This window comes from Podarcis pityusensis (assembly GCF_964106645.2).
Source record: "Podarcis pityusensis genome assembly, chromosome: 6".
Classification (NCBI taxonomy): Eukaryota; Metazoa; Chordata; class Lepidosauria; order Squamata; family Lacertidae; genus Podarcis; species Podarcis pityusensis.
In genome coordinates, this window is record NC_138030.1 from 82,774,903 (window position 1) to 82,845,742 (window position 70,840).

Consider the following 70,840-nt stretch of genomic DNA (forward strand, 5'->3'; position numbering starts at 1 on the left):
ATTTGCAACAGCTGGGCACCATTTTTGAGTGAATAGCAGAACGTCAGATTTTTGGTGAAATTGTGACCACGCGGATTAGGGATTTTTTCAAAAAAAAGTTTTTCTGCAAGTTCAGTCGTCGAGGGCTAATTTTGTTTCTGATGATAAAAAACCTTCTGAAAAACCTTTCAGGGGAGCATTTGCAACAGCTGGGCACCATTTCTCAGTGAATTGCAGAACGTCAGATTTTTGCTGAAATTGTGACCGCGCGGCTTAGGGATTTTTTCAAAAAAAAGTTTTTACGCAAGTTCAATCATCGAGGGCTAATTGTGTTTCTGATGAGAAAAAGCCTTCTGTTTCCACCAAAAAACCTTTCAGGGCAGCATTTACAACAGCTGGGCACCATTTTTGAGTGAATTGCAGAACGTCATATTTTTGCTGAAATTGTGACCGCGCGGCTTAGGGATTTTTTCAAAAAATGTTTTTCCTCAAGTTCAGTCGTTGAGGACTAATTCTGTTTCCGATGATAAAAAACCTACTGAAAAACCTTTCAGGGGGGCATTTGCAACAGCTGGGCACCATTTTTGAGTGAATTGCACAACGTCAGAGTTTTGCTGAAATTGTGACGGCGCGGCTTAGAGATTTTTTCAAAAAAAGTTTTTCCTCTAGTTCAGTCGTCGAGGGCTAATTTTGTTTCTGATGATAAAAAACCTTTTGAAAAACCTTTCAGGGGAGCATTTGCAACAGCTGGACACCATTTTTGAGTGAATTGCAGAACTTCATTTTTTTTCTGAAATTGTGACCGCGCGGCTTAGGGATTTTTTCAAAAAAAGTTTTTCTGCAAGTTTAGTCGTCGAGGGCTAATTTTGTTTCTGATGTTAAAAAAACCTTCTGAAAAACCTTTCAGGGGAGCATTTGCAACAGCTGGGCACCATTTTTTAGTGAATTGCAGAACGTCAGAGTTTTGCTGAAATTGTGACCGCGTGGCTTAGGGATTTTTTCAAAAAAAAGTTTTTCTGCAAGTTCAGTCGTCGAGGGCTAATTTTGTTTCAAATGATAAAAAAGCTTCTGAAAAACCTTTCAGGGGAGCATTTGCAACAGCTGGACACCATTTTTGAGTGAATTCCAGAACGTCATATTTTTGCTGAAATTGTGACCGCGCGGCTGAGGGATTTTTTCAACAAAATTTTTTTTCTGCAAGTTCAGTCGTTGACGGCTAATTCTGTTTCTGATGATAAAAAGCCTTCTGTTTCCACGAAAAAACCTTTCAGGGGAGCATTTGCAACAGCTGGGCACCATTTCTGAGTTAATTGCAGAACGTCAGATTTTTGCTGAAATTGTGACCGCGCGGCTTAGGGATTTTTTCCAAAAAAAGTTTTTCTGCAAGTTCAGTCGTCGAGGGCTAATTTTGTTTCTGATGAAAAAAAACCTTCTGAAAAACCTTTCAGGGGAGCATTTGCAACAGCTGGGCACCATTTCTGAGTGAATTGCAGAACGTCAGATTTTTGCTGAAATTGTGACCGCGCGGCTTAGGGATTTTTTAAAAAAAAAGTTTTTCCGCAAGTTCAGTCGTCGAGGGCTAATTGTGTTTCTGATGATAAAAAGCCTTCTGTTTCCACCAAAAAACCTTTCAGGGAGCATTTGCAACAGCTGGGCACCATTTCTGAGTGAATTGCAGAACGTCAGTTTTTTCCTGAAATTGTGACCGCGCGGCTGAGGGATTTGTTCAACAAAAATTTTTTTCTGCAAGTTCAGTCGTTGAGCACTAATTCTGCTTCCGATGATAAAAAACCTTCTGAAAAACCTTTCAGCGGGGCATTTGCAACAGCTGGGCACCATTTCTGAGTGAATTGCAGAACGTCAGATTTTTGCTGAAATTGTGACCGCGCGGCTTAGGGATTTTTTCAAAAAAAAGTTTTTCCGCAAGTTCAGTCGTCGACGGCTAATTGTGTTTCTGATGATAAAAAGCCTTCTGTTTCCACGAAAAAACCTTTCAGGGGAGCATTTGCAACAGCTGGGCACCATTTCTGAGTTAATTGCAGAACGTCAGATTTTTGCTGAAATTGTGACAGCGCGGCTTAGGGATTTTTTCCAAAAAAAGTTTTTCTGCAAGTTCAGTCGTCGAGGGCTAATTTTGTTTCTGATGATAAAAAACCTTCTGAAAAACCTTTCAGGGGAGCATTTGCAACAGCTGGGCACCATTTCTGAGTGAATTGCAGAACGTCAGATTTTTGCTGAAATTGTGACCGCGCGGCTTAGGGATTTTTTCAAAAAAAAGTTTTTCCGCAAGTTCAGTCGTCGAGGGCTAATTGTGTTTCTGATGATAAAAAGCCTTCTGTTTCCACCAAAAAACCTTTCAAGGAGCATTTGCAACAGCTGGGCACCATTTCTGAGTCAATTGCAGAACGTGAGATTTTTGCTGAAATTTTGACCGCGCGGCTTTGGGATTTTTTCAAAAAACAGTTTTTCTGCAAGTTCAGTCGTCGAGGGCTAATTTTGTCTACTGATAAAAAACCTTCTGAAAAACCTTTCAGGGGAGCATTTGCAACAGCTGGACACCATTTTTGAGTGAATTGCAGAACGTCATATTTTTGCTGAAATTGTCACCGCGCAGCTTAGGGATTTTTTCAAAAAAAGTTTTTCTGCAAGTTCAGTCGTCGAGGGCTAATTTTGTTTCTGATGTTAAAAAAACCTTCTGAAAAACCTTTCAGGGGAGCATTTGCAACAGCTGGGCACCATTTTTGAGTGAATAGCAGAACGTCAGATTTTTGGTGAAATTGTGACCACGCGGATTAGGGATTTTTTCAAAAAAAAGTTTTTCTGCAAGTTCAGTCGTCGAGGGCTAATTTTGTTTCTGATGATAAAAAACCTTCTGAAAAACCTTTCAGGGGAGCATTTGCAACAGCTGGGCACCATTTCTCAGTGAATTGCAGAACGTCAGATTTTTGCTGAAATTGTGACCGCGCGGCTTAGGGATTTTTTCAAAAAAAAGTTTTTACGCAAGTTCAATCATCGAGGGCTAATTGTGTTTCTGATGAGAAAAAGCCTTCTGTTTCCACCAAAAAACCTTTCAGGGGAGCATTTGCAACAGCTGGGCACCATTTTTGAGTGAATTGCAGAACGTCAGATTTTTGCTGAAATTGTGAACGTGCGGCTTAGGGATTTTTTCAAAAAATGTTTTTCCTCAAGTTCAGGTGTTGAGGACTAATTCTGTTTCCGATGATAAAAAACCTACCGAAAAACCTTTCAGGGGGGCATTTGCAACAGCTGGGCACCATTTCTGAGTGCATTGCAGAACGTCAGAGTTTTGCTGAAATTGTGACCGCGCGGCTTAAAGATTTTTTCAAAAAAAGTTTTTCCTCAAGTTCAGTCATCGAGGGCTAATTTTGTTTCTGATGATAAAAAACCTTTTGAAAAACCTTTCAGGGGAGCATTTGCAACAGCTGGACACCATTTTTGAGTGAATTGCAGAACTTCATTTTTTTTCTGAAATTGTGACCGCGCGGCTTAGGGATTTTTTCAAAAAAAGTTTTTCTGCAAGTTTAGTCGTCGAGGGCTAATTTTGTTTCTGATGTTAAAAAAACCTTCTGAAAAACCTTTCAGGGAGCATTTGCAACAGCTGGGCACCATTTCTGAGTGAATTGCAGAACGTCAGTTTTTTCCTGAAATTGTGACCGCGCGGCTTAGGGATTTTTTCCAAAAAAAGTTTTTCTGCAAGTTCAGTCGTCGAGGGCTAATTTTGTTTCTGATGATAAAAAACCTTCTGAAAAACCTTTCAGGGGAGCATTTGCAACAGCTGGGCACCATTTCTGAGTGAATTGCAGAACGTCAGATTTTTGCTGAAATTGTGACCGCGCGGCTTCGGGATTTTTTCAAAAAAAAGTTTTTCCGCAAGTTCAGTCGTCGACGGCTAATTGTGTTTCTGATGATAAAAAGCCTTCTGTTTCCACGAAAAAACCTTTCAGGGGAGCATTTGCAACAGCTGGGCACCATTTCTGAGTTAATTGCAGAACGTCAGATTTTTGCTGAAATTGTGACCGCGCGGCTTAGGGATTTTTTCCAAAAAAAGTTTTTCTGCAAGTTCAGTCGTCGAGGGCTAATTTTGTTTCTGATGATAAAAAACCTTCTGAAAAACCTTTCAGGGGAGCATTTGCAACAGCTGGGCACCATTTCTGAGTAAATTGCAGAACGTCAGATTTTTGCTGTAATTGTGACCGCGCGGCTTAGGGATTTTTTCAAAAAAAAGTTTTTCCGCAAGTTCAGTCGTCGAGGGCTAATTGTGTTTCTGATGATAAAAAGCCTTCTGTTTCCACCAAAAAACCTTTCAAGGAGCATTTGCAACAGCTGGGCACCATTTCTGAGTCAATTGCAGAACGTGAGATTTTTGCTGAAATTTTGACCGCGCGGCTTTGGGATTTTTTCAAAAAACAGTTTTTCTGCAAGTTCAGTCGTCGAGGGCTAATTTTGTCTACTGATAAAAAACCTTCTGAAAAACCTTTCAGGGGAGCATTTGCAACAGCTGGACACCATTTTTGAGTGAATTGCAGAACGTCATATTTTTGCTGAAATTGTCACCGCGCAGCTTAGGGATTTTTTCAAAAAAAGTTTTTCTGCAAGTTCAGTCGTCGAGGGCTAATTTTGTTTCTGATGTTAAAAAAACCTTCTGAAAAACCTTTCAGGGGAGCATTTGCAACAGCTGGGCACCATTTTTGAGTGAATAGCAGAACATCAGATTTTTGGTGAAATTGTGACCACGCGGATTAGGGATTTTTTCAAAAAAAAGTTTTTCTGCAAGTTCAGTCGTCGAGGGCTAATTTTGTTTCTGATGATAAAAAACCTTCTGAAAAACCTTTCAGGGGAGCATTTGCAACAGCTGGGCACCATTTCTCAGTGAATTGCAGAACGTCAGATTTTTGCTGAAATTGTGACCGCGCGGCTTAGGGATTTTTTCAAAAAAAAGTTTTTACGCAAGTTCAATCGTCGAGGGCTAATTGTGTTTCTGATGAGAAAAAGCCTTCTGTTTCCACCAAAAAACCTTTCAGGGGAGCATTTACAACAGCTGGGCACCATTTTTGAGTGAATTGCAGAACGTCATATTTTTGCTGAAATTGTGACCGCGCGGCTTAGGGATTTTTTCAAAAAATGTTTTTCCTCAAGTTCAGTCGTTGAGGACTAATTCTGTTTCCGATGATAAAAAACCTACTGAAAAACCTTTCAGGGGGGCATTTGCAACAGCTGGGCACCATTTTTGAGTGAATTGCACAACGTCAGAGTTTTGCTGAAATTGTGACGGCGCGGCTTAGAGATTTTTTCAAAAAAAGTTTTTCCTCTAGTTCAGTCGTCGAGGGCTAATTTTGTTTCTGATGATAAAAAACCTTTTGAAAAACCTTTCAGGGGAGCATTTGCAACAGCTGGACACCATTTTTGAGTGAATTGCAGAACTTCATTTTTTTTCTGAAATTGTGACCGCGCGGCTTAGGGATTTTTTCAAAAAAAGTTTTTCTGCAAGTTTAGTCGTCGAGGGCTAATCTTGTTTCTGATGTTAAAAAAACCTTCTGAAAAACCTTTCAGGGGAGCATTTGCAACAGCTGGGCACCATTTTTGAGTGAATTGCAGAACGTCAGAGTTTTGCTGAAATTGTGACCGCGTGGCTTAGGGATTTTTTCAAAAAAAAGTTTTTCTGCAAGTTCAGTCGTCGAGGGCTAATTTTGTTTCAAATGATAAAAAAGCTTCTGAAAAACCTTTCAGGGGAGCATTTGCAACAGCTGGACACCATTTTTGAGTGAATTCCAGAACGTCATATTTTTGCTGAAATTGTGACCGCGCGGCTGAGGGATTTTTTCAACAAAACTTTTTTTCTGCAAGTTCAGTCGTCGAGGGCTAATTTTCTTTCTGATGATAAAAAACCTTCTGAAAAACCTTTCAGGGGAGCATTTGCAACAGCTGGGCACCATTTTTTAGTGAATTGCAGAACGTCAGAGTTTTTCTGAAATTGTGACCGCGCGACTTAGGGATTTTTTCAAAAAAAAGTTTTTCTGCAAGTTCAGTCGTCGAGGGCTAATTTTGTTTCCCATGATAAAAAACCTTCTGGAAAACCTTTCAGGGGAGCATTTGCAACAGCTGGGCACCATTTTTGAGTGAATTGCAGAATGTCAGATTTTTGCTGAAATTGTGACCGCGCGGCTTAGGGATTTTTTTCAAAAAAAAGTTTTCCCGCAAGTTCAGTCGTCGAGGGCTAATTTTGTTTCTGATGATAAAAAACATTTTGAAAAACCTTTCAGGGGAGCATTTGCAACAGCTGGACACCATTTTTGAGTGAATTGCAGAACGTCAGATTTTTGCTGAAATTGTGACCGCGCGGCTCAGGAATTTTTACAAAAAAAAGTTTTTCTGCAAGTTTAGTCGTCGAGGGCTAATTTTGTTTCTGATGTTATAAAAACCTTCTGAAAACCCTTTCAGGGGAGCATTTGCAACAGCTGGGCACCATTTTTGAGTGAATTGCAGAACGTCAGAGTGTTGCTGAAATTGTGACCGCGGGGCTTAGGGATTTTTTCAAAAAAAAGTTTTTCCGCAAGTTCAGTCGTCGAGGGCTAATTGTGTTTCTGATGATAAAAAGCCTTCTGTTTCCACGAAAAAACCTTACAGGGGAGCATTTGCAACAGCTGGGCACCATTTTTGAGTGAATTGCAGAACGTCAGATTTTTGCTGAAATTGTGACCGCGCGGCTTAGGGATTTTTTCCAAAAAAAGTTTTTCCGCAAGTTCAGTCGTCGAGGGCTAATTTTGTTTCTGATGATAAAAAACATTTTGAAAAACCTTTCAGGGGAGCATTTGCAACAGCTGGACACCATTTTTGAGTGAATTGCAGAACGTCAGATTTTTGCTGAAATTGTGACCGCGCGGCTCAGGAATTTTTTCAAAAAAAAGTTTTTCTGCAAGTTTAGTCGTCGAGGGCTAATTTTGTTTCTGATGTTATAAAAACCTTCTGAAAAACCTTTCAGGGGAGCATTTGCAACAGCTGGGCACCATTTTTGAGTGAATTGCAGAACGTCAGAGTGTTGCTGAAATTGTGACCGCGGGGCTTAGGGATTTTTTCAAAAAAAAGTTTTTCCGCAAGTTCAGTCGTCGAGGGCTAATTGTGTTTCTGATGATAAAAAGCCTTCTGTTTCCACGAAAAAACCTTACAGGGGAGCATTTGCAACAGCTGGGCACCATTTCTGAGTTAATTGCAGAACGTCAGATTTTTGCTGAAATTGTGACCGCGCGGCTTAGGGATTTTTTCCAAAAAAAGTTTTTCTGCAAGTTCAGTCGTCGAGGGCTAATTTTGTTTCTGATGATAAAAAACCTTCTGAAAAACCTTTCAGGGGAGCATTTGCAACAGCTGGGCACCATTTCTGAGTGAATTGCAGAACGTCAGATTTTTGCTGAAATTGTGACCGCGCGGCTTAGGGATTTTTTCAAAAAAAAGTTTTTCCGCAAGTTCAGTCGTCGAGGGCTAATTGTGTTTCTGATGATAAAAAGCCTTCTGTTTCCACCAAAAAACCTTTCAGGGAGCATTTGCAACAGCTGGGCACCATTTTTGATTGAATTGCAGAACGTCAGATTTTTCCTGAAATTGTGACCGCGCGGCTGAGGGATTTGTTGAACAAAAATTTTTTTCTACAAGTTCAGTCGTTGAGCACTAATTCTGTTTCCGATTATAAAAAACCTTCTAAGAAGCCTTTCAGGGGGGCATTTGCAACAGCTAGGCACCATTTTTGAGTGAATTGCAGAACGTCAGATTTTTGCTGAAATTGTCACCGCGCGGCTTAGGGATTTTTTCAAAAAAAAGTTTTTCCGCAAGTTCAGTCGTCGACGGCTAATTGTGTTTCTGATGATAAAAAGCCTTCTGTTTCCACCAAAAAACCTTTCAGGGGAGCATTTGCAACACCTTGGCACCATTTTTGAGTGAATTGCAGAACATCTGATTTTTGCTGAAATTCTGACCGCGCGGCTTAGGGATTTTTTTTAAAAAAAAGTCTTTCGCAAGTTCAGTCGTCGACGGCTAATTGTGTTTCTGATGATAAAAAGCCTTCTGTTTCCACCAAAAAACCTTTCAGGGGAGCATTTGCAACAGCTGGGTACCATTTCTGAGTGAATTGCAAAACGTCAGATTTTTGCTGAAATTGTGACCGGGCGGCTTAGGGATTTTTTCAAAAAATGTTTTTCCTCAAGTTCAGTCGTTGAGGACTAATTCTGTTTCCGATGATAAAAAACCTACTGAAAAACCTTTCAGGGGGGCATTTGCAACAGCTGTGCACCATTTTTGAGTGAATTGCAGAACGTCAGAGTTTTGCTGAAATTGTGACCGCGCGGCTTAGGGAATTTTTCAAAAAAAAGTTTTTCCGCAAGTTCAGTCGTCGAGGGCTAATTTTGTTTCAAATGATAAAAAAGCTTCTGAAAAACCTTTCAGGGGAGCATTTGCAACAGCTGGACACCATTTTTTGAGTGAATTCCAGAACGTCATATTTTTGCTGAAATTGTGACCGCGCGGCTGAGGGATTTTTTTCAACAATTTTTTTTTTTCTGCAAGTTCAGTCGTCGAGGGCTAATTTTCTTTCTGATGATAAAAAACCTTCTGAAAAACCTTTCAGGGGAGCATTTGCAACAGCTGGGCACCATTTTTTAGTGAATTGCAGAACGTCAGAGTTTTTCTGAAATTGTGACCGCGCGACTTAGGGATTTTTTCAAAAAAAAGTTTTTCTGCAAGTTCAGTCGTCGAGGGCTAATTCTGTTTCCGATGATAAAAAACCTACTGAAAAACCTTTCAGGGGGAATTTGCAACAGCTGGGCACCATTTTTGAGTGAATTGCACAACGTCAGAGTTTTGCTGAAATTGTGACCGCGCGGCTTAGAGATTTTTTCAAAAAAAGTTTTTCCTCAAGTTCAGTCGTCGAGGACTAATTTTGTTTCTGATGATAAAAAACCTTTTGAAAAACCTTTCAGGGGAGCATTTGCAACAGCTGGACACCATTTTTGAGTGAATTGCACAACGTCAGAGTTTTGCTGAAATTCTGACCGTGCGGCTTAGGGATTATTTCAAAAAAAAGTTTTTCTGCAAGTTCAGTCGTCGTGGGCTAATTTTGTTTCTGATGTTAAAAAAACCTTCTGAAAAACCTTTCAGGGGAGCATTTGCAACAGCTGGGCAACATTTTTGAGTGAATTGCAGAACGTCAGAGTTTTGCTGAAATTGTGACCGCGCGGCTTAGGGATTTTTTCAAAAAAAGTTTTTCCTCAAGTTCAGTCGATGAGAACTAATTCTGTTTCCGATGATAAAAAACCTTCTGAAAAACCTTTCAGGGGGGCATTTGCAATAGCTGGGCACCATTTTTGAGTGAATTGCAGAACGTGAGATTTTTGCTGAAATTGTGACCGCGCGACTTAGGGATTTTTTCAAAAAAAAGTTTTTCCGCAAGTTCAGTCGTCGAGGGCTAATTTGGTTTCAAATGATAAAAAAGCTTCTGAAAAACCTTTCAGGGGAGCATTTGCAACAGCTGGACACCATTTTTGAGTGAATTCCAGAACGTCATATTTTTGCTGAAATTGTGACCGCGCGGCTGAGGGATTTTTTCAACAAATTTTTTTTTCTGCAAGTTCAGTCGTCGAGCGCTAATTTTCTTTCTGATGATAAAAAACCTTCTGAGAAACCTTTCAGGGGAGCATTTGCAACAGCTGGGCACCATTTTTGAGTGAATTGCAGAACGTCAGATTTTTGCTGAAATTGTGAACGTGCGGCTTAGGGATTTTTTCAAAAAATGTTTTTCCTCAAGTTCAGGTGTTGAGGACTAATTCTGTTTCCGATGATAAAAAACCTACCGAAAAACCTTTCAGGGGGGCATTTGCAACAGCTGGGCACCATTTCTGAGTGAATTGCAGAACGTCAGAGTTTTGCTGAAATTGTGACCGCGCGGCTTAAAGATTTTTTCAAAAAAAGTTTTTCCTCAAGTTCAGTCATCGAGGGCTAATTTTGTTTCTGATGATAAAAAACCTTTTGAAAAACCTTTCAGGGGAGCATTTGCAACAGCTGGACACCATTTTTGAGTGAATTGCAGAACGTCAGATTTTTGCTGAAATTGTGACCGCGCGGCTCAGGGATTTTTTCAAAAAAAAGTTTTTCCGCAAGTTCAGTCGTCGAGGGCTAATTGTGTTTCTGATGATAAAAAGCCTTCTGTTTCCACCAAAAAACCTTTCAGGGGAGCATTTGCAACACCTTGGCACCATTTTTGAGTGAATTGCAGAACATCAGATTTTTCCTGAAATTGTGACCGCGCGGCTTAGGGATTTTTTCAAAAAAATGTTTTTCCGCAAGTTCAGTCGTCGAGGGCTAATTGTGTTTCTGATGATAAAAAGCCTTCTGTTTCCACCAAAAAACCTTTCAGGGGAGGATTTGCAACAGCTGGGCACCATTTCTGAGTGAATTGCAAAACGTCAGATTTTTGCTGAAATTGTGACCGCGCGGCTTAGGGATTTTTTCAAAAAAAGTTTTTCTGCAAGTTCAGTCGTCGAAGGCTAATTTTGTTTCTAATTATAAAAAACCTTCTGAAAAACCTTTCAGGGGAGCATTTGCTACAGCTGGACAGCATTTTTGAGTGAATTGCAGAACGTCAGATTTTTGCTGAAATTGTGACCGCGCGGCTTAGAGATTTTTTCAAAAAAAAGTTTTTCTGCAAGTTCAGTCGTCGAAGGCTAATTTTGTTTCTAATGATAAAAAAACTTCTGAAAAACCTTTCAGGGGAGCATTTGCTACAGCTGGACAGCATTATTGAGTGAATTGCAGAACGTCATATTTTTGCTGAAATTGTGACCACGCGGATTAGGGATTTTTTCAAAAAAAAGTTTTTCTGCAAGTTCAGTCGTCGAGGGCTAATTTTGTTTCTGATGATAAAAAACCTTCTGAAAAACCTTTCAGGGGAGCATTTGCAACAGCTGGGCACCATTTCTCAGTGAATTGCAGAACGTCAGATTTTTGCTGAAATTGTGACCGCGCGGCTTAGGGATTTTTTCCAAAAAAAGTTTTTCCGCAAGTTCAGTCGTCGACGGCTAATTGTGTTTCTGATGATAAAAAGCCTTCTGTTTCCACCGAAAAACCTTTCAGGGGAGCATTTGCAACACCTGGGCACCATTTTTGAGTGAATTGCAGAACGTCAGATTTTTGCTGAAATTGTGACCGCGCGGCTTAGGGATTTTTTCAAAAAAAAGTTTTTCTGCATGTTCAGTCGTCGAGGGCTAATTTTGTTTCTGATGATAAAAAACCTTCTGAAAAACCTTTCAGGGGAGCATTTGCAACAGCTGGACACCATTTTTGAGTGAATTGCAGAATGTCAGATTTTTGCTGAAATTTTGACCGCGCGGCTTTGGGATTTTTTCAAAAAACAGTTTTTCTGCAAGTTCAGTCGTCGAGGGCTAATTTTGTCTCTAATGATAAAAAACCTTCTGAAAAACCTTTCAGGGGAGCATTTGCAACAGCTGGACACCATTTTTGAGTGAATTGCAGAACGTCATATTTTTGCTGAAATTGTAACCGCCCGTTTTAGGGATTTTTTCAAAAAAAGTTTTTCTGCAAGTTCAGTCGTCGAGGGCTGATTTTGTTTCTGATGTTAAAAAAACCTTCTGAAAAACCTTTCAGGGGAGCATTTGCAACAGCTGGGCACCATTTTTGAGTGAATGGCAGAACGTCAGATTTTTGCTGAAATTGTGACCGCGCGGCTTAGGGATTTTTTCAAAAAAAAGTTTTTCTGCAAGTTCAGTCGTCGAAGGCTAATTTTGTTTCTGATTATAAAAAACCTTCTGAAAAACCTTTAAGGGGAGCATTTGCTACAGCTGGACAGCATTTTTGAGTGAATTGCAGAACGTCAGATTTTTGCTGAAATTGTGAACCGCGCGGCTTAGGGATTTTTTCAAAAAAAAGTTTTTCTGCAAGTTTAGTCGTCGAAGGCTAATTTTGTTTCTGATTATAAAAAAACTTTTGAAAAACCTTTCAGGGGAGCATTTGCAACAGCTGGACACCATTTTTGAGTGAATTGCAGAACGTCAGATTTTTGCTGAAATTGTGACCGCGCGGCTCAGGGATTTTTTCAAAAAAAAGTTTTTCTGCAAGTTTAGTCGTCGAGGGCTAATTTTGTTTCTGATGTTAAAAAAACCTTCTGAAAAACCTTTCAGGGGAGCATTTGCAACAGCTGGGCACCATTTTTGAGTGAATTGCAGAACGTCAGAGTTTTGCTGAAATTGTGACCGCGCGGCTTAGAGATTTTTTCAAAAAAAGTTTTTCCTCAAGTTCAGTCGTTGAGCACTAATTCTGTTTCCGATGATAAAAAACCTTCTGAAAAACCTTTCAGGGGGCATTTGCAACAGCTGGGCACCATTTTTGAGTGAATTGCAGAACGTCAGAGTTTTGCTGAAATTGTGACCGCGCGGCTTAGGGATTTTTTCAAAAAAAATGTTTTCCTCAAGTTCAGTCGATGAGAACTAATTCTGTTTCCGATGATAAAAAACCTTCTGAAAAACCTTTCAGGGGGGCATTTGCAATAGCTGGGCACCATTTTTGAGTGAATTGCAGAACGTGAGATTTTTGCTGAAATTGTGACCGCGCGACTTAGGGATTTTTTCAAAAAAAAGTTTTTCCGCAAGTTCAGTCGTCGAGGGCTAATTTGGTTTCAAATGATAAAAAAGCTTCTGAAAAACCTTTCAGGGGAGCATTTGCAACAGCTGGACACCATTTTTGAGTGAATTCCAGAACGTCATATTTTTGCTGAAATTGTGACCGCGCGGCTGAGGGACTTTTTCAACAAATTATTTTTTTCTGCAAGTTCAGTCGTCGAGGGCTAATTTTCTTTCTGATGATAAAAAACCTTCTGAGAAACCTTTCAGGGGAGCATTTGCAACAGCTGGGCACCATTTTTGAGTGAATTGCAGAACGTCAGATTTTTGCTGAAATTGTGAACGTGCGGCTTAGGGATTTTTTCAAAAAATGTTTTTCCTCAAGTTCAGGTGTTGAGGACTAATTCTGTTTCCGATGATAAAAAACCTACCGAAAAACCTTTCAGGGGGGCATTTGCAACAGCTGGGCACCATTTCTGAGTGAATTGCAGAACGTCAGAGTTTTGCTGAAATTGTGACCGCGCGGCTTAAAGATTTTTTCAAAAAAAGTTTTTCCTCAAGTTCAGTCATCGAGGGCTAATTTTGTTTCTGATGATAAAAAACCTTTTGAAAAACCTTTCAGGGGAGCATTTGCAACAGCTGGACACCATTTTTGAGTGAATTGCAGAACGTCAGAGTTTTGCTGAAATTGTGACCGCGCGGCTTAGGGATTTTTTTTTAAGAAAGTTTTTCAGCAAGTTCAGTCGTCGAGGGCTAATTTTGTTTCTGATGATAAAAAACCTTCTGAAAAACCTTTCAGGGGAGCATTTGCAACAGCTGGGCACCATTTCTGAGTGAATTGCAGAACGTCAGATTTTTGCTGAAATTGTAACCGCGCGGCTTAGGGATTTTTTCAAAAAAAAGTTTTTCCGCAAGTTCAGTCGTCGAGGGCTAATTGTGTTTCTGATGATAAAAAGCCTTCTGTTTCCACCAAAAAACCTTTCAGGGGAGCATTTGCAACACCTTGGCACCATTTTTGAGTGAATTGCAGAACATCAGATTTTTCCTGAAATTGTGACCGCGCGGCTTAGGGATTTTTTCAAAAAAAAGTTTTTCCGCAAGTTCAGTCGTCGAGGGCTAATTGTGTTTCTGATGATAAAAAGCCTTCTGTTTCCACCAAAAAACCTTTCAGGGGAGCATTTGCAACAGCTGGGCACCATTTCTGAGTGAATTGCAAAACGTCAGATTTTTGCTGAAATTGTGACAGCGCGCCTTAGGGATTTTTTCAAAAAAATTTTTTTCTGCAAGTTCAGTCGTCGAGGGCTAATTTTGTTTCTGATGATAAAAAACCTTCTGAAAAACCTTTCAGGGGAGCATTTGCAACAGCTGGACACCATTTTTGAGTGAATTGCAGAACGTCAGATTTTTGCTGAAATTTTGACCGCGCGGCTTTGCGATTTTTTCAAAAAACATTTTTTCTGCAAGTTCAGTGGTCGAGGGCTAATTTTGTCTCTAGTGATAAAAAACCTTCTGAAAAACCTTTCAGGGGAGCATTTGCAACAGCTGGACACCATTTTTGAGTGAATTGCAAAACGTCATATTTTTGCTGAAATTGTAACCGCCCGTTTTAGGGATTTTTTCAAAAAAAGTTTTTCTGCAAGTTCAGTCGTCGAGGGCTAATTTTGTTTCTGATGTTAAAAAAACCTTCTGAAAAACCTTTCAGGGGAGCATTTGCAACAGCTGGGCACCATTTTTGAGTGAAGGGCAGAACGTCAGATTTTTGCTGAAATTGTGACCGCGCGGCTTAGGGATTTTTTCAAAAAAAGTTTTTCTGCAAGTTCAGTCGTCGAAGGCTAATTTTGTTTCTAATTATAAAAAAACTTCTGAAAAACCTTTCAGGGGAGCATTTGCTACAGCTGGACAGCATTTTTGAGTGAATTGCAGAACGTCAGATTTTTGCTGAAATTGTGACCGCGCGGCTTAGGGATTTTTTCAAAAAAAAGTTTTTCTGCAAGTTCAGTCGTCGAAGGCTAATTTTGTTTCTAATGATAAAAAACCTTCTGAAAAACCTTTCAGGGGAGCATTTGCTACAGCTGGACAGCATTATTGAGTGAATTGCAGAACGTCATATTTTTGCTGAAATTGTGACCACGCGGATTAGGGATTTTTTCAAAAAAAAGTTTTTCTGCAAGTTCAGTCGTCGAGGGCTAATTTTGTTTCTGATGATAAAAAACCTTCTGAAAAACCTTTCAGGGGAGCATTTGCAACAGCTGGGCACCATTTCTCAGTGAATTGCAGAACGTCAGATTTTTGCTGAAATTGTGACCGCGCGGCTTAGGGATTTTTTCCAAAAAAAGTTTTTCCGCAAGTTCAGTCGTCGACGGCTAATTGTGTTTCTGATGATAAAAAGCCTTCTGTTTCCACCGAAAAACCTTTCAGGGGAGCATTTGCAACACCTGGGCACCATTTTTGAGTGAATTGCAGAACGTCAGATTTTTGCTGAAATTGTGACCGCGCGGCTTAGGGATTTTTTCAAAAAAAAGTTTTTCTGCATGTTCAGTCGTCGAGGGCTAATTTTGTTTCTGATGATAAAAAACCTTCTGAAAAACCTTTCAGGGGAGCATTTGCAACAGCTGGACACCATTTTTGAGTGAATTGCAGAATGTCAGATTTTTGCTGAAATTTTGACCGCGCGGCTTTGGGATTTTTTCAAAAAACAGTTTTTCTGCAAGTTCAGTCGTCGAGGGCTAATTTTGTCTCTAATGATAAAAAACCTTCTGAAAAACCTTTCAGGGGAGCATTTGCAACAGCTGGACACCATTTTTGAGTGAATTGCAGAACGTCATATTTTTGCTGAAATTGTAACCGCCCGTTTTAGGGATTTTTTCAAAAAAAGTTTTTCTGCAAGTTCAGTCGTCGAGGGCTGATTTTGTTTCTGATGTTAAAAAAACCTTCTGAAAAACCTTTCAGGGGAGCATTTGCAACAGCTGGGCACCATTTTTGAGTGAATGGCAGAACGTCAGATTTTTGCTGAAATTGTGACCGCGCGGCTTAGGGATTTTTTCAAAAAAAAGTTTTTCTGCAAGTTCAGTCGTCGAAGGCTAATTTTGTTTCTGATTATAAAAAACCTTCTGAAAAACCTTTAAGGGGAGCATTTGCTACAGCTGGACAGCATTTTTGAGTGAATTGCAGAACGTCAGATTTTTGCTGAAATTGTGAACCGCGCGGCTTAGGGATTTTTTCAAAAAAAAGTTTTTCTGCAAGTTTAGTCGTCGAAGGCTAATTTTGTTTCTGATTATAAAAAAACTTTTGAAAAACCTTTCAGGGGAGCATTTGCAACAGCTGGACACCATTTTTGAGTGAATTGCAGAACGTCAGATTTTTGCTGAAATTGTGACCGCGCGGCTCAGGGATTTTTTCAAAAAAAAGTTTTTCTGCAAGTTTAGTCGTCGAGGGCTAATTTTGTTTCTGATGTTAAAAAAACCTTCTGAAAAACCTTTCAGGGGAGCATTTGCAACAGCTGGGCACCATTTTTGAGTGAATTGCAGAACGTCAGAGTTTTGCTGAAATTGTGACCGCGCGGCTTAGAGATTTTTTCAAAAAAAGTTTTTCCTCAAGTTCAGTCGTTGAGCACTAATTCTGTTTCCGATGATAAAAAACCTTCTGAAAAACCTTTCAGGGGGCATTTGCAACAGCTGGGCACCATTTTTGAGTGAATTGCAGAACGTCAGAGTTTTGCTGAAATTGTGACCGCGCGGCTTAGGGATTTTTTCAAAAAAAATGTTTTCCTCAAGTTCAGTCGATGAGAACTAATTCTGTTTCCGATGATAAAAAACCTTCTGAAAAACCTTTCAGGGGGGCATTTGCAATAGCTGGGCACCATTTTTGAGTGAATTGCAGAACGTCATATTTTTGCTGAAATTGTGACCGCGCGGCTGAGGGATTTTTTCAACAATTTTTTTTTTCTGCAAGTTCAGTCGTCGAGGGCTAATTTTCTTTCTGATGATAAAAAACCTTCTGAAAAACCTTTCAGGGGAGCATTTGCAACAGCTGGGCACCATTTTTTAGTGAATTGCAGAACGTCAGAGTTTTTCTGAAATTGTGACCGCGCGACTTAGGGATTTTTTCAAAAAAAAGTTTTTCTGCAAGTTCAGTCGTCGAGGGCTAATTCTGTTTCCGATGATAAAAAACCTACTGAAAAACCTTTCAGGGGGGAATTTGCAACAGCTGGGCACCATTTTTGAGTGAATTGCACAACGTCAGAGTTTTGCTGAAATTGTGACCGCGCGGCTTAGAGATTTTTTCAAAAAAAGTTTTTCCTCAAGTTCAGTCGTCGAGGACTAATTTTGTTTCTGATGATAAAAAACCTTTTGAAAAACCTTTCAGGGGAGCATTTGCAACAGCTGGACACCATTTTTGAGTGAATTGCACAACGTCAGAGTTTTGCTGAAATTCTGACCGTGCGGCTTAGGGATTATTTCAAAAAAAAGTTTTTCTGCAAGTTCAGTCGTCGTGGGCTAATTTTGTTTCTGATGTTAAAAAAACCTTCTGAAAAACCTTTCAGGGGAGCATTTGCAACAGCTGGGCAACATTTTTGAGTGAATTGCAGAACGTCAGAGTTTTGCTGAAATTGTGACCGCGCGGCTTAGGGATTTTTTCAAAAAAAGTTTTTCCTCAAGTTCAGTCGATGAGAACTAATTCTGTTTCCGATGATAAAAAACCTTCTGAAAAACCTTTCAGGGGGGCATTTGCAATAGCTGGGCACCATTTTTGAGTGAATTGCAGAACGTGAGATTTTTGCTGAAATTGTGACCGCGCGACTTAGGGATTTTTTCAAAAAAAAGTTTTTCCGCAAGTTCAGTCGTCGAGGGCTAATTTGGTTTCAAATGATAAAAAAGCTTCTGAAAAACCTTTCAGGGGAGCATTTGCAACAGCTGGACACCATTTTTGAGTGAATTCCAGAACGTCATATTTTTGCTGAAATTGTGACCGCGCGGCTGAGGGATTTTTTCAACAAATTTTTTTTTCTGCAAGTTCAGTCGTCGAGCGCTAATTTTCTTTCTGATGATAAAAAACCTTCTGAGAAACCTTTCAGGGGAGCATTTGCAACAGCTGGGCACCATTTTTGAGTGAATTGCAGAACGTCAGATTTTTGCTGAAATTGTGAACGTGCGGCTTAGGGATTTTTTCAAAAAATGTTTTTCCTCAAGTTCAGGTGTTGAGGACTAATTCTGTTTCCGATGATAAAAAACCTACCGAAAAACCTTTCAGGGGGGCATTTGCAACAGCTGGGCACCATTTCTGAGTGAATTGCAGAACGTCAGAGTTTTGCTGAAATTGTGACCGCGCGGCTTAAAGATTTTTTCAAAAAAAGTTTTTCCTCAAGTTCAGTCATCGAGGGCTAATTTTGTTTCTGATGATAAAAAACCTTTTGAAAAACCTTTCAGGGGAGCATTTGCAACAGCTGGACACCATTTTTGAGTGAATTGCAGAACGTCAGATTTTTGCTGAAATTGTGACCGCGCGGCTCAGGGATTTTTTCAAAAAAAAGTTTTTCCGCAAGTTCAGTCGTCGAGGGCTAATTGTGTTTCTGATGATAAAAAGCCTTCTGTTTCCACCAAAAAACCTTTCAGGGGAGCATTTGCAACACCTTGGCACCATTTTTGAGTGAATTGCAGAACATCAGATTTTTCCTGAAATTGTGACCGCGCGGCTTAGGGATTTTTTCAAAAAAATGTTTTTCCGCAAGTTCAGTCGTCGAGGGCTAATTGTGTTTCTGATGATAAAAAGCCTTCTGTTTCCACCAAAAAACCTTTCAGGGGAGGATTTGCAACAGCTGGGCACCATTTCTGAGTGAATTGCAAAACGTCAGATTTTTGCTGAAATTGTGACCGCGCGGCTTAGGGATTTTTTCAAAAAAAGTTTTTCTGCAAGTTCAGTCGTCGAAGGCTAATTTTGTTTCTAATTATAAAAAACCTTCTGAAAAACCTTTCAGGGGAGCATTTGCTACAGCTGGACAGCATTTTTGAGTGAATTGCAGAACGTCAGATTTTTGCTGAAATTGTGACCGCGCGGCTTAGAGATTTTTTCAAAAAAAAGTTTTTCTGCAAGTTCAGTCGTCGAAGGCTAATTTTGTTTCTAATGATAAAAAAACTTCTGAAAAACCTTTCAGGGGAGCATTTGCTACAGCTGGACAGCATTATTGAGTGAATTGCAGAACGTCATATTTTTGCTGAAATTGTGACCACGCGGATTAGGGATTTTTTCAAAAAAAAGTTTTTCTGCAAGTTCAGTCGTCGAGGGCTAATTTTGTTTCTGATGATAAAAAACCTTCTGAAAAACCTTTCAGGGGAGCATTTGCAACAGCTGGGCACCATTTCTCAGTGAATTGCAGAACGTCAGATTTTTGCTGAAATTGTGACCGCGCGGCTTAGGGATTTTTTCCAAAAAAAGTTTTTCCGCAAGTTCAGTCGTCGACGGCTAATTGTGTTTCTGATGATAAAAAGCCTTCTGTTTCCACCGAAAAACCTTTCAGGGGAGCATTTGCAACACCTGGGCACCATTTTTGAGTGAATTGCAGAACGTCAGATTTTTGCTGAAATTGTGACCGCGCGGCTTAGGGATTTTTTCAAAAAAAAGTTTTTCTGCATGTTCAGTCGTCGAGGGCTAATTTTGTTTCTGATGATAAAAAACCTTCTGAAAAACCTTTCAGGGGAGCATTTGCAACAGCTGGACACCATTTTTGAGTGAATTGCAGAATGTCAGATTTTTGCTGAAATTTTGACCGCGCGGCTTTGGGATTTTTTCAAAAAACAGTTTTTCTGCAAGTTCAGTCGTCGAGGGCTAATTTTGTCTCTAATGATAAAAAACCTTCTGAAAAACCTTTCAGGGGAGCATTTGCAACAGCTGGACACCATTTTTGAGTGAATTGCAGAACGTCATATTTTTGCTGAAATTGTAACCGCCCGTTTTAGGGATTTTTTCAAAAAAAGTTTTTCTGCAAGTTCAGTCGTCGAGGGCTGATTTTGTTTCTGATGTTAAAAAAACCTTCTGAAAAACCTTTCAGGGGAGCATTTGCAACAGCTGGGCACCATTTTTGAGTGAATGGCAGAACGTCAGATTTTTGCTGAAATTGTGACCGCGCGGCTTAGGGATTTTTTCAAAAAAAAGTTTTTCTGCAAGTTCAGTCGTCGAAGGCTAATTTTGTTTCTGATTATAAAAAACCTTCTGAAAAACCTTTAAGGGGAGCATTTGCTACAGCTGGACAGCATTTTTGAGTGAATTGCAGAACGTCAGATTTTTGCTGAAATTGTGAACCGCGCGGCTTAGGGATTTTTTCAAAAAAAAGTTTTTCTGCAAGTTTAGTCGTCGAAGGCTAATTTTGTTTCTGATTATAAAAAAACTTTTGAAAAACCTTTCAGGGGAGCATTTGCAACAGCTGGACACCATTTTTGAGTGAATTGCAGAACGTCAGATTTTTGCTGAAATTGTGACCGCGCGGCTCAGGGATTTTTTCAAAAAAAAGTTTTTCTGCAAGTTTAGTCGTCGAGGGCTAATTTTGTTTCTGATGTTAAAAAAACCTTCTGAAAAACCTTTCAGGGGAGCATTTGCAACAGCTGGGCACCATTTTTGAGTGAATTGCAGAACGTCAGAGTTTTGCTGAAATTGTGACCGCGCGGCTTAGAGATTTTTTCAAAAAAAGTTTTTCCTCAAGTTCAGTCGTTGAGCACTAATTCTGTTTCCGATGATAAAAAACCTTCTGAAAAACCTTTCAGGGGGCATTTGCAACAGCTGGGCACCATTTTTGAGTGAATTGCAGAACGTCAGAGTTTTGCTGAAATTGTGACCGCGCGGCTTAGGGATTTTTTCAAAAAAAATGTTTTCCTCAAGTTCAGTCGATGAGAACTAATTCTGTTTCCGATGATAAAAAACCTTCTGAAAAACCTTTCAGGGGGGCATTTGCAATAGCTGGGCACCATTTTTGAGTGAATTGCAGAACGTGAGATTTTTGCTGAAATTGTGACCGCGCGACTTAGGGATTTTTTCAAAAAAAAGTTTTTCCGCAAGTTCAGTCGTCGAGGGCTAATTTGGTTTCAAATGATAAAAAAGCTTCTGAAAAACCTTTCAGGGGAGCATTTGCAACAGCTGGACACCATTTTTGAGTGAATTCCAGAACGTCATATTTTTGCTGAAATTGTGACCGCGCGGCTGAGGGATTTTTTCCAAAAAAAGTTTTTCCGCAAGTTCAGTCGTCGACGGCTAATTGTGTTTCTGATGATAAAAAGCCTTCTGTTTCCACCGAAAAACCTTTCAGGGGAGCATTTGCAACACCTGGGCACCATTTTTGAGTGAATTGCAGAACGTCAGATTTTTGCTGAAATTGTGACCGCGCGGCTTAGGGATTTTTTCAAAAAAAAGTTTTTCTGCATGTTCAGTCGTCGAGGGCTAATTTTGTTTCTGATGATAAAAAACCTTCTGAAAAACCTTTCAGGGGAGCATTTGCAACAGCTGGACACCATTTTTGAGTGAATTGCAGAATGTCAGATTTTTGCTGAAATTTTGACCGCGCGGCTTTGGGATTTTTTCAAAAAACAGTTTTTCTGCAAGTTCAGTCGTCGAGGGCTAATTTTGTCTCTAATGATAAAAAACCTTCTGAAAAACCTTTCAGGGGAGCATTTGCAACAGCTGGACACCATTTTTGAGTGAATTGCAGAACGTCATATTTTTGCTGAAATTGTAACCGCCCGTTTTAGGGATTTTTTCAAAAAAAGTTTTTCTGCAAGTTCAGTCGTCGAGGGCTGATTTTGTTTCTGATGTTAAAAAAACCTTCTGAAAAACCTTTCAGGGGAGCATTTGCAACAGCTGGGCACCATTTTTGAGTGAATGGCAGAACGTCAGATTTTTGCTGAAATTGTGACCGCGCGGCTTAGGGATTTTTTCAAAAAAAAGTTTTTCTGCAAGTTCAGTCGTCGAAGGCTAATTTTGTTTCTGATTATAAAAAACCTTCTGAAAAACCTTTAAGGGGAGCATTTGCTACAGCTGGACAGCATTTTTGAGTGAATTGCAGAACGTCAGATTTTTGCTGAAATTGTGAACCGCGCGGCTTAGGGATTTTTTCAAAAAAAAGTTTTTCTGCAAGTTTAGTCGTCGAAGGCTAATTTTGTTTCTGATTATAAAAAAACTTTTGAAAAACCTTTCAGGGGAGCATTTGCAACAGCTGGACACCATTTTTGAGTGAATTGCAGAACGTCAGATTTTTGCTGAAATTGTGACCGCGCGGCTCAGGGATTTTTTCAAAAAAAAGTTTTTCTGCAAGTTTAGTCGTCGAGGGCTAATTTTGTTTCTGATGTTAAAAAAACCTTCTGAAAAACCTTTCAGGGGAGCATTTGCAACAGCTGGGCACCATTTTTGAGTGAATTGCAGAACGTCAGAGTTTTGCTGAAATTGTGACCGCGCGGCTTAGAGATTTTTTCAAAAAAAGTTTTTCCTCAAGTTCAGTCGTTGAGCACTAATTCTGTTTCCGATGATAAAAAACCTTCTGAAAAACCTTTCAGGGGGCATTTGCAACAGCTGGGCACCATTTTTGAGTGAATTGCAGAACGTCAGAGTTTTGCTGAAATTGTGACCGCGCGGCTTAGGGATTTTTTCAAAAAAAATGTTTTCCTCAAGTTCAGTCGATGAGAACTAATTCTGTTTCCGATGATAAAAAACCTTCTGAAAAACCTTTCAGGGGGGCATTTGCAATAGCTGGGCACCATTTTTGAGTGAATTGCAGAACGTCATATTTTTGCTGAAATTGTGACCGCGCGGCTGAGGGATTTTTTCAACAATTTTTTTTTTCTGCAAGTTCAGTCGTCGAGGGCTAATTTTCTTTCTGATGATAAAAAACCTTCTGAAAAACCTTTCAGGGGAGCATTTGCAACAGCTGGGCACCATTTTTTAGTGAATTGCAGAACGTCAGAGTTTTTCTGAAATTGTGACCGCGCGACTTAGGGATTTTTTCAAAAAAAAGTTTTTCTGCAAGTTCAGTCGTCGAGGGCTAATTCTGTTTCCGATGATAAAAAACCTACTGAAAAACCTTTCAGGGGGGAATTTGCAACAGCTGGGCACCATTTTTGAGTGAATTGCACAACGTCAGAGTTTTGCTGAAATTGTGACCGCGCGGCTTAGAGATTTTTTCAAAAAAAGTTTTTCCTCAAGTTCAGTCGTCGAGGACTAATTTTGTTTCTGATGATAAAAAACCTTTTGAAAAACCTTTCAGGGGAGCATTTGCAACAGCTGGACACCATTTTTGAGTGAATTGCACAACGTCAGAGTTTTGCTGAAATTCTGACCGTGCGGCTTAGGGATTATTTCAAAAAAAAGTTTTTCTGCAAGTTCAGTCGTCGTGGGCTAATTTTGTTTCTGATGTTAAAAAAACCTTCTGAAAAACCTTTCAGGGGAGCATTTGCAACAGCTGGGCAACATTTTTGAGTGAATTGCAGAACGTCAGAGTTTTGCTGAAATTGTGACCGCGCGGCTTAGGGATTTTTTCAAAAAAAGTTTTTCCTCAAGTTCAGTCGATGAGAACTAATTCTGTTTCCGATGATAAAAAACCTTCTGAAAAACCTTTCAGGGGGGCATTTGCAATAGCTGGGCACCATTTTTGAGTGAATTGCAGAACGTGAGATTTTTGCTGAAATTGTGACCGCGCGACTTAGGGATTTTTTCAAAAAAAAGTTTTTCCGCAAGTTCAGTCGTCGAGGGCTAATTTGGTTTCAAATGATAAAAAAGCTTCTGAAAAACCTTTCAGGGGAGCATTTGCAACAGCTGGACACCATTTTTGAGTGAATTCCAGAACGTCATATTTTTGCTGAAATTGTGACCGCGCGGCTGAGGGATTTTTTCAACAAATTTTTTTTTCTGCAAGTTCAGTCGTCGAGCGCTAATTTTCTTTCTGATGATAAAAAACCTTCTGAGAAACCTTTCAGGGGAGCATTTGCAACAGCTGGGCACCATTTTTGAGTGAATTGCAGAACGTCAGATTTTTGCTGAAATTGTGAACGTGCGGCTTAGGGATTTTTTCAAAAAATGTTTTTCCTCAAGTTCAGGTGTTGAGGACTAATTCTGTTTCCGATGATAAAAAACCTACCGAAAAACCTTTCAGGGGGGCATTTGCAACAGCTGGGCACCATTTCTGAGTGAATTGCAGAACGTCAGAGTTTTGCTGAAATTGTGACCGCGCGGCTTAAAGATTTTTTCAAAAAAAGTTTTTCCTCAAGTTCAGTCATCGAGGGCTAATTTTGTTTCTGATGATAAAAAACCTTTTGAAAAACCTTTCAGGGGAGCATTTGCAACAGCTGGACACCATTTTTGAGTGAATTGCAGAACGTCAGATTTTTGCTGAAATTGTGACCGCGCGGCTCAGGGATTTTTTCAAAAAAAAGTTTTTCCGCAAGTTCAGTCGTCGAGGGCTAATTGTGTTTCTGATGATAAAAAGCCTTCTGTTTCCACCAAAAAACCTTTCAGGGGAGCATTTGCAACACCTTGGCACCATTTTTGAGTGAATTGCAGAACATCAGATTTTTCCTGAAATTGTGACCGCGCGGCTTAGGGATTTTTTCAAAAAAATGTTTTTCCGCAAGTTCAGTCGTCGAGGGCTAATTGTGTTTCTGATGATAAAAAGCCTTCTGTTTCCACCAAAAAACCTTTCAGGGGAGGATTTGCAACAGCTGGGCACCATTTCTGAGTGAATTGCAAAACGTCAGATTTTTGCTGAAATTGTGACCGCGCGGCTTAGGGATTTTTTCAAAAAAAGTTTTTCTGCAAGTTCAGTCGTCGAAGGCTAATTTTGTTTCTAATTATAAAAAACCTTCTGAAAAACCTTTCAGGGGAGCATTTGCTACAGCTGGACAGCATTTTTGAGTGAATTGCAGAACGTCAGATTTTTGCTGAAATTGTGACCGCGCGGCTTAGAGATTTTTTCAAAAAAAAGTTTTTCTGCAAGTTCAGTCGTCGAAGGCTAATTTTGTTTCTAATGATAAAAAAACTTCTGAAAAACCTTTCAGGGGAGCATTTGCTACAGCTGGACAGCATTATTGAGTGAATTGCAGAACGTCATATTTTTGCTGAAATTGTGACCACGCGGATTAGGGATTTTTTCAAAAAAAAGTTTTTCTGCAAGTTCAGTCGTCGAGGGCTAATTTTGTTTCTGATGATAAAAAACCTTCTGAAAAACCTTTCAGGGGAGCATTTGCAACAGCTGGGCACCATTTCTCAGTGAATTGCAGAACGTCAGATTTTTGCTGAAATTGTGACCGCGCGGCTTAGGGATTTTTTCCAAAAAAAGTTTTTCCGCAAGTTCAGTCGTCGACGGCTAATTGTGTTTCTGATGATAAAAAGCCTTCTGTTTCCACCGAAAAACCTTTCAGGGGAGCATTTGCAACACCTGGGCACCATTTTTGAGTGAATTGCAGAACGTCAGATTTTTGCTGAAATTGTGACCGCGCGGCTTAGGGATTTTTTCAAAAAAAAGTTTTTCTGCATGTTCAGTCGTCGAGGGCTAATTTTGTTTCTGATGATAAAAAACCTTCTGAAAAACCTTTCAGGGGAGCATTTGCAACAGCTGGACACCATTTTTGAGTGAATTGCAGAATGTCAGATTTTTGCTGAAATTTTGACCGCGCGGCTTTGGGATTTTTTCAAAAAACAGTTTTTCTGCAAGTTCAGTCGTCGAGGGCTAATTTTGTCTCTAATGATAAAAAACCTTCTGAAAAACCTTTCAGGGGAGCATTTGCAACAGCTGGACACCATTTTTGAGTGAATTGCAGAACGTCATATTTTTGCTGAAATTGTAACCGCCCGTTTTAGGGATTTTTTCAAAAAAAGTTTTTCTGCAAGTTCAGTCGTCGAGGGCTGATTTTGTTTCTGATGTTAAAAAAACCTTCTGAAAAACCTTTCAGGGGAGCATTTGCAACAGCTGGGCACCATTTTTGAGTGAATGGCAGAACGTCAGATTTTTGCTGAAATTGTGACCGCGCGGCTTAGGGATTTTTTCAAAAAAAAGTTTTTCTGCAAGTTCAGTCGTCGAAGGCTAATTTTGTTTCTGATTATAAAAAACCTTCTGAAAAACCTTTAAGGGGAGCATTTGCTACAGCTGGACAGCATTTTTGAGTGAATTGCAGAACGTCAGATTTTTGCTGAAATTGTGAACCGCGCGGCTTAGGGATTTTTTCAAAAAAAAGTTTTTCTGCAAGTTTAGTCGTCGAAGGCTAATTTTGTTTCTGATTATAAAAAAACTTTTGAAAAACCTTTCAGGGGAGCATTTGCAACAGCTGGACACCATTTTTGAGTGAATTGCAGAACGTCAGATTTTTGCTGAAATTGTGACCGCGCGGCTCAGGGATTTTTTCAAAAAAAAGTTTTTCTGCAAGTTTAGTCGTCGAGGGCTAATTTTGTTTCTGATGTTAAAAAAACCTTCTGAAAAACCTTTCAGGGGAGCATTTGCAACAGCTGGGCACCATTTTTGAGTGAATTGCAGAACGTCAGAGTTTTGCTGAAATTGTGACCGCGCGGCTTAGAGATTTTTTCAAAAAAAGTTTTTCCTCAAGTTCAGTCGTTGAGCACTAATTCTGTTTCCGATGATAAAAAACCTTCTGAAAAACCTTTCAGGGGGCATTTGCAACAGCTGGGCACCATTTTTGAGTGAATTGCAGAACGTCAGAGTTTTGCTGAAATTGTGACCGCGCGGCTTAGGGATTTTTTCAAAAAAAATGTTTTCCTCAAGTTCAGTCGATGAGAACTAATTCTGTTTCCGATGATAAAAAACCTTCTGAAAAACCTTTCAGGGGGGCATTTGCAATAGCTGGGCACCATTTTTGAGTGAATTGCAGAACGTGAGATTTTTGCTGAAATTGTGACCGCGCGACTTAGGGATTTTTTCAAAAAAAAGTTTTTCCGCAAGTTCAGTCGTCGAGGGCTAATTTGGTTTCAAATGATAAAAAAGCTTCTGAAAAACCTTTCAGGGGAGCATTTGCAACAGCTGGACACCATTTTTGAGTGAATTCCAGAACGTCATATTTTTGCTGAAATTGTGACCGCGCGGCTGAGGGACTTTTTCAACAAATTATTTTTTTCTGCAAGTTCAGTCGTCGAGGGCTAATTTTCTTTCTGATGATAAAAAACCTTCTGAGAAACCTTTCAGGGGAGCATTTGCAACAGCTGGGCACCATTTTTGAGTGAATTGCAGAACGTCAGATTTTTGCTGAAATTGTGAACGTGCGGCTTAGGGATTTTTTCAAAAAATGTTTTTCCTCAAGTTCAGGTGTTGAGGACTAATTCTGTTTCCGATGATAAAAAACCTACCGAAAAACCTTTCAGGGGGGCATTTGCAACAGCTGGGCACCATTTCTGAGTGAATTGCAGAACGTCAGAGTTTTGCTGAAATTGTGACCGCGCGGCTTAAAGATTTTTTCAAAAAAAGTTTTTCCTCAAGTTCAGTCATCGAGGGCTAATTTTGTTTCTGATGATAAAAAACCTTTTGAAAAACCTTTCAGGGGAGCATTTGCAACAGCTGGACACCATTTTTGAGTGAATTGCAGAACGTCAGAGTTTTGCTGAAATTGTGACCGCGCGGCTTAGGGATTTTTTTTTAAGAAAGTTTTTCAGCAAGTTCAGTCGTCGAGGGCTAATTTTGTTTCTGATGATAAAAAACCTTCTGAAAAACCTTTCAGGGGAGCATTTGCAACAGCTGGGCACCATTTCTGAGTGAATTGCAGAACGTCAGATTTTTGCTGAAATTGTGACCGCGCGGCTTAGGGATTTTTTCAAAAAAAAGTTTTTCCGCAAGTTCAGTCGTCGAGGGCTAATTGTGTTTCTGATGATAAAAAGCCTTCTGTTTCCACCAAAAAACCTTTCAGGGGAGCATTTGCAACACCTTGGCACCATTTTTGAGTGAATTGCAGAACATCAGATTTTTCCTGAAATTGTGACCGCGCGGCTTAGGGATTTTTTCAAAAAAAAGTTTTTCCGCAAGTTCAGTCGTCGAGGGCTAATTGTGTTTCTGATGATAAAAAGCCTTCTGTTTCCACCAAAAAACCTTTCAGGGGAGCATTTGCAACAGCTGGGCACCATTTCTGAGTGAATTGCAAAACGTCAGATTTTTGCTGAAATTGTGACAGCGCGCCTTAGGGATTTTTTCAAAAAAATTTTTTTCTGCAAGTTCAGTCGTCGAGGGCTAATTTTGTTTCTGATGATAAAAAACCTTCTGAAAAACCTTTCAGGGGAGCATTTGCAACAGCTGGACACCATTTTTGAGTGAATTGCAGAACGTCAGATTTTTGCTGAAATTTTGACCGCGCGGCTTTGCGATTTTTTCAAAAAACATTTTTTCTGCAAGTTCAGTGGTCGAGGGCTAATTTTGTCTCTAGTGATAAAAAACCTTCTGAAAAACCTTTCAGGGGAGCATTTGCAACAGCTGGACACCATTTTTGAGTGAATTGCAAAACGTCATATTTTTGCTGAAATTGTAACCGCCCGTTTTAGGGATTTTTTCAAAAAAAGTTTTTCTGCAAGTTCAGTCGTCGAGGGCTAATTTTGTTTCTGATGTTAAAAAAACCTTCTGAAAAACCTTTCAGGGGAGCATTTGCAACAGCTGGGCACCATTTTTGAGTGAAGGGCAGAACGTCAGATTTTTGCTGAAATTGTGACCGCGCGGCTTAGGGATTTTTTCAAAAAAAGTTTTTCTGCAAGTTCAGTCGTCGAAGGCTAATTTTGTTTCTAATTATAAAAAAACTTCTGAAAAACCTTTCAGGGGAGCATTTGCTACAGCTGGACAGCATTTTTGAGTGAATTGCAGAACGTCAGATTTTTGCTGAAATTGTGACCGCGCGGCTTAGGGATTTTTTCAAAAAAAAGTTTTTCTGCAAGTTCAGTCGTCGAAGGCTAATTTTGTTTCTAATGATAAAAAACCTTCTGAAAAACCTTTCAGGGGAGCATTTGCTACAGCTGGACAGCATTATTGAGTGAATTGCAGAACGTCATATTTTTGCTGAAATTGTGACCACGCGGATTAGGGATTTTTTCAAAAAAAAGTTTTTCTGCAAGTTCAGTCGTCGAGGGCTAATTTTGTTTCTGATGATAAAAAACCTTCTGAAAAACCTTTCAGGGGAGCATTTGCAACAGCTGGGCACCATTTCTCAGTGAATTGCAGAACGTCAGATTTTTGCTGAAATTGTGACCGCGCGGCTTAGGGTTTTTTTCCAAAAAAAGTTTTTCCGCAAGTTCAGTCGTCGACGGCTAATTGTGTTTCTGATGATAAAAAGCCTTCTGTTTCCACCGAAAAACCTTTCAGGGGAGCATTTGCAACACCTGGGCACCATTTTTGAGTGAATTGCAGAACGTCAGATTTTTGCTGAAATTGTGACCGCGCGGCTTAGGGATTTTTTCAAAAAAAAGTTTTTCTGCATGTTCAGTCGTCGAGGGCTAATTTTGTTTCTGATGATAAAAAACCTTCTGAAAAACCTTTCAGGGGAGCATTTGCAACAGCTGGACACCATTTTTGAGTGAATTGCAGAATGTCAGATTTTTGCTGAAATTTTGACCGCGCGGCTTTGGGATTTTTTCAAAAAACAGTTTTTCTGCAAGTTCAGTCGTCGAGGGCTAATTTTGTCTCTAATGATAAAAAACCTTCTGAAAAACCTTTCAGGGGAGCATTTGCAACAGCTGGACACCATTTTTGAGTGAATTGCAGAACGTCATATTTTTGCTGAAATTGTAACCGCCCGTTTTAGGGATTTTTTCAAAAAAAGTTTTTCTGCAAGTTCAGTCGTCGAGGACTGATTTTGTTTCTGATGTTAAAAAAACCTTCTGAAAAACCTTTCAGGGGAGCATTTGCAACAGCTGGGCACCATTTTTGAGTGAATGGCAGAACGTCAGATTTTTGCTGAAATTGTGACCGCGCGGCTTAGGGATTTTTTCAAAAAAAAGTTTTTCTGCAAGTTCAGTCGTCGAAGGCTAATTTTGTTTCTGATTATAAAAAACCTTCTGAAAAACCTTTCAGGGGAGCATTTGCTACAGCTGGACAGCATTTTTGAGTGAATTGCAGAACGTCAGATTTTTGCTGAAATTGTGAACCGCGCGGCTTAGGGATTTTTTCAAAAAAAAGTTTTTCTGCAAGTTCAGTCGTCGAAGGCTAATTTTGTTTCTGATTATAAAAAACCTTTTGAAAAACCTTTCAGGGGAGCATTTGCAACAGCTGGACACCATTTTTGAGTGAATTGCAGAACGTCAGATTTTTGCTGAAATTGTGACCGCGCGGCTCAGGGATTTTTTCAAAAAAAAGTTTTTCTGCAAGTTTAGTCGTCGAGGGCTAATTTTGTTTCTGATGTTAAAAAAACCTTCTGAAAAACCTTTCAGGGGAGCATTTGCAACAGCTGGGCACCATTTTTGAGTGAATTGCAGAACGTCAGAGTTTTGCTGAAATTGTGACCGCGCGGCTTAGAGATTTTTTCAAAAAAAGTTTTTCCTCAAGTTCAGTCGTTGAGCACTAATTCTGTTTCCGATGGTAAAAAACCTTCTGAAAAACCTTTCAGGGGGCATTTGCAACAGCTAGGCACCATTTTCGAGTGAATTGCAGAACGTCAGATTTTTGCTGAAATTGTCACCGCGCGGCTTAGGGATTTTTTCAAAAAAAAGTTTTTCCGCAAGTTCAGTCGACGACGACTAATTGTGTTTCTGATGATAAAAAGCCCTCTGTTTCCACCGAAAAACCTTTCAGGGGAGCATTTGCAGCACCTGGGCACCATTTTTGAGTGAATTGCAGAACGTCAGATTTTTGCTGAAATTGTGACCGCGCGGCTTAGGGATTTTTCCAAAAAAAAATTTTTTCTGCAAGTTCAGTCGTCGAGGGCTAATTTTGTTCCTGATGATAAAAAACCTTCTTAAAAACCTTTCAGGGGAGCATGTGCAACAGCTGGGCACCATTTTTGAGTGAATTGCAGAACGTCAGATTTTTGCTGAAATTGTGACCGCGCGGCTTAGGGATTTTTTCAAAAAAAATTTTTTCCGCAGGTTAAATTGTGGAGGGCAGATTTCTTGTCCTGTCATAAAAAACCTTCAGTTTGCACCGAAAAACCTTTTAGGGGAGCATTTGCAACACCTTGGCACCATTTTTGAGTGAATTGCAGAACGTCAGAGTTTTGCTGAAATTGTGACCGCGCGGCTTTGGGATTTTTTCAAAAAACAGTTTTTCTGCAAGTTCAGTCGTCGAGGGCTAATTTTGTCTCTAATGATAAAAAACCTTCTGAAAAACCTTTCAGGGGAGCATTTGCAACAGCTGGACACCATTTTTGAGTGAATTGCAGAACGTCATATTTTTGCTGAAATTGTAACCGGCCGTTTTAGGGATTTTTTCAAAAAAAGTTTTTCTGCAAGTTCAGTCGTCGAGGGCTGATTTTGTTTCTGATGTTAAAAAAACCTTCTGAAAAACCTTTCAGGGGAGCATTTGCAACAGCTGGGCACCATTTTTGAGTGAATGGCAGAACGTCAGATTTTTGCTGAAATTGTGACCGCGCGGCTTAGGGATTTTTTCAAAAAAAAGTTTTTCTGCAAGTTTAGTCGTCGAAGGCTAATTTTGTTTCTGATTATAAAAAACCTTCTGAAAAACCTTTCAGGGGAGCATTTGCAACAGCTGGACACCATTTTTGAGTGAATTGCAGAACGTCAGATTTTTGCTGAAATTGTGACCGCGCGGCTCAGGGATTTTTTCAAAAAAAAGTTTTTCTGCAAGTTTAGTCGTCGAGGGCTAATTTTGTTTCTGATGTTAAAAAAACCTTCTGAAAAACCTTTCAGGGGAGCATTTGCAACAGCTGGGCACCATTTTTGAGTGAATTGCAGAACGTCAGAGTTTTGCTGAAATTGTGACCGCGCGGCTTAGAGATTTTTTCAAAAAAAGTTTTTCCTCAAGTTCAGTCGTTGAGCACTAATTCTGTTTCCGATGGTAAAAAACCTTCTGAAAAACCTTTCAGGGGGCATTTGCAACAGCTAGGCACCATTTTCGAGTGAATTGCAGAACGTCAGATTTTTGCTGAAATTGTCACCGCGCGGCTTAGGGATTTTTTCAAAAAAAAGTTTTTCCGCAAGTTCAGTCGACGACGACTAATTGTGTTTCTGATGATAAAAAGCCCTCTGTTTCCACCGAAAAACCTTTCAGGGGAGCATTTGCAGCACCTGGGCACCATTTTTGAGTGAATTGCAGAACGTCAGATTTTTGCTGAAATTGTGACCGCGCGGCTTAGGGATTTTTTCAAAAAAAAGTTTTTCTGCAAGTTCAGTCGTCGAGGGCTAATTTTGTTCCTGATGAGAAAAAACCTTCTTAAAAACCTTTCAGGGGAGCATGTGCAACAGCTGGGCACCATTTTTGAGTGAATTGCAGAACGTCAGATTTTTGCTGAAATTGTGACCGCGCGGCTTAGGGATTTTTTCAAAAAAATTTTTTTCCGCAGGTTAAATTGTGGAGGGCAGATTTCTTGTCCTGTCATAAAAAACCTTCAGTTTGCACCGAAAAACCTTTTAGGGGAGCATTTGCAACACCTTGGCACCATTTTTGAGTGAATTGCAGAACGTCAGAGTTTTGCTGAAATTGTGACCGCGCGGCTTTGGGATTTTTTCAAAAAACAGTTTTTCTGCAAGTTCAGTCGTCGAGGGCTAATTTTGTCTCTAATGATAAAAAACCTTCTGAAAAACCTTTCAGGGGAGCATTTGCAACAGCTGGACACCATTTTTGAGTGAATTGCAGAACGTCATATTTTTGCTGAAATTGTAACCGGCCGTTTTAGGGATTTTTTCAAAAAAAGTTTTTCTGCAAGTTCAGTCGTCGAGGGCTGATTTTGTTTCTGATGTTAAAAAAACCTTCTGAAAAACCTTTCAGGGGAGCATTTGCAACAGCTGGGCACCATTTTTGAGTGAATGGCAGAACGTCAGATTTTTGCTGAAATTGTGACCGCGCGGCTTAGGGATTTTTTCAAAAAAAAGTTTTTCTGCAAGTTTAGTCGTCGAAGGCTAATTTTGTTTCTGATTATAAAAAACCTTCTGAAAAACCTTTCAGGGGAGCATTTGCTACAGCTGGATAGCATTTTTGAGTGAATTGCAGAACGTCAGATTTTTGCTGAAATTGTGAACCGCGCGGCTTAGGGATTTTTTCAAAAAAAAGTTTTTCTGCAAGTTTAGTCGTCGAGGGCTAATTTTGTTTCTGATGTTAAAAAAACCTTCTGAAAAACCTTTCAGGGGAGCATTTGCAACAGCTGGGCACCATTTTTGAGTGAATTGCAGAACGTCAGATTTTTGCTGAAATTGTGACCGCGCGGCTTAGAGATTTTTTCAAAAAAAGTTTTTCCTCAAGTTCAGTGGTTGAGCACTAATTCTGTTTCCGATGATAAAAAACCTTCTGAAAAACCTTTCAGGGGGCATTTGCAACAGCTAGGCACCATTTTTGAGTGAATTGCAGAACGTCAGATTTTTGCTGAAATTGTCACCGCGCGGCTTAGGGATTTTTTCAAAAAAAAGTTTTTCCGCAAGTTCAGTCGTCGACGACTAATTTTGTTTCTGATGATAAAAAGCCCTCTGTTTCCACCGAAAAATCTTTCAGGGGAGCATTTGCAGCACCTGGGCACCATTTTTGAGTGAATTGCAGAACGTCAGATTTTTGCTGAAATTGTGACCGCGCGGCTTAGGGATTTTTTCAAAAAAAAGTTTTTCTGCAAGTTCAGTCGTCGAGGGCTAATTTTGTTTCTGATGATAAAAAACCTTCTTAAAAACCTTTCAGGGGAGCATGTGCAACAGCTGGGCACCATTTTTGAGTGAATTGCAGAACGTCAGATTTTTGCTGAAATTGTGACCGCGCGGCTTAGGGATTTTTTCAAAAAAAAGTTTTTCCGCAGGTTAAATTGTGGAGGGCAGATTTCTGGTCCTGTGATAAAAAGCTTTCAGTTTGCACCGAAAAACCTTTTAGGGGAGCATTTGCAACACCTTGGCACCATTTTTGAGTGAATTGCAGAACGTCAGAGTTTTGCTGAAATTGTGACCGCGCGGCTTAGGGATTTTTTCAAAAAAAGTTTTTCCTCAAGTTCAGTCGTTGAGAACTAATTCTGTTTCCGATGATAAAAAACCTTCTGAAAAACCTTTCAGGGGAGCATTTGGAACAGCTGGACACCATTTTTGAGTGAATTCCAGAACGTCATATTTTTGCTGAAATTGTGACCGCGCGGCTGAGGGATTTTTTCAACAAAATTTTTTTTCTGCAAGTTCAGTCGTCGAGGGCTAATTTTCTTTCTGATGATAAAAAACCTTCTGAAAAACCTTTCAGGGGAGCATTTGAAACAGCTAGGCACCATTTTTGAATGAATTGCAGAACGTCAGATTTTTGCTGAAATTGTGACCGCGCGGCTTAGGGATTTTTTCAAAAAAAAGTTTTTACGCAAGTTCAATCGTCGAGGGCTAATTGTGTTTCTGATGAGAAAAAGCCTTCTGTTTCCACCAAAAAAGCTTTCAGGGGTGCATTTACAACAGCTGGGCACCATTTTTGAGTGAATTGCAGAACGTCATATTTTTGCTGAAATTGTGACCGCGCGGCTTAGGGATTTTTTCAAAAAAGTTTTTCCTCAAGTTCAGTCGTTGAGGACTAATTCTGTTTCCGATGATAAAAAACCTACTGAAAAACCTTTCAGGGGGGCATTTGCAACAGCTGGGCACCATTTTTGAGTGAATTGCACAACGTCAGAGTTTTGCTGAAATTGTGACCGCGCGGCTTAGGGATTTTTTCAAAAAAAAGTTTTTACGCAAGTTCAATCGTCGAGGGCTAATTGTGTTTCTGATGAGAAAAAGCCTTCTGTTTCCACCAAAAAACCTTTCAGGGGTGCATTTACAACAGCTGGGCACCATTTTTGAGTGAATTGCAGAACGTCATATTTTTGCTGAAATTGTGACCGCGCGGCTTAGGGATTTTTTCAAAAAAGTTTTTCCTCAAGTTCAGTCGTTGAGGACTAATTCTGTTTCCGATGATAAAAAACCTACTGAAAAACCTTTCAGGGGGGCATTTGCAACAGCTGGGCACCATTTTTGAGTGAATTGCACAACGTCAGAGTTTTGCTGAAATTGTGACCGCGCGGCTTAGGGATTTTTTCAAAAAAAAGTTTTTCTGCAAGTTCAGTCGTCGAGGGCTAATTTTGTTTCTAATGATAAAAAACCTTCTGAAAAACCTTTCAGGGGAGCATTTGCAACAGCTGGACACCATTTTTGAGTGAATTGCAGAACGTCAGAGTTTTGCTGAAATTGTGACCGCGCGGCTTAGGGATTTTTTCAAAAAAAGTTTTTCTGCAAGTTTAGTCGTCGAGGGCTAATTGTGTTTCTGATGATAAAAAGCCTTCTGTTTCCACCAAAAAACCTTTCAGGGGAGCATTTGCAACACCTTGGCACCATTTTTGAGTGAATTGCAGAACATCAGATTTTTCCTGAAATTGTGACCGCGCGGCTTAGGGATTTTTTCAAAAAAAAGTTTTTCCGCAAGTTCAGTCGTCGAGGGCTAATTGTGTTTCTGATGATAAAAAGCCTTCTGTTTCCACCAAAAAACCTTTCAGGGGAGCATTTGCAACAGCTGGGCACCATTTCTGAGTGAATTGCAAAACGTCAGATTTTTGCTGAAATTGTGACAGCGCGCCTTAGGGATTTTTTCAAAAAAAATTTTTTCTGCAAGTTCAGTCGTCGAGGGCTAATTTTGTTTCTGATGATAAAAAACCTTCTGAAAAACCTTTCAGGGGAGCATTTGCAACAGCTGGACACCATTTTTGAGTGAATTGCAGAACGTCAGATTTTTGCTGAAATTTTGACCGCGCGGCTTTGCGATTTTTTCAAAAAACATTTTTTCTGCAAGTTCAGTGGTCGAGGGCTAATTTTGTCTCTAGTGATAAAAAACCTTCTGAAAAACCTTTCAGGGGAGCATTTGCAACAGCTGGACACCATTTTTGAGTGAATTGCAAAACGTCATATTTTTGCTGAAATTGTAACCGCCCGTTTTAGGGATTTTTTCAAAAAAAGTTTTTCTGCAAGTTCAGTCGTCGAGGGCTAATTTTGTTTCTGATGTTAAAAAAACCTTCTGAAAAACCTTTCAGGGGAGCATTTGCAACAGCTGGGCACCATTTTTGAGTGAAGGGCAGAACGTCAGATTTTTGCTGAAATTGTGACCGCGCGGCTTAGGGATTTTTTCAAAAAAAGTTTTTCTGCAAGTTCAGTCGTCGAAGGCTAATTTTGTTTCTAATTATAAAAAAAACTTCTGAAAAACCTTTCAGGGGAGCATTTGCTACAGCTGGACAGCATTTTTGAGTGAATTGCAGAACGTCAGATTTTTGCTGAAATTGTGACCGCGCGGCTTAGGGATTTTTTCAAAAAAAAGTTTTTCTGCAAGTTCAGTCGTCGAAGGCTAATTTTGTTTCTAATGATAAAAAACCTTCTGAAAAACCTTTCAGGGGAGCATTTGCTACAGCTGGACAGCATTATTGAGTGAATTGCAGAACGTCATATTTTTGCTAAAATTGTGACCACGCGGATTAGGGATTTTTTCAAAAAAAAGTTTTTCTGCAAGTTCAGTCGTCGAGGGCTAATTTTGTTTCTGATGATAAAAAACCTTCTGAAAAACCTTTCAGGGGAGCATTTGCAACAGCTGGGCACCATTTCTCAGTGAATTGCAGAACGTCAGATTTTTGCTGAAATTGTGACCGCGCGGCTTAGGGTTTTTTTCCAAAAAAAGTTTTTCCGCAAGTTCAGTCGTCGACGGCTAATTGTGTTTCTGATGATAAAAAGCCTTCTGTTTCCACCGAAAAACCTTTCAGGGGAGCATTTGCAACACCTGGGCACCATTTTTGAGTGAATTGCAGAACGTCAGATTTTTGCTGAAATTGTGACCGCGCGGCTTAGGGATTTTTTCAAAAAAAAATTTTTCTGCATGTTCAGTCGTCGAGGGCTAATTTTGTTTCTGATGATAAAAAACCTTCTGAAAAACCTTTCAGGGGAGCATTTGCAACAGCTGGACACCATTTTTGAGTGAATTGCAGAATGTCAGATTTTTGCTGAAATTTTGACCGCGCGGCTTTGGGATTTTTTCAAAAAACAGTTTTTCTGCAAGTTCAGTCGTCGAGGGCTAATTTTGTCTCTAATGATAAAAAACCTTCTGAAAAACCTTTCAGGGGAGCATTTGCAACAGCTGGACACCATTTTTGAGTGAATTGCAGAACGTCATATTTTTGCTGAAATTGTAACCGCCCGTTTTAGGGATTTTTTCAAAAAAAGTTTTTCTGCAAGTTTAGTCGTCGAGGGCTAATTGTGTTTCTGATGATAAAAAGCCTTCTGTTTCCACCAAAAAACCTTTCAGGGGAGCATTTGCAACACCTTGGCACCATTTTTGAGTGAATTGCAGAACATCAGATTTTTCCTGAAATTGTGACCGCGCGGCTTAGGGATTTTTTCAAAAAAAAGTTTTTCCGCAAGTTCAGTCGTCGAGGGCTAATTGTGTTTCTGATGATAAAAAGCCTTCTGTTTCCACCAAAAAACCTTTCAGGGGAGCATTTGCAACAGCTGGGCACCATTTCTGAGTGAATTGCAAAACGTCAAATTTTTGCTGAAATTGTGACAGCGCGCCTTAGGGATTTTTTCAAAAAAAATTTTTTCTGCAAGTTCAGTCGTCGAGGGCTAATTTTGTTTCTGATGATAAAAAACCTTCTGAAAAACCTTTCAGGGGAGCATTTGCAACAGCTGGACACCATTTTTGAGTGAATTGCAGAACGTCAGATTTTTGCTGAAATTTTGACCGCGCGGCTTTGCGATTTTTTCAAAAAACATTTTTTCTGCAAGTTCAGTGGTCGAGGGCTAATTTTGTCTCTAGTGATAAAAAACCTTCTGAAAAACCTTTCAGGGGAGCATTTGCAACAGCTGGACACCATTTTTGAGTGAATTGCAAAACGTCATATTTTTGCTGAAATTGTAACCGCCCGTTTTAGGGATTTTTTCAAAAAAAGTTTTTCTGCAAGTTCAGTCGTCGAGGGCTAATTTTGCTTCTGATGTTAAAAAAACCTTCTGAAAAACCTTTCAGGGGAGCATTTGCAACAGCTGGGCACCATTTTTGAGTGAAGGGCAGAACGTCAGATTTTTGCTGAAATTGTGACCGCGCGGCTTAGGGATTTTTTCAAAAAAAGTTTTTCTGCAAGTTCAGTCGTCGAAGGCTAATTTTGTTTCTAATTATAAAAAAACTTCTGAAAAACCTTTCAGGGGAGCATTTGCTACAGCTGGACAGCATTTTTGAGTGAATTGCAGAACGTCAGATTTTTGCTGAAATTGTGACCGCGCGGCTTAGGGATTTTTTCAAAAAAAAGTTTTTCTGCAAGTTCAGTCGTCGAAGGCTAATTTTGTTTCTAATGATAAAAAACCTTCTGAAAAACCTTTCAGGGGAGCATTTGCTACAGCTGGACAGCATTATTGAGTGAATTGCAGAACGTCATATTTTTGCTAAAATTGTGACCACGCGGATTAGGGATTTTTTCAAAAAAAAGTTTTTCTGCAAGTTCAGTCGTCGAGGGCTAATTTTGTTTCTGATGATAAAAAACCTTCTGAAAAACCTTTCAGGGGAGCATTTGCAACAGCTGGACACCATTTTTGAGTGAATTGCAGAATGTCAGATTTTTGCTGAAATTTTGACCGCGCGGCTTTGGGATTTTTTCAAAAAACAGTTTTTCTGCAAGTTCAGTCGTCGAGGGCTAATTTTGTCTCTAATGATAAAAAACCTTCTGAAAAACCTTTCAGGGGAGCATTTGCAACAGCTGGACACCATTTTTGAGTGAATTGCAGAACGTCATATTTTTGCTGAAATTGTAACCGCCCGTTTTAGGGATTTTTTCAAAAAAAGTTTTTCTGCAAGTTCAGTCGTCGAGGACTGATTTTGTTTCTGATGTTAAAAAAACCTTCTGAAAAACCTTTCAGGGGAGCATTTGCAACAGCTGGGCACCATTTTTGAGTGAATGGCAGAACGTCAGATTTTTGCTGAAATTGTGACCGCGCGGCTTAGGGATTTTTTCAAAAAAAAGTTTTTCTGCAAGTTCAGTCGTCGAAGGCTAATTTTGTTTCTGATTATAAAAAACCTTCTGAAAAACCTTTCAGGGGAGCATTTGCTACAGCTGGACAGCATTTTTGAGTGAATTGCAGAACGTCAGATTTTTGCTGAAATTGTGAACCGCGCGGCTTAGGGATTTTTTCAAAAAAAAGTTTTTCTGCAAGTTCAGTCGTCGAAGGCTAATTTTGTTTCTGATTATAAAAAACCTTTTGAAAAACCTTTCAGGGGAGCATTTGCAACAGCTGGACACCATTTTTGGGTGAATTGCAGAACGTCAGATTTTTGCTGAAATTGTGACCGCGCGGCTCAGGGATTTTTTCAAAAAAAGTTTTTCCTCAAGTTCAGTCGTTGAGCACTAATTCTGTTTCCGATGATAAAAAACCTTCTGAAAAACCTTTCAGGGGGCATTTGCAACAGCTAGGCACCATTTTCGAGTGAATTGCAGAACGTCAGATTTTTGCTGAAATTGTCACCGCGCGGCTTAGGGATTTTTTCAAAAAGAAGTTTTTCCGCAAGTTCAGTCGACGACGACTAATTGTGTTTCTGATGATAAAAAGCCCTCTGTTTCCACCGAAAAACCTTTCAGGGGAGCATTTGCAGCACCTGGGCACCATTTTTGAGTGAATTGCAGAACGTCAGATTTTTGCTGAAATTGTGACCGCGCGGCTTAGGGATTTTTTCAAAAAAAAGTTTTTCTGCAAGTTCAGTCGTCGAGGGCTAATTTTGTTCCTGATGATAAAAAACCTTCTTAAAAACCTTTCAGGGGAGCATGTGCAACAGCTGGGCACCATTTTTGAGTGAATTGCAGAACGTCAGATTTTTGCTGAAATTGTGACCGCGCGGCTTAGGGATTTTTTCAAAAAAAATTTTTTCCGCAGGTTAAATTGTGGAGGGCAGATTTCTTGTCCTGTCATAAAAAACCTTCAGTTTGCACCGAAAAACCTTTTAGGGGAGCATTTGCAACACCTTGGCACCATTTTTGAGTGAATTGCAGAACGTCAGAGTTTTGCTGAAATTGTGACCGCGCGGCTTTGGGATTTTTTCAAAAAACAGTTTTTCTGCAAGTTCAGTCGTCGAGGGCTAATTTTGTCTCTAATGATAAAAAACCTTCTGAAAAACCTTTCAGGGGAGCATTTGCAACAGCTGGACACCATTTTTGAGTGAATTGCAGAACGTCATATTTTTGCTGAAATTGTAACCGGCCGTTTTAGGGATTTTTTCAAAAAAAGTTTTTCTGCAAGTTCAGTCGTCGAGGGCTGATTTTGTTTCTGATGTTAAAAAAACCTTCTGAAAAACCTTTCAGGGGAGCATTTGCAACAGCTGGGCACCATTTTTGAGTGAATGGCAGAACGTCAGATTTTTGCTGAAATTGTGACCGCGCGGCTTAGGGATTTTTTCAAAAAAAAGTTTTTCTGCAAGTTTAGTCGTCGAAGGCTAATTTTGTTTCTGATTATAAAAAACCTTCTGAAAAACCTTTCAGGGGAGCATTTGCTACAGCTGGACAGCATTTTTGAGTGAATTGCAGAACGTCAGATTTTTGCTGAAATTGTGAACCGCGCGGCTTAGGGATTTTTTCAAAAAAAAGTTTTTCTGCAAGTTCAGTCGTTGAGAACTAATTCTGTTTCCGATGTTAAAAAACCTTCTGAAAAACCTTTCAGGGGAGCATTTGGAACAGCTGGACACCATTTTTGAGTGAATTGCACAACGTCAGAGTTTTGCTGAAATTGTGACCGCGCGGCTTAGGGATTTTTTCAAAAAAAAGTTTTTACTCAAGTTCAATCGTCGAGGGCTAATTGTGTTTCTGATGAGAAAAACCCTTCTGTTTCCACCAAAAAACCTTTCAGGGGTGCATTTACAACAGCTGGGCACCATTTTTGAGTGAATTGCAGAACGTCATATTTTTGCTGAAATTGTGACCGCGCGGCTTAGGGATTTTTTCAAAAAAGTTTTTCCTCAAGTTCAGTCGTTGAGGACTAATTCTGTTTCCGATGATAAAAAACCTACTGAAAAACCTTTCAGGGGGGCATTTGCAACAGCTGGGCACCATTTTTGAGTGAATTGCACAACGTCAGAGTTTTGCTGAAATTGTGACCGCGCGGCTTAGGGATTTTTTCAAAAAAAAGTTTTTCTGCAAGTTCAGTCGTCGAGGGCTAATTTTGTTTCTAATGATAAAAAACCTTCTGAAAAACCTTTCAGGGGAGCATTTGCAACAGCTGGACACCATTTTTGAGTGAATTGCAGAACGTCAGAGTTTTGCTGAAATTGTGACCGCGCGGCTTAGGGATTTTTTCAAAAAAAGTTTTTCTGCAAGTTTAGTCGTCGAGGGCTAATTTTGTTTCTGATGTTAAAAAAACCTTCTGAAAAACCTTTCAGGGGAGCATTTGCAACAGTTGGGCACCATTTTTGAGTGAATTGCAGAACGTCAGAGTTTTGCTGAAATTGTGACCGCGCGGCTTAGGGATTTTTTCAAAAAATGTTTTTCCTCAAGTTCAGTCGTTGAGGACTAATTCTGTTTCCGATGATAAAAAAGCTCCTGAAAAACCTTTCAGGGGGGCATTTGCAACAGCTGGGCACCATTTTTGAATGAATTGCACAACGTCAGAGTTTTGCTGAAATTGTGACCGCGCGGCTTAGGGATTTTTTCAAAAAAAAGTTTTTCTGCAAGTTCAGTCGTCGAGGGCTAATTTTGTTTCTAATGATAAAAAACCTTCTGAAAAACCTTTCAGGGGAGCATTTGCAACAGCTGGACACCATTTTTGAGTGAATTGCAGAACTTCATTTTTTTTCTGAAATTGTGACCGCGCGGCTTAGGGATTTTTTCAAAAAAAGTTTTTCTGCAAGTTTAGTCGTCGAGGGCGAATTTTGTTTCTGATGTTAAAAAAACCTTCTGAAAAACCTTTCAGGGGAGCATTTGCAACAGCTGGGCACCATTTTTGAGTGAATTGCAGAACGTCAGAGTTTTGCTGAAATTGTGACCGCGCGGCTTAGGGATTTTTTCAAAAAAAAGTTTTTCTGCAAGTTCAGTCGTCGAGGGCTAATTTTGTTTCTAATGATAAAAAACCTTCTGAAAAACCTTTCAGGGGAGCATTTGCAACAGCTGGGCACCATTTTTGAGTGAATTGCAGAACGTCAGAGTTTTGCTGAAATTGTGACCGCGCGGCTTAGGGATTTTTTCAAAAAAAGTTTTTCCTCAAGTTCAGTCGTTGAGAACTAATTCTGTTTCCGATGATAAAAAACCTTCTGAAAAACCTTTCAGGGGGGCATTTGCAACAGCTGGGCACCATTTTTGAGTGAATTGCAGAACGTCAGAGTTTTGCTGAAATTGTGACCGCGCGGCTGAGGGATTTTTTCAACAAAATTTTTTTTCTGCAAGTTCAGTCGTCGAGGGCTAATTTTCTTTCTGATGATAAAAAACCTTCTGAAAAACCTTTCAGGGGAGCATTTGCAACAGCTGGACACCATTTTTGAGTGAATTCCAGAACGTCATATTTTTGCTGAAATTGTGACCGCGCGGCTTAGGGATTTTTTCAAAAAAAAGTTTTTCTGCAAGTTCAGTCGTCGAGGGCTAATTTTGTTTCTAATGATAAAAAACCTTCTGAAAAACCTTTCAGGGGAGCATTTGCAACAGCTGGACACCATTTTTGAGTGAATTGCAGAACGTCAGATTTTTGCTGAAATTGTGACCGCGCGGCTTAGGGATTTTTTCAAAAAAAAGTTTTTACGCAAGTTCAATCGTCGAGGGCTAATTGTGTTTCTGATGAGAAAAAGCCTTCTGTTTCCACCAAAAAACCTTTCAGGGGTGCATTTACAACAGCTGGGCACCATTTTTGAGTGAATTGCAGAACGTCATATTTTTGCTGAAATTGTGACCGCGCGGCTTAGGGATTTTTTCAAAAAAGTTTTTCCTCAAGTTCAGTCGTTGAGGACTAATTCTGTTTCCGATGATAAAAAACCTACTGAAAAACCTTTCAGGGGGGCATTTGCAACAGCTGGGCACCATTTTTGAGTGAATTGCACAACGTCAGAGTTTTGCTGAAATTGTGACCGCGCGGCTTAGGGATTTTTTCAAAAAAAAGTTTTTACTCAAGTTCAATCGTCGAGGGCTAATTGTGTTTCTGATGAGAAATAGCCTTCTGTTTCCACCAAAAAACCTTTCAGGGGTGCATTTACAACAGCTGGGCACCATTTTTGAGTGAATTGCAGAACGTCATATTTTTGCTGAAATTGTGACCGCGCGGCTTAGGGATTTTTTCAAAAAAGTTTTTCCTCAAGTTCAGTCGTTGAGGACTAATTCTGTTTCCGATGATAAAAAACCTACTGAAAAACCTTTCAGGGGGGCATTTGCAACAGCTGGGCACCATTTTTGAGTGAATTGCACAACGTCAGAGTTTTGCTGAAATTGTGACCGCGCGGCTTAGGGATTTTTTCAAAAAAAAGTTTTTCTGCAAGTTCAGTCGTCGAGGGCTAATTTTGTTTCTAATGATAAAAAACCTTCTGAAAAACCTTTCAGGGGAGCATTTGCAACAGCTGGACACCATTTTTGAGTGAATTGCAGAACGTCAGAGTTTTGCTGAAATTGTGACCGCGCGGCTTAGGGATTTTTTCAAAAAAAGTTTTTCTGCAAGTTTAGTCGTCGAGGGCTAATTTTGTTTCTGATGTTAAAAAAACCTTCTGAAAAACCTTTCAGGGGAGCATTTGCAACAGTTGGGCACCATTTTTGAGTGAATTGCAGAACGTCAGAGTTTTGCTGAAATTGTGACCGCGCGGCTTAGGGATTTTTTCAAAAAATGTTTTTCCTCAAGTTCAGTCGTTGAGGACTAATTCTGTTTCCGATGATAAAAAAGCTCCTGAAAAACCTTTCAGGGGGGCATTTGCAACAGCTGGGCACCATTTTTGAATGAATTGCACAACGTCAGAGTTTTGCTGAAATTGTGACCGCGCGGCTTAGAGATTTTTTCAAAAAAAGTTTTTCCTCAAGTTCAGTCGTCGAGGGCTAATTTTGTTTCTGATGATAAAAAACCTTTTGAAAAACCTTTCAGGGGAGCCTTTGCAACAGCTGGACACCATTTTTGAGTGAATTGCAAAACGACAGATTTTTGCTGAAATTGTGACCGCTCGGCTTAGGGATTTTTTCAAAAAAAAGTTTTTCTGCAAGTTCAGTCGTCGAGGGCTAATTTTGTTTCTAATGATAAAAAACCTTCTGAAAAACCTTTCAGGGGAGCATTTGCAACAGCTGGACACCATTTTTGAGTGAATTGCAGAACTTCATTTTTTTTCTGAAATTGTGACCGCGCGGCTTAGGGATTTTTTCAAAAAAAGTTTTTCTGCAAGTTTAGTCGTCGAGGGCGAATTTTGTTTCTGATGTTAAAAAAACCTTCTGAAAAACCTTTCAGGGGAGCATTTGCAACAGCTGGGCACCATTTTTGAGTGAATTGCAGAACGTCAGAGTTTTGCTGAAATTGTGACCGCGCGGCTTAGGGATTTTTTCAAAAAAAAGTTTTTCTGCAAGTTCAGTCGTCGAGGGCTAATTTTGTTTCTAATGATAAAAAACCTTCTGAAAAACCTTTCAGGGGAGCATTTGCAACAGCTGGTCACCATTTTTGAGTGAATTGCAGAACGTCAGAGTTTTGCTGAAATTGTGACCGCGCGGCTTAGGGATTTTTTCAAAAAAAGTTTTTCCTCAAGTTCAGTCGTTGAGAACTAATTCTGTTTCCGATGATAAAAAACCTTCTGAAAAACCTTTCAGGGGGGCATTTGCAACAGCTGGGCACCATTTTTGAGTGAATTGCAGAACGTCAGAGTTTTGCTGAAATTGTGACCGCGCGGCTGAGGGATTTTTTCAACAAAATTTTTTTTCTGCAAGTTCAGTCGTCGAGGGCTAATTTTCTTTCTGATGATAAAAAACCTTCTGAAAAACCTTTCAGGGGAGCATTTGCAACAGCTGGACACCATTTTTGAGTGAATTCCAGAACGTCATATTTTTGCTGAAATTGTGACCGCGCGGCTGAGGGATTTGTTCAACAAAAATTTTTTTCTACAAGTTCAGTCGTTGAGCACTAATTCTGTTTCCGATGATAAAAAACCTTCTGAAAAACCTTTCAGGGGGGGCATTTGCAACAGCTAGGCACCATTTTTGAGTGAATTGCAGAACGTCAGATTTTTGCTGAAATTGTGACCGCGCGGCCTAGGGATTTTTTCAAAAAAAAGTTTTTCTGCAAGTTCAGTCGTCGAGGGCTAATTTTGTTTCTGATGATAAAAAACCTTCTGAAAAAACTTTCAGGGGAGCATGTGCAACAGCTGGGCACCATTTTTGAGTGAATTGCAGAACGTCAGATTTTTGCTGAAATTGTGACTGCGCGGCCTAGGGATTTTTTCAAAAAAAAGTTTTTCTGCAAGTTCAGTCGTTGAGGGCTAATTTTGTTTCTGATGATAAAAAGCCTTCTGTTTCCACCAAAAAACCTTTCAGGGGAGCATTTGCAACACCTGGGCACCATTTTTGAGTGAATTGCAGAACGTCAGTTTTTTGCTGAAATTTTGACCGCGCGGCCTAGGGATTTTTTCAAAAAAAAGTTTTTCTGCAAGTTCAGTCGTCGAGGGCTAATTTTGTTTCTGATGATAAAAAACCTTCTGAAAAACCTTTCAGGGGAGCATGTGCAACAGCTGGGCACCATTTTTGAGTGAATTGCAGAACGTCAGTTTTTTCCTGAAATTGAGACCGCGCGGCTTAGGGATTTTTTCAAAAAAAAGTTTTTCCGCAGGTTAAATTGTGGAGGGCAGATTTCTGGTCCTGTGATAAAAAGCCTTCAGTTTGCACCGAAAAACCTTTCAGGGGAGCATTTGCATCACCTTGGCACCATTTTTGAGTGAATTGCAGAACATCAGATTTTTGCTGAAATTGTGACCGCGCGGCTTAGGGATTTTTTCAAAAAAAAGTTTTTCCGCAAGTTCAGTCGTTGACGGCTAATTGTGTTTCTGATGATAAAAAGCCTTCTGTTTCCACCAAAAAACCTTTCAGGGGAGCATTTGCTACAGCTGGACAGCATTTTTGAGTGAATTGCAGAACGTCAGATTTTTGCTGAAATTGTGACCGCGTGGCTTAGGGATTTTTTCAAAAAAAAGTTTTTCCGCAAGTTCAGTCGTCGAGGGCTAATTGTGTTTCTGATTATAAAAAGCCTTCTGTTTCCACCAAAAAACCTTTCAGGGAGCATTTGCAACAGCTGGGCACCATTTCTGAGTAAATTGCAGAACGTCAGATTTTTCCTGAAATTGTGACCGCGCGGCTTAGGGATTTTTTTAAAAAAAAGTTTTTCCGCAAGTTCAGTCGTCGAGGGCTAATTGTGTTTCTGATGATAAAAAGCCTTCTGTTTCCACCAAAAAACCTTTCAGGGGAGCATTTGCAACAGCTGGGCACCATTTCTGAGTGAATTGCAAAACGTCAGATTTTTGCTGAAATTGTAACCGCCCGTTTTAGGGATTTTTTCAAAAAAAGTTTTTCTGCAAGTTCAGTCGTCGAGGGCTAATTTTGTTTCTGATGTTAAAAAAACCTTCTGAAAAACCTTTCAGGGGAGCATTTGCAACAGCTGGACACCATTTTTGAGTGAATGGCAGAACGTCAGATTTTTGCTGAAATTGTGACCACGCGGATTAGGGATTTTTTCAAAAAAAAGTTTTTCTGCAAGTTCAGTCGTCGAGGGCTAATTTTGTTTCTGTTGATAAAAAACCTTCTAAAAAACCTTTCAGGGGAGCATTTGCTACAGCTGGACAGCATTTTTCAGTGAATTGCAGAACTTCATATTTTTGCTGAAATTGTGACCACGCGGATTAGGGATTTTTTCAAAAAAAAGTTTTTCTGCAAGTTCAGTCGTCGAGGGCTAATTTTGTTTCTGATGATAAAAAACCTTCTGAAAAACCTTTCAGGGGAGCATTTGCAACAGCTGGGCACCATTTCTCAGTGAATTGCAGAACGTCAGATTTTTGATGAAATTGTGACCGCGCGGCTTACGGATTTTTTCAAAAAAAAGTTTTAACGCAAGTTCAATCGTCGAGGGCTAATTGTGTTTCTGATGAGAAAAAGCCTTCTGTTTCCACCAAAAAACCTTTCAGGGGAGCATTTACAACAGCTGGGCACCATTTTTGAGTGAATTGCACAACGTCAGAGTTTTGCTGAAATTGTGACCGCGCGGCTTAGAGATTTTTTCAAAAAAAGTTTTTCCTCAAGTTCAGTCGTCGAGGGCTAATTTTCTTTCTGATGATAAAAAACCTTTTGAAAAACCTTTCAGGGGAGCATTTGCAACAGCTGGACACCATTTTTGAGTGAATTGCAAAACGTCAGATTTTTGCTGAAATTGTGACCGCGCGGCTTAGGCATTTTTTCAAAAAAAAGTTTTTCTGCAAGTTCAGTCGTCGAGGGCTAATTTTGTTTCTAATGATAAAAAACCTTCTGAAAAACCTTTCAGGGGAGCATGTGCAACAGCTGGACACCATTTTTGAGTGAATTGCAGAACTTCATTTTTTTTCTGAAATTGTGACCGCGCGGCTTAGGGATTTCTTCAAAAAAAGTTTTTCTGCAAGTTTAGTCGTCGAGGGCTAATTTTGTTTCTGATGTTAAAAAAACCTTCTGAAAAACCTTTCAGGGGAGCATTTGCAACAGCTGGGCACCATTTTTGAGTGAATTGCAGAACGTGAGATTTTTGCTGAAATTGTGACCGCGCGGCTTAGGGATTTTTTCAAAAAAAAGTTTTTCTGCAAGTTCAGTCGTCGAGGGCTAATTTTGTTTCAAATGATAAAAAACCTTCTGAAAAACCTTTCAGGGGAGCATTTGCAACAGCTGGACACCATTTTTGAGTGAATTCCAGAACGTCATATTTTTGCTGAAATTGTGACCGCGCGGCTGAGGGATTTTTTCAACAAAATTTTTTTTCTGCAAGTTCAGTCGTCGAGGGCTAATTTTCTTTCTGATGATAAAAAACCTTCTGAAAAACCTTTCAGGGGAGCATTTGCAACAGCTGGGCACCATTTTTGAGTGAATTGCAGAACGTCAGAGTTTTTCTGAAATTGTGACCGCGCGACTTAGGGATTTTTTCAAAAAAAAGTTTTTCTGCAAGTTCAGTCGTCGAGGGCTAATTTTGTTTCCAATGATAAAAAACCTTCTGGAAAACCTTTCAGGGGAGCATTTGCAACAGCTGGGCACCATTTTTGAGTGAATTGCAGAACGTCAGATTTTTGCTGAAATTGTGACCTCGCGGCTTAGGGATTTTTTCAAAAAAAGTTTTTCCGCAAGTTCAGTCGTCGAGGGCTGATTGTGTTTCTGATGATAAAAAACCTTCTGTTTCCACCAAAAAACCTTTCAGGGGAGCATTTGCAACAGCTGGGCAGCATTTCTGAGTGAATTGCAGAACGTCAGATTTTTGCTGAAATTGTCACCGCGCAGCTTAGGCATTTTTTCAAAAAAAGGTTTTCCGCAAGTTCAGTCGTTGACGACTAATTCTGTTTCTGATGATAAAAAACCTTCTGAAAAACCTTTCAGGGGAGTATTTGCAACAGCTGGGCACCATTATTGAGTGAATTCCAGAACGTCACATTTTTGCTGAAATTGTGACCGCGCGGCTGAGGGATTTTTTTTAAAAAAGGTTTTCCGCAAGTTCAGTCGTTGATTACTAATTCTGTTTCTGATGATAAAACACCTTCTGAAAAACCTTTCAGGGGAGCATTTGCAACAGCTGGGCTCTATTTTTGAGTGAATTGCAGAACGTCATATTTTTGCTGAAATTGTGACCGCGCGGCTTAGGGATTTTTTTTAAAAAAAAGTTTTCCCGCAAGTTCAGTCGTCGAGGGCTAATTGTGTTTCTGATATTAAAAAGCCTTCTGTTTCCACCAAAAAACCTTTCAGGGGAGCATTTGCAACAGCTGGGCACCATTTCTGAGTGAATTGCAGAACGTCAGATTTTTGCTGAAATTGTGACTGCGCGGCTTAGGGATTTTTTCAAAAAAAGTTTTTCCTCAAGTTCAGTCGTCAAGGGCTAATTTTGTTTCTAATGATAAAAAACCTTCTGAAAAACCTTTCAGGGGAGCATTTGCAACAGCTGGACACCATTTTTGAGTGAATTCCAGAACGTCATATTTTTGCTGAAATTGTGACCGCGCGGCTGAAGGATTTGTTCAACAAAAATTTTTTTCTACAAGTTCAGTCGTTGAGCACTAATTCTGTTTCCGATGATAAAAAACCTTCTGAAAAACCTTTCAGGGGGGCATTTGAAACAGCTAGGCACCATTTTTGAGTGAATTGCAGAACGTCAGATTTTTGCTGAAATTGTCACCGCGCGGCTTAGGGATTTTTTCAAAAAAAAGTTTTTCCGCAAGTTCAGTCGTCGAGGGCTAATTTTCTTTCTGATGATAAAAAACCTTCTGAAAAACCTTTCAGGGGAGCATTTGCAACAGCTGGGCACCATTTTTGAGTGAATTGCAGAACGTCAGAGTTTTGCTGAAATTGTCACCGCGCGGCTTAGGGATTTTTTCAAAAAAAGGTTTTCCGCAAGTTCAGTCGTTGACGACTAATTCTGTTTCTGATGATAAAAAACCTTCTGAAAAACCTTTCAGGGGAGCATTTGCAACAGCTGGGCACCATTATTGAGTGAATTGCAGAACGTCACATTTTTGCTGAAATTGTGACCGCGCGGCTTAGGGATTTTTTTAAAAAAAGGTTTTCCGCAAGTTCAGTCGTTGATTACTAATTCTGTTTCTGATGATAAAACACCTTCTGAAAAACCTTTCAGGGGAGCATTTGCAACAGCTGGGCTCCATTTTTGAGTGAATTGCAGAACGTCATATTTTTGCTGAAATTGTGACCGCGCGGCTTAGGGATTTTTTCAAAAAAAAGTTTTCCCGCAAGTTCAGTCGTCGAGGGCTAATTGTGTTTCTGATATTAAAAAGCCTTCTGTTTCCACCAAAAAACCTTTCAGGGGAGCATTTGCAACAGCTGGACACCATTTTTGAGTGAATTGCAGAACGTCAGATTTTTGCTGAAATTGTGACTGCGCGGCTTAGGGATTTTTTCAAAAAAAGTTTTTCCTCAAGTTCAGTCGTCAAGGGCTAATTTTGTTTCTAATGATAAAAAACCTTCTGAAAAACCTTTCAGGGGAGCATTTGCAACAGCTGGACACCATTTTTGAGTGAATTCCAGAACGTCATATTTTTGCTGAAATTGTGACCGCGCGGCTGAGGGATTTGTTCAACAAAATTTTTTTTCTACAAATTCAGTCGTTGAGCACTAATTCTGTTTCCGATGATAAAAAACCTTCTGAAAAACCTTTCAGGGGGGCATTTGCAACAGCTAGGCACCATTTTTGAGTGAATTGCAGAACGTCAGATTTTTGCTGAAATTCTCACCGCGCGGCTTAGGGATTTTTTCAAAAAAAAGTTTTTCCGCAAGTTCAGTCGTCGAGGGCTAATTGTGTTTCTGATGATAAAAAGCCTTCTGTTTCCACCGAAAAACCTTTCAGGGGAGCATTTGCAACACCTGGGCACCATTATTGAGTGAATTCCAGAACGTCACATTTTTGCTGAAATTGTGACCGCGCGGCTGAGGGATTTTTTTTAAAAAAGGTTTTCCGCAAGTTCAGTCGTTGATTACTAATTCTGTTTCTGATGATAAAACACCTTCTGAAAAACCTTTCAGGGGAGCATTTGCAACAGCTGGGCTCTATTTTTGAGTGAATTGCAGAACGTCATATTTTTGCTGAAATTGTGACCGCGCGGCTTAGGGATTTTTTTAAAAAAAAGTTTTCCCGCAAGTTCAGTCGTCGAGGGCTAATTGTGTTTCTGATATTAAAAAGCCTTCTGTTTCCACCAAAAAACCTTTCAGGGGAGCATTTGCAACAGCTGGGCACCATTTCTGAGTGAATTGCAGAACGTCAGATTTTTGCTGAAATTGTGACTGCGCGGCTTAGGGATTTTTTCAAAAAAAGTTTTTCCTCAAGTTCAGTCGTCAAGGGCTAATTTTGTTTCTAATGATAAAAAACCTTCTGAAAAACCTTTCAGGGGAGCATTTGCAACAGCTGGACACCATTTTTGAGTGAATTCCAGAACGTCATATTTTTGCTGAAATTGTGACCGCGCGGCTGAAGGATTTGTTCAACAAAAATTTTTTTCTACAAGTTCAGTCGTTGAGCACTAATTCTGTTTCCGATGATAAAAAACCTTCTGAAAAACCTTTCAGGGGGGCATTTGAAACAGCTAGGCACCATTTTTGAGTGAATTGCAGAACGTCAGATTTTTGCTGAAATTGTCACCGCGCGGCTTAGGGATTTTTTCAAAAAAAAGTTTTTCCGCAAGTTCAGTCGTCGAGGGCTAATTTTCTTTCTGATGATAAAAAACCTTCTGAAAAACCTTTCAGGGGAGCATTTGCAACAGCTGGGCACCATTTTTGAGTGAATTGCAGAACGTCAGAGTTTTGCTGAAATTGTCACCGCGCGGCTTAGGGATTTTTTCAAAAAAAGGTTTTCCGCAAGTTCAGTCGTTGACGACTAATTCTGTTTCTGATGATAAAAAACCTTCTGAAAAACCTTTCAGGGGAGCATTTGCAACAGCTGGGCACCATTATTGAGTGAATTGCAGAACGTCACATTTTTGCTGAAATTGTGACCGCGCGGCTTAGGGATTTTTTTAAAAAAAGGTTTTCCGCAAGTTCAGTCGTTGATTACTAATTCTGTTTCTGATGATAAAACACCTTCTGAAAAACCTTTCAGGGGAGCATTTGCAACAGCTGGGCTCCATTTTTGAGTGAATTGCAGAACGTCATATTTTTGCTGAAATTGTGACCGCGCGGCTTAGGGATTTTTTCAAAAAAAAGTTTTCCCGCAAGTTCAGTCGTCGAGGGCTAATTGTGTTTCTGATATTAAAAAGCCTTCTGTTTCCACCAAAAAACCTTTCAGGGGAGCATTTGCAACAGCTGGACACCATTTTTGAGTGAATTGCAGAACGTCAGATTTTTGCTGAAATTGTGACTGCGCGGCTTAGGGATTTTTTCAAAAAAAGTTTTTCCTCAAGTTCAGTCGTCAAGGGCTAATTTTGTTTCTAATGATAAAAAACCTTCTGAAAAACCTTTCAGGGGAGCATTTGCAACAGCTGGACACCATTTTTGAGTGAATTCCAGAACGTCATATTTTTGCTGAAATTGTGACCGCGCGGCTGAGGGATTTGTTCAACAAAATTTTTTTTCTACAAATTCAGTCGTTGAGCACTAATTCTGTTTCCGATGATAAAAAACCTTCTGAAAAACCTTTCAGGGGGGCATTTGCAACAGCTAGGCACCATTTTTGAGTGAATTGCAGAACGTCAGATTTTTGCTGAAATTCTCACCGCGCGGCTTAGGGATTTTTTCAAAAAAAAGTTTTTCCGCAAGTTCAGTCGTCGAGGGCTAATTGTGTTTCTGATGATAAAAAGCCTTCTGTTTCCACCGAAAAACCTTTCAGGGGAGCATTTGCAACACCTGGGCACCATTTTTGAGTGAATTGCAGAACGTCAGATTTTTGCTGAAATTGTGACCGCGCGGCTTAGGGATTTTTTCAAAAAAAAGTTTTTCTGCAAGTTCAGTTGTCGAGGGCTAATTTTGTTTCTGATGATAAAAAACCTTCTGAAAAACCTTTCAGGGGAGCATGTGCAACAGCTGGGCACCATTTTTGAGTGAATTGCAGAACGTCAGATTTTTGCTGAAATTGTGACAGCGCGGCTTAGGGATTTTTTTAAAAAAAAGTTTTTCCGCAGGTTAAATTGTGGAGGGCAGATTTCTGGTCCTGTGATAAAAAGCCTTCTGTTTCCACCAAAAAACCTTTCAGGGGAGCATTTGCAACAGCTGGGCACCATTTCTGAGTGAATTGCAGAACGTCAGATTTGTGCTGAAATTGTGACCGCGCGGCTTAGGGATTTTTTCAAAAAAATGTTTTCCGCAAGTTCAGTCGTCGAGGGCTAATTGTGTTTCTGATGATAAAAAGCCTTCTGTTTCCACGAAAAAACCTTTCAGGGGAGCATTTGCAACAGCTGGGCACCATTTCTGAGTGAATTGCAGAACGTCAGATTTTTGCTGAAATTGTGACCGCGCGGCTTAGGGATTTTTTTTAAAAAAAGTTTTTCCGCAGGTTTAATTGTGGAGAGCAGATTCCTGGTCCTGTGATAAAAAGCCTTCTGTTTCCACCGAAAAACTTTTCAGGGGAGCATTTGCAACAGCTGGGCACCATTTCTGAGTGAATTGCAGAACGTCAGATTTGTGCTGAAATTGTGACCGCGCGGCTTAGGGATTTTTTCAAAAAAAGGTTTTCCGCAAGTTCAGTCGTTGACGACTAATTCTGTTTCTGATGATAAAAAACCTTCTGAAAAACCTTTCAGGGGAGCATTTGCAACAGCTGGGCACCATTATTGAGTGAATTGCAGAACGTCACATTTTTGCTGAAATAGTGACCGCGCGGCTTAGGGATTTTTTCAAAAAAAGGTTTTCCGCAAGTTCAGTCGTTGATTACTAATTCTCTTTCTGATGATAAAACACCTTCTGAAAAACCTTTCAGGGGAGCATTTGCAACAGCTGGGCACCATTTTTGAGTGAATTGCAGCACGTCATATTTTTGCTGAAATTGTGACCGCGCGGCTTAGGGATTTTTTAAAAAAAAGTTTTTCCGCAGGTTGAATTGTGGAGAGCAGATTCCTGGTCCTGTGATAAAAAGCCTTCTGTTTCCAAGCAAAAACCTTTCAGAGGACTATGTGCAACAGCTGGGCACCATTTCTGAGTGAATTGCAGAACGTCAGATTTTTGCTGAAATTGTGACCGCGCGGCTTAGGGATTTTTTCAAAAAAAGGTTTTCCGCAAGTTCAGTCGTTGACGACTAATTCTGTTTCTGATGATAAAAAACCTTCTGAAAAACCTTTCAGGGGAGAATTTGCAACAGCTGGGCACCATTTTTGAGTGAATTGCAGAACGTCAGTTTTTTGCTGAAATTGAGACCGCGCGGCTTAGGGATTTTTTCGAAAAAAAGTTTTTCCGCAGGTTAAATTGTGGAAGGCAGATTCCTGGTCCTGTGATAAAAAGCCTTCTGTTTCCACCGAAAAACCTTTCAGGGGAGCATTTGCAACAGCTGGGCACCATTTTTGAGTGAATTGCAGCACGTCAGATTTTTGCTGAAATTGTGACCGCGCGGCTTACGGATTTTTTCAAAAAAAGTTTTTCCGCAAGTTCAGTCGTCGAGCGCTAATTGTGTTTCTGATGATAAAAAGCCTTCTGTTTCCAACAAAAACCTTTTAGGGGAGCATTTGCAACAGCTGGGCACCATTTCTGAGTGAATTGCAGAACGTCAGATTTTTGCTGAAATTGTGACCGCGCGGCTTAGGGATTTTTTCAAAAAAAAGTTTTTCCGCAAGTTCAGTCGTCGAGGGCTAATTGTGTTTCTTATGATAAAAAGCCTTCTTTTTCCACCAAAAAACCTTTCAGGGGGGCATTTACAACAGCTTGGCAGCATTTCTGAGTGAATTGCAGTACGTCAGATTTTTGCTGAAATTGTGACGGCGCGGATTAGGGATTTTTTCAAAAAAAAGTTTTCTGCAGGTTAAATTGTTGAGGGCAGATTTCTGGTCCTGTTATAAATAGCCTTCTGTTTCCACCGAAAAACCTTTCAGGGGAGCATTTGCAACAGCTGGGCACCATTTTTGAGTGAATTGCAGAATGTCAAATTTTTGCTGAAATTGTGACCCCGTGGCTTGGGATTTTTTCAAAAAAAAGTTTTTCCGCAGGTTAAATTGTGGAAGGCAGATTCCTGGTCCTGTGATAAAAAGCCTTCTGTTTCCACCGAAAATCCTTTCAGGGGAGCATTTGCAACAGCTGGGCACCATTTTTGAGTGAATTGCAGAACGCCAGATTTTTGCTGAAATTGTGACCGCGCGGCTTAGGGATTTTTTCAAAAAAAGGTTTTCCGCAAGTTCAGTCGTTGACGACTAATTCTGTTTCTGATGATAAAAAACCTTCTGAAAAACCTTTCAGGGGAGCATTTGCAACAGCTGGGCACCATTTTTGAGTGAATTGCAGAACGTCAGTTTTTTGCTGAAATTGAGACCGCGCGGCTTAGGGATTTTTTCGAAAAAAAGTTTTTCCGCAGGTTAAATTGTGGAAGGCAGATTCCTGGTCCTGTGATAAAAAGCCTTCTGTTTCCACCGAAAAACCTTTCAGGGGAGCATTTGCAACAGCTGGGCACCATTTTTGAGTGAATTGCAGCACGTCAGATTTTTGCTGAAATTGTGACCGCGCGGCTTACGGATTTTTTCAAAAAAAGTTTTTCCGCAAGTTCAGTCGTCGAGGGCTAATTGTGTTTCTGATGATAAAAAGCCTTCTGTTTCCAACAAAAACCTTTTAGGGGAGCATTTGCAACAGCTGGGCACCATTTCTGAGTGAACTGCAGAACGTCAGATTTTTGCTGAAATTGTGACCGCGCGGCTTAGGGATTTTTTCAAAAAAAAGTTTTTCCGCAAGTTCAGTCGTCGAGGGCTAATTGTGTTTCTTATGATAAAAAGCCTTCTTTTTCCACCAAAAAACCTTTCAGGGGAGCATTTACAACAGCTTGGCAGCATTTCTGAGTGAATTGCAGTACGTCAGATTTTTGCTGAAATTGTGACGGCGCGGATTAGGGATTTTTTCAAAAAAAAGTTTTCTGCAGGTTAAATTGTGGAGGGCAGATTTCTGGTCCTGTTATAAATAGCCTTCTGTTTCCACCGAAAAACCTTTCAGGGGAGCATTTGCAACAGCTGGGCACCATTTTTGAGTGAATTGCAGAATGTCAAATTTTTGCTGAAATTGTGACCCCGTGGCTTGGGATTTTTTCAAAAAAAAGTTTTTCCGCAGGTTAAATTGTGGAAGGCAGATTCCTGGTCCTGTGATAAAAAGCCTTCTGTTTCCACCGAAAATCCTTTCAGGGGAGCATTTGCAACAGCTGGGCACCATTTTTGAGTGAATTGCAGAACGCCAGATTTTTGCTGAAATTGTGACCGCGCGGCTTAGGGATTTTTTCAAAAAAAGGTTTTCCGCAAGTTCAGTCGTTGACGACTAATTCTGTTTCTGATGATAAAACACCTTCTGAAAAACCTTTCAGGGGAGCATTTGCAACAGCTGGGCACCATTTTTGAGTGAATTGCAGAACGTCAGTTTTTTGCTGAAATTGAGACCGCGCGGCTTAGGGATTTTTTCGAAAAAAAGTTTTTCCGCAGGTTAAATTGTGGAAGGCAGATTCCTGGTCCTGTGATAAAAAGCCTTCTGTTTCCACCGAAAAACCTTTCAGGGGAGCATTTGCAACAGCTGGGCACCATTTTTGAGTGAATTGCAGCACGTCAGATTTTTGCTGAAATTGTGACCGCGCGGCTTACGGATTTTTTCAAAAAAAGTTTTTCCGCAAGTTCAGTCGTCGAGGGCTAATTGTGTTTCTGATGATAAAAAGCCTTCTGTTTCCAACAAAAACCTTTTAGGGGAGCATTTGCAACAGCTGGGCACCATTTCTGAGTGAATTGCAGAACGTCAGATTTTTGCTGAAATTGTGACCGCGCGGCTTAGGGATTTTTTCAAAAAAAAGTTTTTCCGCAAGTTCAGTCGTCGAGGGCTAATTGTGTTTCTTATGATAAAAAGCCTTCTTTTTCCACCAAAAAACCTTTCAGGGGAGCATTTACAACAGCTTGGCAGCATTTCTGAGTGAATTGCAGTACGTCAGATTTTTGCTGAAATTGTGACGGCGCGGATTAGGGATTTTTTCAAAAAAAAGTTTTCTGCAGGTTAAATTGTGGAGGGCAGATTTCTGGTCCTGTTATAAATAGCCTTCTGTTTCCACCGAAAAACCTTTCAGGGGAGCATTTGCAACAGCTGGGCACCATTTTTGAGTGAATTGCAGAATGTCAAATTTTTGCTGAAATTGTGACCCCGTGGCTTGGGATTTTTTCAAAAAAAAGTTTTTCCGCAGGTTAAATTGTGGAAGGCAGATTCCTGGTCCTGTGATAAAAAGCCTTCTGTTTCCACCGAAAATCCTTTCAGGGGAGCATTTGCAACAGCTGGGCACCATTTTTGAGTGAATTGCAGAACGCCAGATTTTTGCTGAAATTGTGACCGCGCGGCTTAGGGATTTTTTCAAAAAAAGGTTTTCCGCAAGTTCAGTCGTTGACGACTAATTCTGTTTCTGATGATAAAACACCTTCTGAAAAACCTTTCAGGGGAGCATTTGCAACAGCTGGGCACCATTTTTGAGTGAATTGCAGAACGTCAGTTTTTTGCTGAAATTGAGACCGCGCGGCTTAGGGATTTTTTCGAAAAAAAGTTTTTCCGCAGGTTAAATTGTGGAAGGCAGATTCCTGGTCCTGTGATAAAAAGCCTTCTGTTTCCACCGAAAAACCTTTCAGGGGAGCATTTGCAACAGCTGGGCACCATTTTTGAGTGAATTGCAGCACGTCAGATTTTTGCTGAAATTGTGACCGCGCGGCTTACGGATTTTTTCAAAAAAAGTTTTTCCGCAAGTTCAGTCGTCGAGGGCTAATTGTGTTTCTGATGATAAAAAGCCTTCTGTTTCCAACAAAAACCTTTTAGGGGAGCATTTGCAACAGCTGGGCACCACTTCTGAGTGAATTGCAGAACGTCAGATTTTTGCTGAAATTGTGACCGCGCGGCTTAGGGATTTTTTCAAAAAAAAGTTTTTCCGCAGGTTAAATTGTGGAGGGCAGATTTCTGGTCCTTTGATAAAAAGCCTTCAGTTTCCACCGAAAAACCTTTCAGGGGAGCATTTGCAAAAGCTGGGCACCATTTTTGAGTGAATTGCAGAATGTCAAATTTTTGCTGAAATTGTGACCCCGTGGCCTGGGATTTTTTCAAAAAAAAGTTTTTCCGCAGGTTAAATTGTGGAAGGCAGATTCCTGGTCCTGTGATAAAAAGCCTTCTGTTTCCACCGAAAATCCTTTCAGGGGAGCATTTGCAACAGCTGGGCACCATTTTTGAGTGAATTGCAGAACGCCAGATTTTTGCTGAAATTGTGACCGCGCGGCTTAGGGATTTTTTCAAAAAAAGGTTTTCCGCAAGTTCAGTCGTTGACGACTAATTCTGTTTCTGATGATAAAACACCTTCTGAAAAACCTTTCAGGGGAGCATTTGCAACAGCTGGGCACCATTTTTGAGTGAATTGCAGAACGTCAGTTTTTTGCTGAAATTGAGACCGCGCGGCTTAGGGATTTTTTCGAAAAAAAGTTTTTCCGCAGGTTAAATTGTGGAAGGCAGATTCCTGGTCCTGTGATAAAAAGCCTTCTGTTTCCACCGAAAAACCTTTCAGGGGAGCATTTGCAACAGCTGGGCACCATTTTTGAGTGAATTGCAGCACGTCAGATTTTTGCTGAAATTGTGACCGCGCGGCTTACGGATTTTTTCAAAAAAAGTTTTTCCGCAAGTTCAGTCGTCGAGGGCTAATTGTGTTTCTGATGATAAAAAGCCTTCTGTTTCCAACAAAAACCTTTTAGGGGAGCATTTGCAACAGCTGGGCACCATTTCTGAGTGAATTGCAGAACGTCAGATTTTTGCTGAAATTGTGACCGCGCGGCTTAGGGATTTTTTCAAAAAAAAGTTTTTCCGCAGGTTAAATTGTGGAGGGCAGATTTCTGGTCCTTTGATAAAAAGCCTTCAGTTTCCACAGAAAAACCTTTTAGGGGAGCATTTGCAACAGCTGGGCACCATTTTTGAGTGAATTGCAGAATGTCAGATTTTTGCTGAAATTGTGACCGCGCGGCTTAGGGATTTTTTCAAAAAAAGGTTTTCCGCAAGTTCAGTCGTTGACGACTAATTCTGTTTCTGATGATAAAACACCTTCTGAAAAACCTTTCAGGGGAGCATTTGCATCAGCTGGGCACCATTTTTGAGTGAATTGCAGAACGTCAGTTTTTTGCTGAAATTGAGACCGCGCGGCTTAGGGATTTTTTCGAAAAAAAGTTTTTCCGCAGGTTAAATTGTGGAAGGCAGATTCCTGGTCCTGTGATAAAAAGCCTTCTGTTTCCACCGAAAAACCTTTCAGGGGAGCATTTGCAACAGCTGGGCACCATTTTTGAGTGAATTGCAGCACATCAGATTTTTGCTGAAATTGTGACCGCGCGGCTTACGGATTTTTTCAAAAAAAGTTTTTCCGCAGGTTGAATTGTGGAGAGCAGATTCCTGGTCCTGTGATAAAAAGCCTTCTGTTTCCAAGCAAAAACCTTTCAGAGGACTATTTGCAACAGCTGGGCACCATTTTTGAGTGAATTGCAGAATGTCAAATTTTTGCTGAAATTGTGACCCCGTGGCTTGGGATTTTTTCAAAAAAAAGTTTTTCCGCAGGTTAAATTGTGGAGAGCAGATTCCTGGTCCTGTGATAAAAAGCCTTCTGTTTCCACCGAAAAACCTTTCAGGGGAGCATTTGCAACAGCTGGGCACCATTTCTGAGTGAATTGCAGAACGTCAGATTTTTGCTGAAATTGTGACCGCGCGGCTTAGGGATTTTTTCAAAAAAAGGTTTTCCGCAAGTTCAGTCGTTGACGACTAATTCAGTTTCTGATGATAAAAAACCTTCTGAAAAACCTTTCAGGGGAGCATTTGCAACAGCTGGGCACCATTTTTGAGTGAATTGCAGAACGTCAGTTTTTTGCTGAAATTGAGACCGCGCGGCTTAGGGATTTTTTCGAAAAAAGTTTTTCCGCAGGTTAAATTGTGGAAGGCAGATTCCTGGTCCTGTGATAAAAAGCCTTCTGTTTCCACCGAAAAACCTTTCAGGGGAGCATTTGCAACAGCTGGGCACCATTTTTGAGTGAATTGCAGCACGTCAGATTTTTGCTGAAATTGTGACCGCGCGGCTTACGGATTTTTTCAAAAAAAGTTTTTCCGCAAGTTCAGTCGTCGAGGGCTAATTGTGTTTCTGATGATAAAAAGCCTTCTGTTTCCAACAAAAACCTTTTAGGGGAGCATTTGCAACAGCTGGGCACCATTTCTGAGTGAATTGCAGAACGTCAGATTTTTGCTGAAATTGTGACCGCGCGGCTTAGGGATTTTTTCAAAAAAAAGTTTTTCCGCAGGTTAAATTGTGGAGGGCAGATTTCTGGTCCTTTGATAAAAAGCCTTCAGTTTCCACAGAAAAACCTTTTAGGGGAGCATTTGCAACAGCTGGGCACCATTTTTGAGTGAATTGCAGAATGTCAGATTTTTGCTGAAATTGTGACCGCGCGGCTTAGGGATTTTTTCAAAAAAAAGTTTTTCCGCAAGTTCAGTCGTCGAGGGCTAATTGTGTTTCTTATGATAAAAAGCCTTCTTTTTCCACCAAAAAACCTTTCAGGGGAGCATTTACAACAGCTTGGCAGCATTTCTGAGTGAATTGCAGTACGTCAGATTTTTGCTGAAATTGTGACGGCGCGGATTAGGGATTTTTTCAAAAAAAAGTTTTCTGCAGGTTAAATTGTGGAGGGCAGATTTCTGGTCCTGTTATAAATAGCCTTCTGTTTCCACCGAAAAACCTTTCAGGGGAGCATTTGCAACAGCTGGGCACCATTTTTGAGTGAATTGCAGAATCTCAAATTTTTGCTGAAATTGTGACCCCGTGGCTTGGGATTTTTTCAAAAAAAAGTTTTTCCGCAGGTTAAATTGTGGAAGGCAGATTCCTGGTCCTGTGATAAAAAGCCTTCTGTTTCCACCGAAAATCCTTTCAGGGGAGCATTTGCAACAGCTGGGCACCATTTTTGAGTGAATTGCAGAACGCCAGATTTTTGCTAAAATTGTGACCGCGCGGCTTAGGGATTTTTTCAAAAAAAGGTTTTCCGCAAGTTCAGTCGTTGACGACTAATTCTGTTTCTGATGATAAAACACCTTCTGAAAAACCTTTCAGGGGAGCATTTGCAACAGCTGGGCACCATTTTTGAGTGAATTGCAGAACGTCAGTTTTTTGCTGAAATTGAGACCGCGCGGCTTAGGGATTTTTTCGAAAAAAAGTTTTTCCGCAGGTTAAATTGTGGAAGGCAGATTCCTGGTCCTGTGATAAAAAGCCTTCTGTTTCCACCGAAAAACCTTTCAGGGGAGCATTTGCAACAGCTGGGCACCATTTTTGAGTGAATTGCAGCACGTCAGATTTTTGCTGAAATTGTGACCGCGCGGCTTACGGATTTTTTCAAAAAAAAGTTTTTCCGCAAGTTCAGTCGTCGAGGGCTAATTGTGTTTCTGATGATAAAAAGCCTTCTGTTTCCAACAAAAACCTTTTAGGGGAGCATTTGCAACAGCTGGGCACCATTTCTGAGTGAATTGCAGAACGTCAGATTTTTGCTGAAATTGTGACCGCGCGGCTTAGGGATTTTTTCAAAAAAAAGTTTTTCCGTAGGTTAAATTGTGGAGGGCAGATTTCTGGTCCTTTGATAAAAAGCCTTCTGTTTCCAACAAAAACCTTTTAGGGGAGCATTTGCAACAGCTGGGCACCATTTCTGAGTGAATTGCAGAACGTCAGATTTTTGCTGAAATTGTGACCGCGCGGCTTAGGGATTTTTTCAAAAAAAAGTTTTTCCGCAGGTTAAATTGTGGAGGGCAGATTTCTGGTCCTTTGATAAAAAGCCTTCAGTTTCCACAGAAAAACCTTTTAGGGGAGCATTTGCAACAGCTGGGCACCATTTTTGAGTGAATTGCAGAATGTCAGATTTTTGCTGAAATTGTGACCGCGCGGCTTAGGGATTTTTTCAAAAAAAAGTTTTTCCGCAAGTTCAGTCGTCGAGGGCTAATTGTGTTTCTTATGATAAAAAGCCTTCTTTTTCCACCAAAAAACCTTTCAGGGGAGCATTTACAACAGCTTGGCAGCATTTCTGAGTGAATTGCAGTACGTCAGATTTTTGCTGAAATTGTGACGGCGCGGATTAGGGATTTTTTCAAAAAAAAGTTTTCTGCAGGTTAAATTGTGGAGGGCAGATTTCTGGTCCTGTTATAAATAGCCTTCTGTTTCCACCGAAAAACCTTTCAGGGGAGCATTTGCAACAGCTGGGCACCATTTTTGAGTGAATTGCAGAATGTCAAATTTTTGCTGAAATTGTGACCCCGTGGCTTGGGATTTTTTCAAAAAAAAGTTTTTCCGCAGGTTAAATTGTGGAAGGCAGATTCCTGGTCCTGTGATAAAAAGCCTTCTGTTTCCACCGAAAATCCTTTCAGGGGAGCATTTGCAACAGCTGGGCACCATTTTTGAGTGAATTGCAGAACGCCAGATTTTTGCTGAAATTGTGACCGCGCGGCTTAGGGATTTTTTCAAAAAAAGTTTTTCCGCAAGTTCAGTCGTCGAGGGCTAATTGTGTTTCTGATGATAAAAAGCCTTCTGTTTCCAACAAAAACCTTTTAGGGGAGCATTTGCAACAGCTGGGCACCATTTCTGAGTGAATTGCAGAACGTCAGATTTTTGCTGAAATTGTGACCGCGCGGCTTAGGGATTTTTTCAAAAAAAAGTTTTTCCGCAGGTTAAATTGTGGAGGGCAGATTTCTGGTCCTTTGATAAAAAGCCTTCAGTTTCCACAGAAAAACCTTTTAGGGGAGCATTTGCAACAGCTGGGCACCATTTTTGAGTGAATTGCAGAATGTCAGATTTTTGCTGAAATTGTGACCGCGCGGCTTAGGGATTTTTTCAAAAAAAGGTTTTCCGCAAGTTCAGTCGTTGACGACTAATTCTGTTTCTGATGATAAAACACCTTCTGAAAAACCTTTCAGGGGAGCATTTGCAACAGCTGGGCACCATTTTTGAGTGAATTGCAGAACGTCAGTTTTTTGCTGAAATTGAGACCGCGCGGCTTAGGGATTTTTTCGAAAAAAAGTTTTTCCGCAGGTTAAATTGTGGAAGGCAGATTCCTGGTCCTGTGATAAAAAGCCTTCTGTTTCCACCGAAAAACCTTTCAGGGGAGCATTTGCAACAGCTGGGCACCATTTTTGAGTGAATTGCAGCACGTCAGATTCTTGCTGAAATTGTGACCGCGCGGCTTACGGATTTTTTCAAAAAAAGTTTTTCCGCAGGTTGAATTGTGGAGAGCAGATTCCTGGTCCTGTGATAAAAAGCCTTCTGTTTCCAAGCAAAAACCTTTCAGAGGACTATTTGCAACAGCTGGGCACCATTTTTGAGTGAATTGCAGCACGTCAGATTTTTGCTGAAATTGTGACCGCGCGGCTTACGGATTTTTTCAAAAAAAGTTTTTCCGCAAGTTCAGTCGTCGAGGGCTAATTGTGTTTCTGATGATAAAAAGCCTTCTGTTTCCAACAAAAACCTTTTAGGGGAGCATTTGCAACAGCTGGGCACCATTTCTGAGTGAATTGCAGAACGTCAGATTTTTGCTGAAATTGTGACCGCGCGGCTTAGGGATTTTTTCAAAAAAAAGTTTTTCCGCAGGTTAAATTGTGGAGGGCAGATTTCTGGTCCTTTGATAAAAAGCCTTCAGTTTCCACAGAAAAACCTTTTAGGGGAGCATTTGCAACAGCTGGGCACCATTTTTGAGTGAATTGCAGAATGTCAGATTTTTGCTGAAATTGTGACCGCGCGGCTTAGGGATTTTTTCAAAAAAAAGTTTTTCCGCAAGTTCAGTCGTCGAGGGCTAATTGTGTTTCTTATGATAAAAAGCCTTCTTTTTCCACCAAAAAACCTTTCAGGGGAGCATTTACAACAGCTTGGCAGCATTTCTGAGTGAATTGCAGTACGTCAGATTTTTGCTGAAATTGTGACGGCGCGGATTAGGGATTTTTTCAAAAAAAAGTTTTCTGCAGGTTAAATTGTGGAGGGCAGATTTCTGGTCCTGTTATAAATAGCCTTCTGTTTCCACCGAAAAACCTTTCAGGGGAGCATTTGCAACAGCTGGGCACCATTTTTGAGTGAATTGCAGAATGTCAAATTTTTGCTGAAATTGTGACCCCGTGGCTTGGGATTTTTTCAAAAAAAAGTTTTTCCGCAGGTTAAATTGTGGAAGGCAGATTCCTGGTCCTGTGATAAAAAGCCTTCTGTTTCCACCGAAAATCCTTTCAGGGGAGCATTTGCAACAGCTGGGCACCATTTTTGAGTGAATTGCAGAACGCCAGATTTTTGCTGAAATTGTGACCGCGCGGCTTAGGGATTTTTTCAAAAAAAGGTTTTCCGCAAGTTCAGTCGTTGACGACTAATTCTGTTTCTGATGATAAAACACCTTCTGAAAAACCTTTCAGGGGAGCATTTGCAACAGCTGGGCACCATTTTTGAGTGAATTGCAGAACGTCAGTTTTTTGCTGAAATTGAGACCGCGCGGCTTAGGGATTTTTTCGAAAAAAAGTTTTTCCGCAGGTTAAATTGTGGAAGGCAGATTCCTGGTCCTGTGATAAAAAGCCTTCTGTTTCCACCGAAAAACCTTTCAGGGGAGCATTTGCAACAGCTGGGCACCATTTTTGAGTGAATTGCAGCACGTCAGATTTTTGCTGAAATTGTGACCGCGCGGCTTACGGATTTTTTCAAAAAAAGTTTTTCCGCAAGTTCAGTCGTCGAGGGCTAATTGTGTTTCTGATGATAAAAAGCCTTCTGTTTCCAACAAAAACCTTTTAGGGGAGCATTTGCAACAGCTGGGCACCATTTCTGAGTGAATTGCAGAACGTCAGATTTTTGCTGAAATTGTGACCGCGCGGCTTAGGGATTTTTTCAAAAAAAAGTTTTTCCGCAGGTTAAATTGTGGAGGGCAGATTTCTGGTCCTTTGATAAAAAGCCTTCAGTTTCCACAGAAAAACCTTTTAGGGGAGCATTTGCAACAGCTGGGCACCATTTTTGAGTGAATTGCAGAATGTCAGATTTTTGCTGAAATTGTGACCGCGCGGCTTAGGGATTTTTTCAAAAAAAGGTTTTCCGCAAGTTCAGTCGTTGACGACTAATTCTGTTTCTGATGATAAAACACCTTCTGAAAAACCTTTCAGGGGAGCATTTGCAACAGCTGGGCACCATTTTTGAGTGAATTGCAGAACGTCAGTTTTTTGCTGAAATTGAGACCGCGCGGCTTAGGGATTTTTTCGAAAAAAAGTTTTTCCGCAGGTTAAATTGTGGAAGGCAGATTCCTGGTCCTGTGATAAAAAGCCTTCTGTTTCCACCGAAAAACCTTTCAGGGGAGCATTTGCAACAGCTGGGCACCATTTTTGAGTGAATTGCAGCACGTCAGATTTTTGCTGAAATTGTGACCGCGCGGCTTACGGATTTTTTCAAAAAAAGTTTTTCCGCAGGTTGAATTGTGGAGAGCAGATTCCTGGTCCTGTGATAAAAAGCCTTCTGTTTCCAAGCAAAAACCTTTCAGAGGACTATTTGCAACAGCTGGGCACCATTTTTGAGTGAATTGCAGAATGTCAAATTTTTGCTGAAATTGTGACCCCGTGGCTTGGGATTTTTTCAAAAAAAAAGTTTTTCCGCAGGTTAAATTGTGGAGAGCAGATTCCTGGTCCTGTGATAAAAAGCCTTCTGTTTCCACCGAAAAACCTTTCAGGGGAGCATTTGCAACAGCTGGGCACCATTTCTGAGTGAATTGCAGAACGTCAGATTTTTGCTGAAATTGTGACCGCGCGGCTTAGGGATTTTTTCAAAAAAAGGTTTTCCGCAAGTTCAGTCGTTGACGACTAATTCAGTTTCTGATGATAAAAAACCTTCTGAAAAACCTTTCAGGGGAGCATTTGCAACAGCTGGGCACCATTTTTGAGTGAATTGCAGAACGTCAGTTTTTTGCTGAAATTGAGACCGCGCGGCTTAGGGATTTTTTCGAAAAAAAGTTTTTCCGCAGGTTAAATTGTGGAAGGCAGATTCCTGGTCCTGTGATAAAAAGCCTTCTGTTTCCACCGAAAAACCTTTCAGGGGAGCATTTGCAACAGCTGGGCACCATTTTTGAGTGAATTGCAGCACGTCAGATTTTTGCTGAAATTGTGACCGCGCGGCTTACGGATTTTTTCAAAAAAAGTTTTTCCGCAAGTTCAGTCGTCGAGGGCTAATTGTGTTTCTGATGATAAAAAGCCTTCTGTTTCCAACAAAAACCTTTTAGGGGAGCATTTGCAACAGCTGGGCACCATTTCTGAGTGAATTGCAGAACGTCAGATTTTTGCTGAAATTGTGACCGCGCGGCTTAGGGATTTTTTCAAAAAAAAGTTTTTCCGCAGGTTAAATTGTGGAGGGCAGATTTCTGGTCCTTTGATAAAAAGCCTTCAGTTTCCACAGAAAAACCTTTTAGGGGAGCATTTGCAACAGCTGGGCACCATTTTTGAGTGAATTGCAGAATGTCAGATTTTTGCTGAAATTGTGACCGCGCGGCTTAGGGATTTTTTCAAAAAAAAGTTTTTCCGCAAGTTCAGTCGTCGAGGGCTAATTGTGTTTCTTATGATAAAAAGCCTTCTTTTTCCACCAAAAAACCTTTCAGGGGAGCATTTACAACAGCTTGGCAGCATTTCTGAGTGAATTGCAGTACGTCAGATTTTTGCTGAAATTGTGACGGCGCGGATTAGGGATTTTTTCAAAAAAAAGTTTTCTGCAGGTTAAATTGTGGAGGGCAGATTTCTGGTCCTGTTATAAATAGCCTTCTGTTTCCACCGAAAAACCTTTCAGGGGAGCATTTGCAACAGCTGGGCACCATTTTTGAGTGAATTGCAGAATGTCAAATTTTTGCTGAAATTGTGACCCCGTGGCTTGGGATTTTTTCAAAAAAAAGTTTTTCCGCAGGTTAAATTGTGGAAGGCAGATTCCTGGTCCTGTGATAAAAAGCCTTCTGTTTCCACCGAAAATCCTTTCAGGGGAGCATTTGCAACAGCTGGGCACCATTTTTGAGTGAATTGCAGAACGCCAGATTTTTGCTGAAATTGTGACCGCGCGGCTTAGGGATTTTTTCAAAAAAAGGTTTTCCGCAAGTTCAGTCGTTGACGACTAATTCTGTTTCTGATGATAAAACACCTTCTGAAAAACCTTTCAGGGGAGCATTTGCAACAGCTGGGCACCATTTTTGAGTGAATTGCAGAACGTCAGTTTTTTGCTGAAATTGAGACCGCGCGGCTTAGGGATTTTTTCGAAAAAAAGTTTTTCCGCAGGTTAAATTGTGGAAGGCAGATTCCTGGTCCTGTGATAAAAAGCCTTCTGTTTCCACCGAAAAACCTTTCAGGGGAGCATTTGCAACAGCTGGGCACCATTTTTGAGTGAATTGCAGCACGTCAGATTTTTGCTGAAATTGTGACCGCGCGGCTTACGGATTTTTTAAAAAAAAGTTTTTCCGCAGGTTGAATTATGGAGAGCAGATTCCTGGTCCTGTGATAAAAAGCCTTCTGTTTCCAAGCAAAAACCTTTCAGAGGACTATTTGCAACAGCTGGGCACCATTTTTGAGTGAATTGCAGAATGTCAAATTTTTGCTGAAATTGTGACCCCGTGGCTTGGGATTTTTTCAAAAAAAGTTTTTCCGCAGGTTAAATTGTGGAGAGCAGATTCCTGGTCCTGTGATAAAAAGCCTTCTGTTTCCACCGAAAAACCTTTCAGGGGAGCATTTGCAACAGCTGGGCACCATTTCTGAGTGAATTGCAGAACGTCAGATTTTTGCTGAAATTGTGACCGCGCGGCTTAGGGATTTTTTCAAAAAAAGGTTTTCCGCAAGTTCAGTCGTTGACGACTAATTCTGTTTCTGATGATAAAAAACCTTCTGAAAAACCTTTCTGGGGAGCATTTGCAACAGCTGGGCACCATTTTTGAGTGAATTGCAGAACGTCAGTTTTTTGCTGAAATTGAGACCGCGCGGCTTAGGGATTTTTTCGAAAAAAAGTTTTTCCGCAGGTTAAATTGTGGAAGGCAGATTCCTGGTCCTGTGATAAAAAGCCTTCTGTTTCCACCGAAAAACCTTTCAGGGGAGCATTTGCAACAGCTGGGCACCATTTTTGAGTGAATTGCAGCACGTCAGATTTTTGCTGAAATTGTGACCGCGCGGCTTACGGATTTTTTCAAAAAAAGTTTTTCCGCAAGTTCAGTCGTCGAGGGCTAATTGTGTTTCTGATGATAAAAAGCCTTCTGTTTCCAACAAAAACCTTTTAGGGGAGCATTTGCAACAGCTGGGCACCATTTCTGAGTGAATTGCAGAACGTCAGATTTTTGCTGAAATTGTGACCGCGCGGCTTAGGGATTTTTTCAAAAAAAAGTTTTTCCGCAGGTTAAATTGTGGAGGGCAGATTTCTGGTCCTTTGGTAAAAAGCCTTCAGTTTCCACAGAAAAACCTTTTAGGGGAGCATTTGCAACAGCTGGGCACCATTTTTGAGTGAATTGCAGAATGTCAGATTTTTGCTGAAATTGTGACCGCGCGGCTTAGGGATTTTTTCAAAAAAAAGTTTTTCCGCAAGTTCAGTCGTCGAGGGCTAATTGTGTTTCTTATGATAAAAAGCCTTCTTTTTCCACCAAAAAACCTTTCAGGGGAGCATTTACAACAGCTTGGCAGCATTTCTGAGTGAATTGCAGTACGTCAGATTTTTGCTGAAATTGTGACGGCGCGGATTAGGGATTTTTTCAAAAAAAAGTTTTCTGCAGGTTAAATTGTGGAGGGCAGATTTCTGGTCCTGTTATAAATAGCCTTCTGTTTCCACCGAAAAACCTTTCAGGGGAGCATTTGCAACAGCTGGGCACCATTTTTGAGTGAATTGCAGAATGTCAAATTTTTGCTGAAATTGTGACCCCGTGGCTTGGGATTTTTTCAAAAAAAAGTTTTTCCGCAGGTTAAATTGTGGAAGGCAGATTCCTGGTCCTGTGATAAAAAGCCTTCTGTTTCCACCGAAAATCCTTTCAGGGGAGCATTTGCAACAGCTGGGCACCATTTTTGAGTGAATTGCAGAACGCCAGATTTTTGCTGAAATTGTGACCGCGCGGCTTAGGGATTTTTTCAAAAAAAGGTTTTCCGCAAGTTCAGTCGTTGACGACTAATTCTGTTTCTGATGATAAAACACCTTCTGAAAAACCTTTCAGGGGAGCATTTGCAACAGCTGGGCACCATTTTTGAGTGAATTGCAGAATGTCAGATTTTTGCTGAAATTGTGACCGCGCGGCTTAGGGATTTTTTCAAAAAAAAGTTTTTCCGCAAGTTCAGTCGTCGAGGGCTAATTGTGTTTCTTATGATAAAAAGCCTTCTTTTTCCACCAAAAAACCTTTCAGGGGAGCATTTACAACAGCTTGGCAGCATTTCTGAGTGAATTGCAGTACGTCAGATTTTTGCTGAAATTGTGACGGCGCGGATTAGGGATTTTTTCAAAAAAAAGTTTTCTGCAGGTTAAATTGTGGAGGGCAGATTTCTGGTCCTGTTATAAATAGCCTTCTGTTTCCACCGAAAAACCTTTCAGGGGAGCATTTGCAACAGCTGGGCACCATTTTTGAGTGAATTGCAGAATGTCAAATTTTTGCTGAAATTGTGACCCCGTGGCTTGGGATTTTTTCAAAAAAAAGTTTTTCCGCAGGTTAAATTGTGGAAGGCAGATTCCTGGTCCTGTGATAAAAAGCCTTCTGTTTCCACCGAAAATCCTTTCAGGGGAGCATTTGCAACAGCTGGGCACCATTTTTGAGTGAATTGCAGCACGTCAGATTTTTGCTGAAATTGTGACCGCGCGGCTTACGGATTTTTTCAAAAAAAGTTTTTCCGCAAGTTCAGTCGTCGAGGGCTAATTGTGTTTCTGATGATAAAAAGCCTTCTGTTTCCAACAAAAACCTTTTAGGGGAGCATTTGCAACAGCTGGGCACCATTTCTGAGTGAATTGCAGAACGTCAGATTTTTGCTGAAATTGTGACCGCGCGGCTTAGGGATTTTTTCAAAAAAAAGTTTTTCCGCAGGTTAAATTGTGGAGGGCAGATTTCTGGTCCTTTGATAAAAAGCCTTCAGTTTCCACAGAAAAACCTTTTAGGGGAGCATTTGCAACAGCTGGGCACCATTTTTGAGTGAATTGCAGAATGTCAGATTTTTGCTGAAATTGTGACCGCGCGGCTTAGGGATTTTTTCAAAAAAAAGTTTTTCCGCAAGTTCAGTCGTCGAGGGCTAATTGTGTTTCTTATGATAAAAAGCCTTCTTTTTCCACCAAAAAACCTTTCAGGGGAGCATTTACAACAGCTTGGCAGCATTTCTGAGTGAATTGCAGTACGTCAGATTTTTGCTGAAATTGTGACCGCGCGGCTTAGGGATTTTTTCAAAAAAAGGTTTTCCGCAAGTTCAGTCGTTGACTAATTCTGTTTCTGATGATAAAACACCTTCTGAAAAACCTTTCAGGGGAGCATTTGCAACAGCTGGGCACCATTTTTGAGTGAATTGCAGAACATCAGTTTTTTGCTGAAATTGAGACCGCGCGGCTTAGGGATTTTTTCGAAAAAAAGTTTTTCCGCAGGTTAAATTGTGGAAGGCAGATTCCTGGTCCTGTGATAAAAAGCCTTCTGTTTCCACCGAAAAACCTTTCAGGGGAGCATTTGCAACAGCTGGGCACCATTTTTGAGTGAATTGCAGCACGTCATATTTTTGCTGAAATTGTGACCGCTCGGCTTACGGATTTTTAAAAAAAAAGTTTTTCCGCAGGTTGAATTGTGGAGAGCAGATTCCTGGTCCTGTGATAAAAAGCCTTCTGTTTCCAAGCAAAAACCTTTCAGAGGACTATTTGCAACAGCTGGGCACCATTTTTGAGTGAATTGCAGAATGTCAAATTTTTGCTGAAATTGTGACCCCGTGGCTTGGGATTTTTTCAAAAAAAAGTTTTTCCGCAGGTTAAATTGTGGAGAGCAGATTCCTGGTCCTGTGATAAAAAGCCTTCTGTTTCCACCGAAAAACCTTTCAGGGGAGCATTTGCAACAGCTGGGCACCATTTCTGAGTGAATTGCAGAACGTCAGATTTTTGCTGAAATTGTGACCGCGCGGCTTAGGGATTTTTTCAAAAAAAGGTTTTCCGCAAGTTCAGTCGTTGACGACTAATTCAGTTTCTGATGATAAAAAACCTTCTGAAAAACCTTTCAGGGGAGCATTTGCAACAGCTGGGCACCATTTTTGAGTGAATTGCAGAACGTCAGTTTTTTGCTGAAATTGAGACCGCGCGGCTTAGGGATTTTTTCGAAAAAAAGTTTTTCCGCAGGTTAAATT